A 72,089-nucleotide genomic window follows, 5' to 3' on the forward strand; every position below is an offset into this window, starting at 1 on the left:
AAAAAAAATTTCATCCGATATCTTGAAGCTCTAATTAAATCAGAATCACGCTCTGCAGAATTCATTTGAGAATGTGTCACGACCCAAAAATGGGTGTGATGGCACTCGTCTTATCCCACCAAGACAAGTCAGCCTAAAACCAAATATCTAACAAAGTGCGGAAGTAAATGACAATCCAACAACAATTTCTAGTATGAAACCAAGTCATATTAATTCAATCCCCAAAACCAGGTTGTCACGTGCACAAGCCTCTAATGTAAACATTAGAATTGAAACAAAATAGAAGTCTAAAATGAAGTTGTCTTTCAAGTAAAAACAAAATCATAAACTGGAGTAGGAAAGTTCGCTGAGATGACAAACAGCTACCTCACAATCCTCCACAAGATGCCTCGAAAACGAAGAGAATAGAAGGTATCACAAAGTTCCAGGCTCGTAACCTACAAAAATTTGTAGAAGCAAGGGGTGAGTACCAAACCACGCGGTACCCAACAAGCAAACCTCTAAACACAAGTTAAGTGAACAAAATACGGGTACTCCTGACACCCTATCTAAACCTCCACGCTACAGCCTAACAGTTTACCAAATACACCACTCAATAACCACACTCTATCAGTTTACACATTCTCAATAACAACTCAATATTCAACAATCACAGACTTCACAGAGAAACAATCACAAGATCAGCAAAACACATGTTCAAGTTCATCAATAATAAAATGTGCAATGCCATGAGATGCAATGTCAAATATCGTGATGCATGTCTTTCCTAACGATACACACCCGTTGTCTCTCAGTCCGGGACCCATGGGGGACATATCTGTCCATGCATCTGTCGCGGCGCACGACACGACCCTCGATAATAGTAACCATCGCGGCGCGCGATACGTCCCTCGAAATATAATATCCATCGCGGCGCGCGATACGACCCTCGAAATGATACATCCTTATACCACAATCATGTCTCAGATACAATGCAATTGACATGCTCAAATGAAAATGAGGAGATAACCATTTTTGATAACAAAACACAATTTACAGCAAGGAATACAACACTAACAAATAAGCAACAAGTCTCCAAATCGTTCTCAACACCACACAAGAAGATACACGAATTTCATACGCTTAACAAGAGTTTAGAAATCCACTTGCCTCAAATAGTAGAACAATCACTTTGGAACTTGAGTCTTCCCTTTTTGTTGAACTTCCAACTCAAAACAATCTATTCAAATAAGTGTCCATAATAAGATTTCAAGACGAAAAATATCCACATTACTTTGTGTCTAGTCTAGACTCTAAACTCACTCGGAAACTTACTCGAGTATACAATCAAGTTCGTAAAGTTTAAACTTAAGGGTAAGTTCTATTTCCTCTCATTAGCATAACTTTAATGTAATTCATATAATATACTACACCTTATATTTAATTACGTATCTTAATATATTTAAAATAAAGTCTATAAGTGAGAATAAAATATTTTAATATATAAATGTAGAAACCACTGATTACGAAATCAGTGACAGACTAACAAGAACGTCCAAAACTTAAATTTGATTAACACTCATTGTACAACCTTAGTTTCTCCTAATTATTTGATCTCCGCTTTCCAATCACATGCGTGCACCTTTAACTATCCAATGTCATCCTTGTATAGCCATATTAATAATCGTATAACAAACAATAAAATAAGGACCAAGCATTACAACCAGTAACTTGAACAACCATGTATACTTACCCCTAAATTTATCATATACTTCTAATTATCATTCCCCAATAATCACTATTAGTTATTAATTACCCACCTAAAAACTTATTCAAAAATCATCCCATTTAAAAGACATAGCAAATAGGAATTGTCATTTAGCCTTTAAGAACCCAAAATTTCACTTATAATCAATTATTCTGTATAAATCCTATAGTATACATAATACGATGACTTAATGTATTTATCAAATTCAACAATTACGTTAATCACGCAAACTCAGTAAGCCCAGCTTGAAGACAAAAAAAGAAAGAAAGAACCGTTTTGGCAGCTACTTATATTCTATGCATCCCTCCAATATTCAGCCATTATATATATATATATATATATATATATATGTATGTATGTAGAAATTATGGAAGAACATGCAGGTTTGATGCAAGTACCTGAAGCAGTTCGCAAGATGCTGAAATCCTTCGTCCGTTCCGTCTTTCTCCTTCCTTCTTTTCCTTTTATGAATTTATTAAGTACTAATTGTGATAGGTTTTACCCACATATTTTATTAAATAAAGGTTAAATAGTATGGGGTCTTAAATAAATTATCACTTTAGCCCATAAACTATCGATTAATTAACTTAAGTTAAACAAATATCAAAACTCTAAAGAGGAGCTTTTTGGGTCATTACAGAATGACCCTTAATCAGAGATTTTGAATTCTTATGGAGATAATCGTTTGATCTTTCTTGTCCAACATATTGCATTACTAGATGGTATATGAACTCAAATCAATTTCTCCTTATGTTGATCTCTCTGCTTCTTTCTTTGGAAGAAAAGAGATCGGAGAAGATTGATGATTTCTTATTGACAATCTTAACGACTTTTAGAAATGATAAACGAGATTTTGATGAATTAAATATGGATTGAATTATAATTTATTCATATTATATATATATATATATATTGTATATATATATACATACATATACATATATATATATATGTATATATATATACATACATATACATATATATATATATATATATATATATACATACATATACATATATATATATATATATCTGTGTGTGTGTGTGTGTGTGTGTATATATATATATATACAATATATGATAATAGATGGTCAGACATAAAAAAGGCAATTATAGGACTAACAGAAGTAGATATGACTAATAATGGAGGAATTTTCTATATAAGTCCAGATTTTATGATGAATTTAAAAGAATTCGGAAACCAAATAAATAGGAATACAAACTAAAGGATACGAAGAAATGCATAGTGGAAAGAATTTATTAATGTGTGTAGAATTTTTAGGAAAAATGACAGATAATAGCAATACTAGATTTAAATTAAAAATAAAAGATGTAGTAGAAGTAATGGCAAATAAAGGGATAAAACTAATAAAACCTATAAAAATAAGTCCCGAAGAATATGCAGGATTAGAATGGAAATTAGGAGATTTTAAAGAAAAAGAAGCATTAATACCAGATGCTCATTTAATATATACAAATTCCAAGGGAGAACCTTCAATTAGATTTACAGATTATAATTATGAAGCTCAAAAAGACTTTGAAGAAGAAAGTATTGTAGAAGAAATACCTTTAGAAGGAATGAATATAGAAATAATATTAGAAGAAGATTTTGCAGTAAATTTAGCTATAGAAAAAGCTAAAGAAATAAGTAAAGATAATAAGAATAGACGATTTACATGTAAAGGATGTAAATTAAAAGACTTAAATATAGAACAGGTTGAATGAATCATTCCACCTGGCAACAGCAAAAGTGGAGTTTGGCACAGGTCAAAGGGGAAAGCAAGGAGGAATTCCACTTTGGAAACAATATCTCATTTTAAGCTATGTGAACAAAGAACTGATAATAAAGGATATAGATTAGAAAAAAGTTTACAAGATAAATTAGAAAAAAGTAATAATATAATGACACAAATACAAGATAATAATAGTGAAATATCTGAGTTAGAATCTATACTAAGTCAAAAAGAATTAATGGAAACAGCAAGTTCTAGTAGTCCATTCCAAAGAACAAATGAAAAAGGATATACTGCAGATAATAGCACAGGAAATATACCACGTAGAAGAGTATATAGACAAGGAGATACTCCAATAACAGAAGTTAAACCTATGGGAAAAAGAATGCTTATAGAAGAACCAATAATACTCCAAGAAGGAGGAAGTAAAGGAAAAATTCTAAACATAGCAGCACATGATCCACAAAGATGGAATTCAGTAATAGACTTATGGAAAGGAATAGTAGTAGCAGACTTTATAAAAAATTATACAGAGACCGATGCTGAAACTATGTATAAATATTTAGAAACATTCTTAGGAGAATCAACTAAAGCTCTATGGGAAGCTTATAAAGTAGAATTCCCATCAGAATTTCAGTATTGAGTATCTTTAGGACCAAACCCATATAATTTTACAAATAAAATACATACATTAATAACAGGAGAAGACCCAAATAGTGGATTAGTAGCTCTACAACGAAATGCAGTGATAAAATTAGAAGTATAAGTAATTGGTATTATATAAAGAAATTCTTAAATGATTATTTCTATTATTGTACAATTAGTGGAAACACCTTTGACCAAGACCTAGGTAAAAAATTATTTAACAAACTACCAGGAGCATTAGGAAGGGAAATAGAAGAAAGATGGATTAAAAGAGAAGGAGTAACACAAAACCCTCAAGCTAAATGGTCAATAGGACATAGAATACAACATATAATGGAAATATTACAAGAAAAATGTACTAATCTACAAATACAAAAACAATTAAAGCAGAATGAAATGAATTTCTGTAAAGACATAATATATACAACCCAAAATTATGATAGAAGTCAATATAAAAAGAAAAAGTATAAAAAATATAACCCACAAAAGAGATATAATAAAAAAGGATATTTTCTTAGAAAATCTTCAGCTAGAAAACCATATTTGAATAGGGATAGACATGTTAGAAAATATAGAACAGATAGTAATTACAAAAATAAATTAGAATGTTTTACATGTGAAAGTATAGAACATTTAGCAAATATTTGTCCTAAAAGATATAATGCTAAGACTAGAAACGCTCAATTAGTAGAAGAATTCAATGAAGCATTATTAAATGTAGATGAATATATGTCAGATAATGAAAGTATTTATTCTATAGTAAGTATTGATATAGATGAAGGTAACAAAGAAGAAGACTCTTCTAACTCAGAAGGAGAAGAATTAATTAATGAAATAGGAATAGAAAACTTAGACATAGATGACTTAAAGATAAATTTTATGAATATAATAGAATGTGAACATAATTTTGAAAAAGATACAGGATTAGATAGTAATCCATGTAATTGGTGTAGATGGTATCCAAGTAAATACAAAAGAGCTAAATGTAATAAATGTTTTATAGAAGGATGTATAAGCTGTATAGAAACACAATTAGGAATAATAACTCAGAAAAAGAAGGAGCTACAAACAAATGAACCATTAATGAATTTAAAAGTATTAGTATTAGAAGCAAAAGTTAAAGAATTAGAAGAAAGAATAGTAAGATTAGAAAAAGGAAAGAATGTTGAACAAGATCTACAACTAGATAATCAAGAGTTAATGAATGAAGAATCTAATACTTTAATACGTAATGAAGATAAAAATATTAATGCTGTTAAAATATTAGCAAAACTCCAAATTGGAAAATATGAAATAGAGACATTAGCATTAATAGATTCAGGATGTACTAAAAGTATTTTAAATAAAAAAATTGTACCTCCATAATTAATAAAGACTTTAGAAAACCACTTGCAGCTATGCAAATGGATGGAACACATAACATATACAAACACTATATAGACAAAGCACAAATAAGTTTTCTAAATACTTGCTCAAGATTCTATAAACCTACCTATAAAATAGATAAAATATGGGTAAGAGATTTAGATATAAGAGTAGATTTTGTGTTAGGGTTAGATTTTATACTAAGTAATAAAGGAGGAACTTTAATAACCAAAGATGGAATACTTTTTATGAAAAATATTACATATACTTCAATTTTGACTAATAAAATTGATACTAAAGTAAGACATAAAGAAAAATATTGTGAAAATTGTGAAAATAATACAGATTGTACTAAAAATAATTGTAATATATTATATGAAAATATACTAGAAATAGAAAAAGAAGACGAAATAATTGATAAAAACTATGTTTTAATAGAAATGGAAACAGAGTTATATAACTTTAAGACATGAATTCAAAAAATAGGAGAAATAAAAAATCAGCAAGATCTAGATAATATAGTAAAAATTTTAGATTAAATAGAAATTATAGGAGAGAAGCCTTTAAAATATTGAGAAAATAATTATGAAGTATGTAAGTTAGATATAATAAACCCAGAATATATAATAAAGACAGCCTCAATAGAAGCTACAAATCAGGATCTAGAAGATTTTAGAATACAAATTAAAGAATTATTAGAATTAGGAGTAATAAGAAGATCTACTTCAAAACATAGATCAGCAGCCTTTATGGTAAGGAATCATAGTGAAATAATTAGAGGAAAAGCTAGAATGGTTATAAACTATAAAAGACTAAATGATAATACTAGAACAGACGAATATAAATTACCTGATAAAACAGAATTAATAAATAGAATACAAGGAAAAATAATTTTTAGTAAATTCGATTGTAAATCAGGATACTGGCAGATAAAAATGCATCCAGACAGTATAGAATGGACAGCTTTTAACTGCCCTGAAGGACATTTTGAATGGCTAGTCATGCCATTTGGGCTAAAAACAGTACCTCCAATTTTCCAAAGAAAAATGGATAAAATATTTGGAGAATATAAAAGATTTGTTTTAGTATATAGTAAAAATATAAAAGAACACTTAGGACATTTACAAACAGTTTTTAGACTATTTGTTAATAATGGGATAATAATTAGCAAAAAGAAAATGGAACTATGTAAAAACTATATAAATCTTTTAGGAATTATTTTAGGAGAAGGAAAAGTCAAATTACAACCTCATATAGCTAGAAAAGCTCTAGATATGCCAGACAAATTAAATAATTTAAAGGATTTGCAAAAATTCTTAGGAATAATAAATTATGCTAGACCTTTTATTAAAGACTTAGGAAAAATAGCAGGACCTTTATATTCTAAGACAGGAACTAAAGGACAAAGAAACTTCAATATTGAAGATATAAAATTAGTACAAAAAATAAAAGAAAGAATAAAAAATATTCCTGATCTTAATATGCCTCTAGAAACAGACTATTTAATAATAGAAACAGATGGAAACTTTGAAGGTTGGGGTGCAGTATTAAAATCTCGACCACATAAATATAGTTCTAAACAAGAAGAAAAAATATGCGCCTATCAAAGTGGAAAATTTAAAGAAAAAGGTAATAAAGCTAGTATAGATGTCGAAATTTTAGCCGTAATATATGGTTTAAATAGTTTTAGAATCTATGTTCTAAATAAACCAGAAATATTAATAAGAACGGATTGTGAAGCCATAGTAAAATTTCATCAAAAAATTAATAATAAAACTAGTAGTAGAAGAAGATGGTTAAATTTTTTAGATACTATATCTATTTATCATTCTATAATCTTTGAACATATAAAAGGAAATGATAATAATATTGCAGATCAATTAAGTAGATTACTAATCAAAGTTTAAATTTTTGACAGAATGAGACCTCTACTACCAGACAAAGGTAAAAAGGTTCAACCTTCAACCTCAGGTTTGGCAGACTCTTATAAACAGACAATGCTAGCTAATTTACATTTTAAATCATTAGACAAAATCGATGATGTTAGAATAGAAAGGTTGCAATTTGGACAACAAAATTTAATTGCATATGGGCCGTCCAATTGAACATTTAGACATTTAGCTGACTGTCAATTAGACAAACAGCAGACATGTCTTATAGACAACATATGGATAGCACATAATAAAAAAGACACTAAATATGTAATTGCAGTCTTAAATGCTTTAGGATATTATTTTACTAATAAAAATAAAGAAAATAGATTTAAATATTATGTAGTAATTCATGGTAAGACAAATGGTGTTTTTCAAACATGGATAGAAGTTTTAGATTCAATCAAAAATTTTCAAAAACCTCTTTTCAAAGGTTTTAATGATTTTACAGAAGCCTTAGATTATGCTAGAGGAATACTAGGACCAAATTATTATATTTCTCCAGCTCTCAGACAAAACCCAGATAAAATTCCACAATACAACATCCAGAAAGACACAGACAAAGTTATATTTTGTGACCATTGTTCATCCATGACCGAAGCATTCAAGAGGCTAAACTTGAAAAATGAGGCCTTAATGCAAGAAAATGCCAAGCTCAGGGAAAGACTTAACAAAATGGAAAGCAAAGGTAAGAATATAAAAAATCAGACAGATACTCAGGGTTCTCCATCCCAAACAAAAATGGATGAGATGGGTGTGCATTCCCCACTGAATGCTAAGAAATCCACTGTATCGGATGAAGATACAGCTAGTCCGGTTTAAACGGTGGCCGGTAAAGACTTCTCAAGCCCGTTAATGGCTGTCACTTTGCCAAAAAGTGAAAAAGATGAAGGTTCATCTTCTGGAAGAAGATTACCACTTTCATTCAACCAGACAATTAGACAGAAAATTAAAAAATCCCAAAAAAATAAAGACTTAGAATTTCTAATAACCCAAACTGTAGAAAAACTACTTAAACAAAAACAAGAAAAAGACAAACATATAAACCCAAGCCCAATACAAAGCCCAAGACAAGATTCTACTCCAAGCCCAAATAATTTCGATAATTTTTTAGACTCGATGCAACTTGCCCAAGACCCAAATGATGATGATTTCGGAATGAGTTTTGATTCAATTGCATTACATAATTTAGACACATAAAAAAAGTATATATATTATTGCTATAGTCTTAAAAGAGGAATGCCTCTTTTGTCAAAAATGTGAGTCCCACTTTACTCACTACCACACATGTGGAAAAACTGTTGGGACGCGTCTTATTCAGGTAAGAGATAAGATAGACAGATTGTTAGCGGAAACGTGAAACTAAAGAACAAGGAAGAACAACAATATTTAATGTGGTTCGGATCAAAATGATCCTACGTCCACCAAAGAACAACTGCACCGATATTTATTTCACTATAAAAGGAATATAAGTGAAATACTACAAGAGAGAGAACACAATGCCTTAGAAGGTGAGAAGGCAAGTGAAAGGATGATTTGAAAATGAATTAAGAGCTACCTATTTATAGGAATAAATTCATCCTATTGATGTCATCCATGACATCACTATGTGTCAAAATTGTCAAGGTTAAGATAGCAAACCATTTTATGGTTTGCCTAACTTTCACCTACCAAGATACAATCTTTGACTTGTATTTTGTACTAATTATCTTCCTACCAAATATTCATATTAATTCATCTTCCATTTAGTTTGATTCCACAAGAACCAAAACCAACTCTTTCAATCTCCACCTTGGTTTGTGTTCCAAGCATGCGTATAAACAACTCCGGCCAAAACTTCTAAGCTTACTGGGCAATCCCATTGTAAGAAACAAGAAGAATCAAACCTTTGTTGAACAAACCAGCTCCACCTAGCAGTTGTTCTCTTAGAGTTGCATCATATTCCCGCCAAGTCCTTGCAGTGTGCAAACTTGGCAAGCGGGACTATTTTGGTCAACATGTCTGCAGCGTTATCGTCTGTGATAACCTTCTCAACCTTGATAGCTCCCTTTTCTATGACATCTCGAATAAAATGAAATCTGACATCAATATGTTTGGTGCGCTCATGAAATCTTTGATTTTTAATCAAATGAATAGCACTTTGACTATCACATTTTAGAATTGATTTAAGCTGAGCTGAACTCAATTCTGCCACCAAACCTTTCAACCAGATAGCTTCTTTCACTGCCTCCGTTGCTGCCATATATTCTGCCTCTGTTGTAGACAAAGCGACAATCGACTGTAAAGTCGATTTCCAACTAACGGCACTGCCAACGAGAGTAAAGATGTATCCAGTTGTGGACCTCCTTCGATCAAGATCCCCTGCATAGTCAGAATCAACATAACCGAGAATTGAAATACCTTCACTTTTCCGAAAGGTTAGGCCAACATCAGGAGCTCCTTTGAGATATCTCAATATCCACTTGACAGCTTCCCAATGCCTTTTTCCTGGATTTGCCATGTACTTGCTTACTACACTTACGGATTGGGCAATATCTGGACGTGTGCATACCATAGCATACATAATGCTACCAACTGCACTCGCATAAGGAACCTTTGACATATGCTCCACCTCATTCATAGATTGAGGCATTTGTAACTCTGAAAGCTTGAAATGAGAAGCTAAAGGTGTACTTACAGGCTTGCTCATATCCATATTGAATCTTTCAAGAACTTTTCGGATGTACCTCTTCTGAGAAAGATGTACAACACCATTTTCTCTTGAAATTTCCATTCCAAGGATTTTCTTTGCAACTCCTAGATCCTTCATGTCAAATTCCTTGCTCAACAGTTTCTTCAAAATATTTATCTCTGTGATGTTGTTAGCAGCAATAAGCATATCATCAACATACAACAAAAGATAAAGTATAGAGTTACCAGACATCTTCTTGTGATACACACAACTATCAAATGCACTCCTCGAAAATCCATGTGTAGTCATGAATGCATCAAACCTCTTGTACCACTGTCTAGGGGATTGCTTCAAACCATACAAAGACTTCTTCAGTTGGCATACATGGTCTTCTTTACCTTCAGCTAGGAAACCTTCAGGCTGATCCATATAGATTGTCTCTTCTAGATCACCATGTAAAAAAGCGGTTTTGACATCAAGCTGTTGAAGCTCTAAATCAAATTGTGCAACCAATGCTAGCAGCACGCGAATTGAGCTATGTTTCACGACTGGAGAAAAGATCTCATTGTAGTCAATTCCCTCCTTCTGACTGAAACCCTTTGCAACCAATCTCGCCTTGAACCTAGCAGCTTCCACTTCTGGAATACCTTCTTTCTTTTTGTAGACCCATTTGCATCCAACTGTCCTCATCCCTTTTGGCCTTTTAACTAAGACCCATGTCTCATTTCTGTGAAGAGACTCCATCTCTTCCATCATGGCCAACTGCCATTGTGCAGCATCTTTGCAAGAAGTTGCTTCAATATACGAAGAGGGCTCGAGATCCTTAATCTCTTCTTCTGCAGCTACGAACGCTTGTGCAATCAGATTTTCTTGCTCTATAAGACGTTCCGGTTTTCGTATCCGCCTTTTGTCCCTTCCCTTCGCAATTGTGTATGGTTCATTGGAAGCAAGTTCTTCTGCATCTTTTGACTCATCACTTTGAGTCTCTTGATCCCGTTTCTTGGTAAGCTCCACCGGTAGCTCCACCTGCTCGTTGTTCTCATTTCTAGATAACTCCACAGAAACTTTACGAGGATCAAGTATAGAGGATTCATCAAAGGTAACATCTCTACTAACTACAAATTTGAGTAAAGACAAACACCATAGTTTGTACCCTTTTACTCCATCAACATACCCTACGAATATGGCCTTTTTAGCCCTTGGTTCAAGCTTACCTTCATTAACATGATAATAAGTTGGACACCCAAATATTCGCAAGTATGAATAGTTAGAGGGTTCACCTGACCAGACCTCATTCGGAGTCTTAAAGTCAATCGCTGATGCTGGAGATCGATTGACAATATGAGAAGCAGTATGAACTGCTTCAGCCCAAAATACTTTGGACATCTTAGCTTGTAAGAGCATACAACGAGCCTTCTCAAGAAGAGTTCTGTTCATTCTCTCAGCAACTCCATTCTGCTGTGGTGTGTGCCTGACCGTCTTATGCCTTGCGATCCCATGAACCTTGCAGAAATCATTGAACTCTTCACTGCAAAACTCCAAGCCATTGTCCGTGCGAAGATGATTTTCCTCTCAATTTGATTTTCAACCAAAATCTTCCACTCTTTAAATGCTTCAAAAGCATCACCTTTTGTCTTCAGGAAACGCACCCAAACCTTTCGTGAAAAATCATCAATAAATGTGAGAAGATACCTCTTTCCTCCTTTTGATGGAAGCTTAGAGGGACCCCATAAATCTGAATGGATGTAGTCTAGCACCCCTCCCGTCTTGTGCTTGCCAGTGCTGAAGCTGACCTTTTTCTGCTTCCCTAAGACGCAGTGCTCACAAAATTCAAGTGTGCCGATCTTCTCACCATTCAAAAGGTTGCGGTTGCTCAACATCTCCAATCCTCGTGCGCTCATATGGCCTAGTCTCATGTGCCATAATTTTGCCTTGTCATCATTAGATAATTGCACTGTAGATGCATTTACAGAGCCAATAATGGTGCTTCCCGCAAGTGTGTAGAGGCCATCCTCCAGCTTGGCCTTCAACATGACTAAAGACCCTTTAGTCACTTTCATAGTTCCTTCTTCACTCATGTACTTATAGCCTTGTTTATCTAAAGTACCCAGGGAGATCAAATTCTTCTTTAGATCAGGAACATGACGGACTTCTGTAATAGTCCTCATGATTCCATCATGGCAGCGAACATGAACCGAACCAATGCCAACTATTTTACAAGTTGCATTATTGCCCATTAATACAGTTCCTCTGCTTGTTTCATAGCTGCTGAACCAATCTTTTCGGAATGTCATATGCAGAGTACAACCAGAGTCTAAGATCCATTTGTTGTCATAGACTCCATTATTGCATGATGTTGTTAGTACATAATCATCATCATTATCATGTACTTTCTCAACAATGGATGCACTCGCCTTTTCTTTGGACTTCGACATAGGGCAATCTCGTTCAAAGTGCCCCTTCTTGTGACAGCCCCAACACTCCGCATTCTTTTTGTTCACACGAGACTTTGACCTGTACTTCGATTTGCTCCTTCCCTTTTGGCTAGTACGACCTCTTACAAAGAGTCCACTAGCTTCGTCACTTTTGTCTCCTTCAAAATGCATCCGCACATCACAAGAGTTTAGTGCTTGCCGCACTTGCTCAAGTTTAATAGGTTGTTTGCTATACATCATTGAATTCTCAATATCACGATATTTTGAAGTCAATGAAAATAGTAAAGAACATGCAAGTGTCTCCTCGTCCTTTTTAATTCCAGCAGTTTGTAAGTCCATCACAAGTTTATTGAACGCATCTAGATGGTCTTGCAACAAAGTACCTGAATCCATCTTAAATGTATGAAGACGCCGTTGTAACAACATCCTTGTTGTCACTGACTGGTCCTGGTAAAGCCCTTCCAGCTTTTCCCATAACTCTTTGACCGTCTCTTCGGTACTTGTACTCACTTCACAAAGTACGTTAGGTGCAAGGGACAGTTGGATTGCACTCAATGCATCTCCTTCAATCTTTTCTTTGTCGGAATCCGATATCTTATCGGGGTACTTTCCGTCAATAGCATGGATTGAACCTTCCCTCCGCAGTAACGCTATCATCTGGATTTTCCAGATATTGAAGTTGTTGCGCCCACTAAATCTATCAATTTCAAACTTCATGGAACTCATTTTTTTTTACTTGTTCTTCCTTTTATACTACAATGTATTTGGAACTACAGAAAACCAAAGTAATCCTTTTCTGATGTGGAAGTTCAGACTGTGCTGCAACCACAGAGCATACTCAGACAAAACCTTGCTCTGATACCAATTGTTAGCGGAAACGTGAAACTAAAGAACAAGGAAGAACAACAATATTTAATGTGGTTCGGATCAAAATGATCCTACGTCCACCAAAGAACAACTGCACCGATATTTATTTCACTATAAAAGGAATATAAGTGAAATACTACAAGAGAGAGAACACAATGCCTTAGAAGGTGAGAAGGCAAGTGAAAGGATGATTTGAAAATGAATTAAGAGCTACCTATTTATAGGAATAAATTCATCCTATTGATGTCATCCATGACATCACTATGTGTCAAAATTGTCAAGGTTAAGATAGCAAACCATTTTATGGTTTGCCTAACTTTCACCTACCAAGATACAATCTTTGACTTGTATTTTGTACTAATTATCTTCCTACCAAATATTCATATTAATTCATCTTCCATTTAGTTTGATTCCACAAGAACCAAAACCAACTCTTTCACAGATATATCAGATTTCAAGGACAATAATGTAAGAAGAGATAAGATAGACAGATACCAGTTTCCAATATCAGATTCCAAGGACAATAATGTAAGAAGAGGGACATTATTTCACGTGACGATGGGGCCCAGATGTGTACCCGGCTGAGATAATAAGATTCCCTTTTCATTTGAAATCCGGAGTTTGAAGTCCGTCCGAAGACATCTATAAAAGCAGACATTATCAAGACAAGAAGAGATAGAAGGCGAGAAAAAGAAAAGACAATCACTATAAAAAACCTCTAAAAATCCTCATACCAACATCTTTACCATAAGTTATCTTTTGGTTTGTAAAAAAGTTTTCAGTTCTTTAGTGCTTTATTTTAGTAAGTTTGTTTAAGAAAAGCTTGGGAGCTTTTTCGGGTTTCCCGAAAGGGAAACTTCACTCTATTCTAAATAATGTAAGTTTTCATATTTAAGCTTCTAGTAAACTTCCCATATATGTAAATTATGTGTGTTAAATTATGCGTGTTTATAAAACTTTAATCTTGTAAATTTATGAATATCATCATGAATCTATATTACTTAATATATGGTTAGTCTCTTAGCTTCTTATTTGTATCGATGGATTAACCTGTAAATTCCTAGGACATTGTCAGGTTAAATGTTCTGAGAAAGGAACTATGAATAACCAAATCCATGGTGTGGTTAAAGAAGAAAACTTTTAAGAATAAAAGCTAAGAGAAAGAGATGAACAGTAATATTAGATTTATATATATATATATATATAAAATTTTGTATATTAACTTTAATGAGAGGTGTATATTCATATTTTTTTTCCAGACCACTCATCATAAAACTTAACCAGGTCAATTCAATGCTCTTAATAGCAAAAATGGATTTTGTTTGCGTGCACAACATTGACATGTGTGATGGAGACTTATGTGGACAAACAACAAAAAAACATCGGCACATTATATTTACCGGACAAAAAGTTTAATTTGAGAATTTCATATGATGATTTTATATTTTTATATAAAATCCCCCACAATTTTATAACTATCTATTTACTTTTTTTAATGAAAATGTCAAAAAAGTGATGAAATATTCACGGAATATAAACAAAATGATATAATTACTATAGACATTGATCATATGCAATTTTATTAAAGGTAATATACTATAATTTAGGTTCAATTTTATCACTTTATAGAACAAAAGTTCGATCAATAAATATTGTATTTTTTAGAATAATTTTGTGATAGTACTTATATTTTTTTGTCATTAAATTTTGCTTATTATAAGATTGTACAGAAAAAATTGGAATAAATTTTGTTAGTTTTCACAATTTACAAAATTTTATAAGCAAAAAAATGCAAACTTAGGAATTCAAACTGCATGCATGTCCAAACAAACTACAACTTTATCTCATATGATTTCATCTCACATGTCCAAATAAATCGTTATTTAGAATTTTGAAAATTAGATTTGAGGATAAATTTGTGTTTGGTTGAAGTTTTTGCAAAATAATAATTGTTGTTTATAAGTACTTTACCTAAAAAAAAAAAAAAGGAGGACCATAAACTGTGATTTAAACATGAAATCTATAGTTTAAATAGATCAATTTTATAAAAATAAATAAATAAAATTAATTAGGATAACATTTAAAAAAAATAGTATTTCTTTCAAATTTCAAATACAACTTAAAATTAGTAATTACATATTTTATAATAAAATATTAATTTTCAAATAAAGTAAAAATATAAGAAGCGGAATAGCAATATTTAGCCTATATTAGGTACTATAGCTACAATTTAAAAAAATTGTAATTCACTGATACAATTTTCCTAATTCTTGTTATTCGTCTGATTAGTATAAATTCAAAATTTGTATAATTTGGTTCCTGATTATATAAATTCAGAAATGGTATATGCTTACCCTAGCTATTTGTATATTATTTAATACTCATAACAAAATTACTTTGTTTGTACATTGGCAAGCGAAATATACAAACGGAGTTCTGAAAAATTCCTATATGTATAGATACATAATTTGTATATACTTACCCTATTTGTATACTCGAAACTATAGACTTATAATTATGTTTGCTATTTCTAAATTTTTCTAAAAAAAATCGAGAAAAAATATATTTATGACTAAACTTTTTTTTTCTGATTTTCCACTCGATGTCCGGAATCCATATTGAAGCTCCAACTAAATTAAGATCGCGCACTGCATGACTCATTTCGGAGGTGCGCTTCCAACAAAATTTTCTCTATACTTCAAGCTCAAGTATAAGACATCTAGTTAAGGATAGAATATTCACACCACTGCACCACAATCTACGATGATAGTCAAGCGGATTACTATCAAATAATGTCATTAAAAGAATCTCCACCTTAGAAATAGGAAAAACAATATAATAAGACCCTCTTTTATCTTCCATATTTCTTCTCTTCATTCACCATTTACTTATCCAAATAATGTGACATCATATATAAACACATAATCAACTAATTTTTAAAAGGTTTATTGAACTAGTTGGATTTTGAGGTTATCAACAAGTGCAGCTAATGTCAATGTATTTATTTATATCAAGCCTTGAGGTGGACAATGGTTAATTTAACATTTTAAAACTCTAATTTTATGGACCTTAATATTTGGATAATATTTGTCTGGGGTAGGTGTTGTATCATCTCACAAACTTGCCTTAGTTGCATATATAATTCAACTAAATATTATTTTAAATCATTATGCCAAGTTGACTCTTTCATTATATTCATACAATATTTATTTAATTATACACACGAGAATAAGAAGTTTTTCATTTATATTATGAGTTTAAATAAATGGAACAGTAACTAATTCTTAAAAAATCCTATTTCCATACAAAACCTAAAAAATGGAATATGCCAAAAAACGTCACCTAGCAATCACAATATTGGAGAGGAACATATGTATATACTTGAAATCATACGCTAATTGACTGTTTGGATTGTAGTGGAGTGAATAAGTTTTGATTAGTTGAACTGGAGTTTGGAGATGAAAAATATTTACCTTTTAATTAGTTGAAATCGAACCTAAAATAAAAAATAATTAAATTTTTTTTTTTTTGATGATAGGTGATCGAGTTCGTCAAATCAAGGATAACTATAAAGTCTCAATTGTAGCAAGTTTAGGTTGGGTAGGTGAATTATGAAAATGCAGCTACATTCTCTACCACAAACTTTTTTTGTGTTTTTAACATGCTACATGAATCTCAAAGAATATGAAAGAGTTGTTTTTGTGTGGGGTTTAATCCATGTGGTAAATCCCATGTTAATAATTAGTGGAGGACAAATTTTGGTCTTTCTTTGTTAATAATATAAAGACATTTTTTTAAAAATTGGTGGAGGACAAATTTTGGTCTTTCTTTGTTAATAATATAAAGACATTTTTTTAGTGTAAATAGGATGATATTGATTCGAATTACGTTAATTTTTTTATTTTTTTTTTACATTCTGTTAACATTAAAGAATTCTTAAAATATATAAGTAGGTCTAAAATCTTTATGACAACATCAATTGTGGGCCTTCTAATGGGTTGAAATTCGTTTTGTTTTTTTTGTGAAATCTCTTTATGTTGAAATTCAATTTAATTGTTTGTAGCATCAATCAAATCTATTTCTCCATGGAAGGAGTTCAAGTTTTTGGGAATGAATAAAGAATGATTAAATGAGTCTTTCAAAGTGTTGGTATTGAGTGTATCAATGTCAACAAAAAGTGTCAAAATGACACAATGGAACATGGCATGAGGTGTCTAAAATGAACAAAGTTCAATTGAGGTGTCTAAGTGAAATTTTTTTGTCAAATTTAGAGGGTCATCGATGGTTCAGCCAACTAAGAATTGTTCAATTGCATGCAAGCTAAGTATAAAAGTAGCTAGAGGCAAATTCAAAATTTAAAGCTATTATACACGCAATGATGTTCAGAATGAAGAATTCATTAAGCAAGAAGAGTCCAAATTCCATAAAATTAATTCCAGAAATCGGAAGAAAATGAACCACCAAGTCATATAAGATTCTCAGTATGTTCATGTTACACAAATCCTAATGTTACAAAGAGTGGGAGACACCATTCATCCAGACATAGAAAGGATGACATTTATTCCACCTTTTATACAACAATACACTTGTTATGCTACACACAACAGCTCTGGGATCAATTAATTTGGAATCATGCTAACCATTTTCCAATTATTTGGCCATTAGCCACTTACTATGTCGAATTAATCTTTGGTAAAAACCATGCACTAAGGAGCAATAGCTTTCTCAACTTGACATGCTGAGAGACTACTAGTTCAGAGTTATAAAAAACCCAGCAAATTCAAGTCGGAAAATGCTGGAAACAGCTGGTTTAATACTGTTAGAAAGATGCCGATCAATCCCCCATACTTGCTCTCTCCTGTGTCAAGTTCCATTAAAGGATCAGAGGCATCACCAGAATCTCACCAGCATGCAATTTTAAGAGATATTACAGGTTCTTCTCTTACTGTGTGCTGTAAGCTCCTAGCCAACACTCTTTGGACCTTTGCGGGTCATTGGCAGGTCAAGGATAATCATGAAATAGCATCTTTCTGATTCTCTGATATATTGGATTTCTCCATTCATAAGCTTTAACATTTTTCTACACATGCTCAGTCCTAGGCCTTCCTGAGTTACCCACCGACTGCTGTGGAACATGTCTTGAACCAATTCAGGAGGAAGCCCTTCGCCAGGGCATATAATCCTATGTCAAAAGAAAAATTAGATTATTTTTAATAGAAAAAGTAGTATAGCTGAAACTTAACCCCTAGAACTCAATTTTTACTACACGGAAAGAGTTGATTCGGAAAACATAGTGCAATCTAGGATGCTAGTAAAACACTGGCAAGATGAATATTTTGGAATAACTCAACCTCCAGGAAAGCTAATATAGTGAAATCTAGGATGCTAGTAAACACCAAAACCTGCACAAGTATTTGCTTGGCAGTTATTAAGTACCACACTCAAGCACCATGATAAGGTGTATAAGATTAGATTTCAAAACTAAAACATTAAGGCTATGCTTCAACTAATTCCTATCGCTGACTTGAGATTATAATAACTTGGTTATGAAGTCCACCAAAGTTGTTGTATATAAAGGAGTTGTATTTACGCAGTTCATTAGAAGCTTATACTTCTGCTGTTTCAGTTCAAAACTGGAAGAGAAACTTAATAGATGAAATGTGAGTTTGAAGTGGAGAAGATGCTTTTCCTACTCCAAACACGGGAAAATTGAAGTGGAAAGAAGAAAGATGAGCAATGGTAAAGTCGAGTTAAAAGAGACCAATAAAAAGAAGAGGATGATGCCCTGATCATTTACCTAAGTGTATAAACTTTCACTTTATAGGTTGAAGATGCCACTGATTAGTCAAAGGAAGGCCATAGAAGAAGGAAAAAAATGATAAATATGGATAGAAAATGAGGTATAAAAAGAGAAGGCAGGGTAAAAGCTATGCGAAAGAGATGTGGTACAAGTCTGAAATGCACCTTTTACTTGAGTGTGCTCATATTTGATAGGCTTATAGCCCCTACTCTAAATTTCCACAAGGTCTAAACATACATGAAATTTTTTTATACTCCTTAACGTTACATTAATATTCATTGGATCATAAATCTCATATTCTGACATGCCTGTTAAAGCAATCAGAAATATTATCCACTTAGAAAATAACCCTGAAATAAATGACACAAGTAAGCAGCAGATGGCATTCAAGTGAGAACTGAAGACTCATTCGAGAACCATTTAAAAAATCAAGGTTGCATGAGAGGGGTGAGAGTTATCAATAATATAGTACATCTTCCTGTAGTTACACGAAGAGAAGATTAATGAATGTACCTGAGTTCAATATGCACAACAGTTGCTCCATCAGATATTGGCATCATACTTGGTCGAAGTTGGATCTCTACCCACCCATCAGGTGATGGTGCATACCGCACCATGTTCAACAAGAAATCTGCCAAGACCTGTTGAATTCTCACTTGATCACCATGTACTGTTAATGTCTTAATTTCCTCTGGTATATCACGGATTAACTGCACACCTTTTTCCCTCAGCAATAACATCACTTGGCTTACAACAGCATCTATTACACTCCCAAGAAAAAAATCTTCTTTCTCAAGGGTCAGTGAACTGTTAGAAGATCAAAGGTCAGTCAAATTCTGAAAGGAAGAAGGTTGCTAATACTACATAGAATTGAAATACAGACCCATAATCCCCTCCCGCAACCTACAGAAGAACACAACAAAAAAGAAGGAAATAATCCCAAATAGTTAAATTTCAAATACTACAATGCAGTGTTGCCAAAAGCAAAAAGCGCAAATAACTCTAAGGTCCGTTGGGGTAATAACCACAAGCACAAATTAAGTGTGGCCTTTAATGAAAGAAATATGCAAAAAAAATAAAATAAAGATATATGTATATATTTTGTCCGAGACTAATAATTATAAGAACGAATGACAAATATGAACAATGAAATTGAATTTTTTACACAAAGTGAAATATTAATTCTTTAGTCTTAAGAGGCTCATTGGCAAGAAAAAGTATACTTCAGAACCTTGATGACAACACTAAAGCACACATTAAGCTAGGCGAAGCGCTCAAAACATTTTGAGTCTCGCTTCAGGGATTATGCCCGCCTTTGACAACATTGCTACAATACCAATTGCAGGCCATTGTTCTTTAAAAGAAAATATCATGTTTATTATTTTTGACTATCTGTTTTAAGTCGAGGTTTGTTGAAACCGAACTCTCTACCTTTTTAAGGTAGGGGAAAGGCCTGCATACACTACGCTTCCATACCCACTTGTAGGGTTATACTGGGTATGTTGTTGACACCTGAGTTACACCAGAAGATATTATATCATGAATAAATAGCTATTCCCTGTATTCCACTTCATGTGAGACTCTTTTCTTTTTAGTCAATTTTCCAAAAGAATGGAACTTTTTATATTTTGGAAACAGTTTTAACTTTAAAGTTCCCACTCTATCCTTAATGACATGCATTTAGAGCCACATAAATAGTACGTTATGTATAAGGTCACATGTACTCAAGTTCAAAAATCTTTCTTTCTTAACCTCCGCCCATGAAATAGAGAAAGTATTAGTTTAAACTTTATTGGACTTCCAAAAATGTTGCCGCACCATGTCAGTTCCTCCAAAAATACATAATTTTGGAGGATCTAACATGCACCCAGCGCAATTTTTTGGAGGATTTGAGCAACATTAGTTTTGAAAGAACTTCTTAGCAAGCATAATCGAATAAGAAAGACTTACCCATCCTCAATGTTTTCCAGATCAACATCCCTTATGATCTTAGACATCTGCCTCTCACAAGCAGCACTTGTCTCTAGATACTGCTTCTGATATTCTGTCAAATTTGTGGCCTCCAACAATGAATTTGTAAAGCGTATACCATTAAGAGGACTTTTTACTTCCTGACAAATGTATGCCAGCTCTTTCATCTGAGAATAACACTTCTTTTCCTGTTGCCTTTGAACTCTTAGAGCTTGCTGCAATTCGGGACTGGCTATCTGTATAAAACAGAAAGCCCCAATAGTATCACCCTCCATATTGACTCTCTTGTTTGCTGTCAAAAGAGCTTGCACATATTTCCCATTTCGGTCAAAAAAGGAAAATGGAAACTTGTCTGTGTCCTGGCCTCCGATTGCATTATGCAACACGATCATGAACTTTGTCATGGCATCTGGGCCCTTGAGCCGACAACAACTTCCAAAAATTTCACCAACTAACATTTTTCCAACAATCTCCTCTCTAGACCAACCAGAAAGCTTTTCCATGGCAGTGTTCCACTCAGAGCAAGAAGTGTTCTCATCTGATGCAAATATGGGAGGGATCAGAGGATTGGGGCTGTGCACAATGGCCTTGTAATCACCTTGAATGTGAATAAACTTGTCCATAACAATTTTTTCCCCAGTAACATCCTGCCCAACAAAGGAAACACCAACAATGCTGTTTGTGTAATCTCTGCTGGAGCAAGCATTAACCACCAAAAAAACAGCTTTCTCCACTTGTTCAGCTCCAAATGTCCTCAACTTTATTTCTACATTTTTACCTTCCACGCCTGCAGTAGTATGACTACAATATTAGTTTATTTTTCTCTTTGGTTGTCTGTTGCAGGAGTTGAGTAGAAAAGGAGCGGAGTTGATGCCAATTATTTCAGTTACAAACTATGTAAGAGTCAACATACGCACACAATAGAGAGAGCAGGTTCCCTACAATCAGGAATAAGCCTAAATCTGTACTGTACAAGAGATGGTTTTTGTTAAGCAAGAAAGAAGCTAACAGCTTAGTGATACTCTCATCAGATAACCGAAGGCGAACAAGTGATCCTGAATGCTATCAGCAAGTAAATCCTCATAACCACTACTATATACAATCGTTTGCAGTAAAAGTTTGCAATTTGAACGCATCCAAATGCCAGATTATGCCTAAGGGCACATTCTTTTTAAAACGAACTTGTTCTACACAACTTCTACCAAATAAAAGCAAGGATCAAAATAAACGTCCATCAAATGGTACAATTGGAGTGGAATGGATATGAAGGATTCACATAGACGACCCAACTAGTTTAGAATTGAGGTGTGTTGATTGATTGACTTGGTTTTGTGCATAATACCTCTCCATTTAGTTGCACACCATGCCCTATCCCTCTACCCCCAACACACACAAAGCAAGACTGCATGCTTCAGTTGACAAATTCAACAAGAAGAAGTGAACAAACAGTTTTTTCAAGTTTCGAGAATTCAGAGTTAAGAAAATCACTAGAAGCCCATGATTACTTCACGTCAGCTGTCAAACACAAAGAAGGGAAAAGATAAGATTATACCACTCATGCAGAGCAGAGAAACTCTACAACTTAAAAACTGTGCTATCATTTGGAAATGAATAAAATAAATAGACAGGTATAACCTCTTAGAGCATTGTACAGAAGTTTCTCAGCACTCTCCTGTGATTCTTTATACAGAAGATCATGAACCAAGGACTTCCCCTTTGCTTCTTCAGCTGATAAACCTGTCAATTCCACGACCTTTTCATTCCACCCATTTATGCGGCCATTGACATCAACACCAAATATGGGAGCTGTTGCAGTTTCAATCAATCTAACCATTTCTCTGGCAACAGAACTCAGTTCATCTATCCCTTGCAACTCCATTTCCCCAAGTGCATGCACAATAGCCTTAGAATTACTTGCCTCAGCATCCTTAAATGAATCTCGCAGAATTAGCTGCAAAGAGTGGATTGCATCCATTTCGGCATTTTCCCATGGTGAGCTCCGGCTTTTAACAACTTCCAGAAATGCCTTGAAGGAAGAACGTGGATGCATTCTCTGTCCATCATCCTTGTCTTCAGGATGATGCTTTGCACCACCCCACTTTATTTCTTTCGCTGTGTGGGAGCGAAACCAAAACAAAAAATCTTTAGAAGTTATATAAGCGACAGCCATACCACAAACTGCATCACCAAGTGAAGCTGCTCCAGGATACCCAGCATCAGCCAAACTGTCAGTACTTAAACCTGTTGAGTCTCCATGGTAAGCCAATAACCACTCCACAATGTCCTTTATCTGAGCTTCAGTTGGTGTGACGCCTAATGGGTAGTACTTCCGCTGGTAGTATAGAGCAGCACCATCGCACTTCACAAGGTCCATAATACTGGGGCTTTGGGTAACAATCCCCGGTGGTGAGTCTCGAAGGAGCATGTCACATAACAGTGTTTGAGTCCTTAAAACATGTTTCTCAGACAACTGTGATGCCAATTGCAACTCCATGTTCAATTGGAGTCCAAAGGCCTGCATAAGGAATTCACATGCATACCTAAGAGGAAAAGGAATGGACCGAACAGAAGTGTGGTGTCCAACAACCAAGCCCCACAGCCTCATTGAATTTCGGCCACCCCCAACAGCTTCCTCATCATTTCCATTGATAATAACTGCCAGTGTTAATGAGGCGATAGACCCCATATTTGCCATGTACTGTGCATGGCAACCATGAGGTGCTCTAAGTGTGGAACCAACTAGACATAAAGGCTGCATCAGTGATTCATCCTGAGTAACCCGCACAGGGGTAGCATGGCAGTCCACAATCATTCTCACCCTGTTCTGCTTAAACAAAAACCGTGAAGCTTGAGGAATATCTGTAGCAGGATAATGCAAACCGATATAGGGCTCTAAATCTGATCTTTTACTCTCAGCCACTACCTCTCCATGTTCATCCTCATGAAATTTATATACCATAACCCTGTCATACCCGGTTAACTCCCTGACACTCTCAACAACAGTATCACACAAAAGCTTAATGTCCCCACCAGGAAGTGATTGCAAATGAGAAATAGCCCTCACTGCAAGTTTCTGTGACTGCACGGCTCCAGCAATAGATAAAGCAGGGTCCTCAGTTCTAGCAGGCTCCAAATCAATGACAATACCTACATCAACCCTGTGCAAAATTGCATAAAAGGGCTTTCCAGAATTCTTGGAATGAATCCAAATTGGGTTGAGTAAAGTGATCTCACGTGCCCCGAATGCTCTTTCTAGCAAAACAGAGCTAGAAGGGGTAAAAAGGGTCCTAACATCAGTTCCAACAGTGAGGATCTCAGACTTGTCTAGGCTTGGAACAGATTGTGGAGTTAAACTAAGCATTTCACAGGCATTTTCACTATAAGCTATAATACGAAAACTAGCCTCATCTACAGCTATCATACAACCAAAAGGCTGAATATGACCTCCTCTTTGAATTTTAGTCAAATAAGCAGTAATTTGCCTTTCAGGCACAGATTGTGTAGTAGTTTTAACAGACTGTGAATAATCAAAAGACTTTCCAGACTCACCAGATTGTTCAAACACAGCATGAAGCCTAGCATCAGCTGTGTATTGTGCTATAGCTTTGCTTATTGAATCTTTGTAATTCATATTACTTGTACCTGAAGATTGAGCTTGACCTTGTGATGAATTATGATAAGAATGCTTTGTTCTACTTCCAGAAGCCATTTTTCTCTCTTCCAAACAAAATTTTTCTTGCTATTACATAGAAAAACTTATCAATTTCAAAACCCTAAAACAGATTACTTTTGGGAAACTCAAAAAAGATTGAATTTTTGGTTGAATACACAAATGGGGTTGTCATAATTTTATACTACTAGTAATTGAAGCAATATGGTGGACCTGTTTATCCAACAGTATTTTTTTTTTTGGTCTCCAATACTTTTTTACCCTCAAATTTAAGTCCAAAAATAATCATAACTTAATTGGTTGATTGAGTAGCTGTATTTTTAATTTGCCTAAGACTAATACATACTCATGATCCTCAAGAGAGTGATTGTGACCTTTTTTTAACTTTGAGTGTGTATAATAAACTATATAATATTAACTGTTTTATCTTGCATGAGGTTCTAGGTCTATTATGTCTATTTATGCACACTCGAAATTGGAGGGCATAATTATACGCTAAAGTTAAGTTAAGGTTGATGTTATTAACGATTATAACTTTTACAAAAAAATAAACAAAACACAAGTTCAATTTCATAAAGTTCATATAAAATAAAAAAACATTTGGAATATATGGGGAGATGCCTGGTAAAAGTTTCTTGAAAGATTTCCAAGAAATTTGAGGGAATATGTTAGAGAAGCAAAAAAGAAATGTAGTGTGTTTGTTTGATCAGAAATGAAGGGGAAAAAACAAAAGAGGTGGGGGGTCTATTTTTTGTTTGAGCCTATGCTTTGATTGTGAGTGAACCTTTACTTTTGTGTTGTAAAAATAAAATAAATAGAACTTATTAATAATTGGTCTTAATATTAAGATATGAAAACATATATGTGGATATAGTGAAATGGGAGTATGTTGTCAATAAATGTAGGGTTGTTTTATGTGATTGAGAATTCATGTTTTTGGAGTTGGCCACATCCACATGGGTTGATTATTAGATTGACCATTTTAAGAAATAAAAAATGTTTGTGATTATTTGGTAGAAGTAGTAATTGAAAGGAGGGGAGTGTGTAAATTTTATTGAATCTAAATCTATCTAAGAAAGAAAGAAAGGGAAAAAGAAGAAGATAAAAAGATGATATAGTATAATGGAAATGGTGGGGGCAAAGCAAAGTGATGAGTATTCCCTTTCATATCACATTGCCCCTCCCACGTGAAGGCTAGTACTATTATTGACACACAACCAATTCCTCCCTTTCTCCAATTATTCAAATGAAACAACACACAACATGGGTGTGTTAGCCATGAATGAACCTTCAATAAAACAAGATAGACCTTACAAATACACAAATCTATGGATGCTTTGTCAATTGAATCCATGCATTTCGAAACTAAAAGTTATTGAAGAGTCTCACGTCGGATGAAAAGAAGAAAAGACAAATGAACTAGTTATACAAATATTCTTATTACATTTATTATATTCTCCCTGTGGTTTGAAATAATTACATATTGTCTCCTTAGTTAATGATTTCAACTCAGATATACCTAGATATATGTATTTTTGCTATCAAATACAGTCTGAGATATAGATACATAAGGAGAGAGGGGAGCGAGAAAGTCAGTGTATCATAAATACAAGTGAATCACACGAGATACATTTATCGGGATATTGGATACATTCTAAAAGTACATGATATGATACGTAGGGAGAGATACAAGTGAGAGAGGCGGGGGAGAGAATTAGTGTATCGAATGCATGTTATTCCACTTGGATGTTAAGTATCTGATACAAATTACACATAATTTTGACCTCATGTATCTTTGAATGCGCTAACGACATATAATCGGGATATTGAAATCTGGCACGAATGATCATTATCGAAGACTTGCAAGAACACGTATAATTAGGGCCTATACTAGTGGAATTTGTGTTGTTTTAAAAAAAAAACAAAAAAAAAACAAATGAGTCATCTCCTTATATAAACTTGAGTAATTCTTTCTGTTATTTGTAGTTTTGATGATTTGACAAACTTAGGGACCTCATAAAGGTACCGGGTTTTCTACTTGAGTATTGCAGGTGTCTTCTTTGAAGTATTGCAGATGAAACAAACCCAGGGACCTAGTAGAGGTACCAGGCCCTCATGATAATAAGTCAGTCAACTGCCAGCTGGAGACGTACAGAAAGTAGGTGCACACTTTCCGATGGCGTCAGAAAAGTGTGACCTTTCCAACCAATGGCAAAGAAGTTTAGGAAAGTGACTTGCCCATATAAAAGGCACTTTCCTAAACATTTGTTGCTTAGTTTTTGCAACTTGAGAAACACTTTTCAAGAACTCTTGCAAAGGTTAACACAAAGCATATGCAGAATCATTCCTAGGACAACAGCAACATCTGGAGCTTTTCGTCTAGTTGTTTAGGAATTTATTCTCTTGTTCTTAAATTGTAAACCATTCCTAAATCTATAAAGGAATTGGTGTGTTGTGTTAAAAGTCTAGGTTGTCCAGGTGGGATAGCTTAGTGGGTAGATTGTTTTTCTACTTTGGCTTGTTGAGCAATAGAGGTCTGTTGCTTAACGATAAGATTGATAACTCTTTCTTACGTTTGGTGTAATCGTGTTTCGCTTTTGCTTTTGAAGATTAGTGAAAACGATTGAAAATCCTGTGAGACAGACCGTGGTTTTACTCCCTTAAGCAAGGAGGTTTCCACGTAAAATCATTGTGTTGATTTTACTGCATTTAACTTTCTGGTAATTTTCTGAATTAAAGTAAGGGACCTGGTCCATTACTCGTTAAGTGAAGGCATACATTCTATCACTTTCCTATTGAGTTAGCTAACTTTTGGGGTTGGGGTTGAATTAGACCCGATATTCATTACTTAATATGATATCAGAGGACCAAGATCCATTTCTTCTTGATACATACAATTACTAAAAATTCTTTTATGAAAGAGCAAACAGATTGAAAGAATCTCCTTGTAAAGTTGAAATCAGGTACAACAATGGAATGACTTATTTCTTTATGACATGAAAAGAGAGAAAAACAAACACTTGAGTCGTGGAACTAAGAATTGATCATAAATGATAAACTTTTCTAGTAGGAATCTCCCTAACAACTTACAAAATCATCATAGGAGTCCTTTGGAGTAGTAGAAACACTAATCTAACACATGAATAAAACACTCACACACAACAAAATGGCTAACCAAATGATTTGAATGAAAACTATAGATTGGGGGCAGGCAACTTTCTGCCTCTTGTTATGGGGAGACTCTTCACTTTGTGTAGAGGACATCTTCCCATGGATGACGATACAATGGCTGCTTCAATCTCTTCTGGTCAAATGTGTGTCTGACATTTCAAAAGTTACACGACAATCAGAATCTAGCTATCATAAACAAGAATTACCGATGGTGAATCTAAAATGGTGATTAAGCATCATTATGTAACTTACCCTATAAGCCCAATTGAACGAGCCAGCACGAAAAGTCCATTGAGGTAACCAATCCCCACTATTTCATCAATTTCTGGCTTCGTGAACATACCACTGCCCGCAAGGAGATCCAAGAAGAGGGATCCGATGGCACCATCAACGTTGAGGACTAGGTTGTTTGCCTTTGAGAGTGTGTAAGTTTCAACCTGAACAGCATATTCCATGTACTTAACAGAAGGGAAATTTTCCCTAGCATAACGCTGCAGTAGTTCCACTCTCTTATCTCTATTGTCACCTCTTTTAATCCTGTTACACAAGAAGTAGATGTGGCACGTCAAATAAAGTCTAGAAGCATGCTGACCCTACAAGTTCAAAAGAATTCCAAGTACATCATTTAATTCTACAATTGTAGGATATAATCAAGAAGCTACAATATATCCTACCTGTGGCCAATTCCTGGAACTCGAATGCCTTTTTTCTTCATACTTTCTACAAACTCATATGGAGTAAGACCCTGCAAATACAAAGCATTTGAAAATATTTATTCATCTGGACTCAAAAGAAACCAGCAGGAACTGCTTCTAGACTGATGAGTGATTAGGGAATGCTCATAAATCATAAGCCTTACCTTGTCATAAGCATCCTTGAAGTACCGGGCAGCATCATCAATAGCACCACCAAAACGCGGACCAATAGTCAGCAAACCTATTAGGAGCCACATTATTCCAGTTGTGATTGAAAAATAAATGCATATTTAGAAACCTGCAGACTACAACATACCAGAAACAAGGCAGGAAACCAGATCTTTTCCAGCCCTGGCAGTTACAATGGAATTGTGTGCACCAGAGACACAAGGACCATGATCAGCACACAACATGACACAAATCTGCCATGAAATCAGCCAAGACAAAGAATAAGGTTTATAAACAGAATAATTGTCGTTGGCAGAGACTGATGGTAGAAAGTAAGAGTTTATAACCTATGGAAAGAGTGATAGAGTTGCAACCGTAAGAACCATACCTCAATAAAACGTGTGCAATAACGTGGTAGGCTACGTTTGAACCACAAGAGGGATATTACATCACCAACACCAAGTCCCTGCTCCACAATGGATGACATGGGTACGCCAGCATAGCAAGGCTCTTCACCTGTGAACAGAAATTATAATTGTAGACACAATGAGCATCATTTCCGATTCTTATTTAGCCACCAAAAAAAAAAGCATTGATCATTGACTGGAGACAAGTGAGGTTTGCACAAGTGGTTGAGCACCTTCACCATCGACTGGTAGGTTGAGGGTTCGAGTCACACGGGAGGTTAAGTGGGAACACTATTGATCCTCTGGGAGTAGGGTAGAAAAAAAAACATTGATAGGAAGTACGCAAATCCAACTCTACCTCTATCGTCAGATATTGTGGAAATGATATGAGTTGGGGCCCGAACTTTCCCACTCTTAATTGCCGTGCTAAGATCCTCAGGTATTTGAGGAGGTGTAATTTCCTTTACAGGAGTAGTCTTTCCTGCTTCAACCTGCCAAAACAATACGGAGTGGTGTTAGAACTAATAGCAGAGTAAAAGGCATAAAAAAGCAATCTCTGCTGAATATCAAGATACTCACTAGCTTTTCAAATGCATCTTTGATTGCTCCTTCAAAAGCTTCATACGAGGTTGGAACTATAGCTCCAGCATCTCTGAGTGCTTGATTCTTTGCTTGTGCAGACTCCATTTCGCCACCACTCTTTGCTCCCTATTTGACAAAGACCATGCAAAGTTAAACTTATGTGCAAAGACTAAACTGTCCAGCCTATTCTAAAAAGAAGAAAAGAGAATGAGGCAAAAAAGCAGTTCTGTCAAAACATCTCTCAGTCTTCACGAGAGACAGCAAGCAACATGTTTCTAGGAAATGCGGAAATCAAGGGAAATAGAGCTCACCGCATGACCAAATTGTACTTCTGACTTGAAGAGCGTAGCACAAGTTCCACTAACCCAGGCAACAACAGGCTTGTTAATTTTTCCCTGCTTCAAGGCTTCAACCAAGGAATATTCATCTCGTCCACCAAGTTCCCCGAGAACAACCACCATTTTAACCTAAGTATATCAAAAGCATGATAAAAAAGAAGTGAAGAACTAGTAACTGAAAAAGTAGTTATGGAAGCAGGAAATACATCCAGATATCAAAACATCAGTTGTTTATGCACCATTGAGCTTCTAGTTAAATCAAAACAGTGGATTTACATCAATCTTAAATCATAAATACTAATGGTGAACATTAGGAAGAAAAGCAGCAAAGTCAAGGTGTTCATGTGGAAAGGGACAAACAGCAAACTTTTGCCACTTGGTTGGAATGTTAGCTTTATAATAGTAAAGCTAAAAAGTGGCTTCTTTCTAGGCATGTTCAGTGGGGGATTAGAACTAAACTAAAACAATCAGGATCTTCAAAGTAACAAAACCGAGGCCTGAGGATAACTTGGTGATGTTAATAGGAGAATGTAGCCTATATGAATGAATTACCTGTGGGATATTGTTGAAGCGCAAAACGTGATCAGAAAGGGTAGAGCCAGGGAAAACATCTCCACCGATTGCAATTCCTGCATATACCAAAACTCACTCATATTCTATTTCTCAATAAAAACAACATAAACATGCTCCAATAAGATGGATTCAGGATTCTGAATGCCCAACCTTCATAAATTCCATCAGTGACTCGAGCAATTGAATTGTATAATTCATTAGACATACCACCCTGTACATTAAGAGAAAGTTATTATTCTTATAACCTGAAAATGTTATTTCCAAACTGTTCAGCTTCATATATTTGAGTGACATCACGGTTTCATGCAATAAAGTTATGTAAAATGAATGTTTAGATGGTTGCATACATTAAAGTTAGGTAAAGATATGTTTCTGAAAGTAGTTTTCGAACAGATCGAAGAATCTCACAAGTATTTTTCTTACCTTAATTGCAGTCTACGAGATAGTAAAGCAGAAAGTAGGTGGGGACAAAATGTTGCAGGTGTAATTGATAGAGATTATCTCTCTAATATTTATTAAAATAACAATATGCAAACGGCTCTAAAAATCACTCACAGATTTTGAGACAAATCCCACGGATCCAGGTCGGTAAAGTTTGCACTGAATGATGTTATCAATAGTTCCAGCAGTATCACCAATCTTAAAAGCACCAGCTTGAATACCTCCAACAGTAGCTGGACCAATAACCACCTGAGGAAGATCACCATATTACACACCATAAAAATTGGAAATTAATAAAGGCAGAAAACTATAGTGAGGTAGTTCTTGTCGCCCTAAATGCTCCACTTGATGATCGTTAAGAGCTCATTCTACCATTTCTTTATTATATCTTAAAGAAAATATAAAATCAGCGGACAGGGGAACGGGGAATTCATTGACTCAAGGAGTGGCAACCATAAAATGTTCAGTTTATCATCCATAAGATTATCCTATAGTTGATTATACATCATCATTCAAAATCTAACCCCAACCCCAATAAAATGATAATGAATGTAAAGGCATAAACCTGATTGATATGAAATAATAGTACCTTATTATTTGCCTTTGCATAAGCAATCAGCTCCTTAGCATCTGACTCAGGAACACCTTCAGCTATAATAGCCGCAACTTTGATGGTTGGCTGTTTAAGAGCCGACATGGAGGAAGCAGCGGCACTGCAAATGAATAAGACAGTAAAGAAGAGACACAATAACAAATCTTTTGCAGCTTCAGGTTTTCACTTCAAGAGAAAGGACAATTCAAGGAAGAAAGAAAAATAGCAACAGTGGCTCATACCAACCTTCTGAAAGACGCAAAGTTAATGAATACATCAGCTGTGGGATGTGCAGCACAAGCGGCTTCGATGCTGAATGAGTAAAATGTAGAATTTAATCAGTGAAAGTGATAAGACACCAAATTCACCAAATAGAAACCAGTAGTACAAAGGTACGTGAAGACAAACATGGTTCAAATATATCTGTCAGAATTATGATATATCTGGTAGTTGTAGAAAGTTTCAGAACTAGGCATTATTACTAACTGAAGTAATTCAAGCTGAGAAACTGTGAAAACACATTTTCTGTATCTTTTATTATATGAAGATTCAAACTAAGAAAAATTAACAACACATTTGTTTCTAAGTGACTCAATTACAAACCAATAAGTTAAATAGTTAGCATGTAATATTATCACATAACCATGAAACTCAATTGCTAAAATTGGAAGCAGCCAACTAAATATATTTAAGCCACACCAAAGCTAAATTACATACTTGAAGGGACCAACAAAAAAGAAGACCATGCTGAGAAAGATTACTAATAGACATCCTTTAAAGATCCAAATGAAAAGGCTCATAATAAATGGGAATATAACAATGGTTGAAAAAAAACAAAAGAAGGACGCACGTTGAGTGTACTGGGATTGCAATTTCCTCCTGACCAAAGAAAAGTTTCTGGAATCCCTCAGAACCAGGATTAATAATTCCAGCAACAGATGGTGTTTCCCTCCCTGAAAATTTGAAAAGCATGAAATTAACACAAACCAACACATTGAAAATAACAAGATCATTGTGTGTATATCTGCCTGTAAATCAATTAAGAACCAAAAGCGCAGTACGAACCACAAAGGAAATCGAAATCAAGCATGCGCTGAATAGGAAGCTGCTTGTAGTTATAGAACAAAGCTTGTGTAGTCTTGGAGAAAAGTTGTCCAGTAGCCATTTTCCCAAATCAATTAAGATCTCTGCAAAGTTAGAACGTCAGCACCATCACCATGAACAAACAATTTCCACACAAACATAAGGCCAAAACAATAGATCAATAGATAACTATTTCATCTTACAGCTATTCGAATGCCAACGTGTATCCAAGTACTGATACGCGAAATGATATACAAATTAATTAGCTCAAAATCAAAATGGTAAATGAAGCATATTATTGAAACAGCAACATTCCAAAACAAATAAGATCACAAGGAACAAAAACAATTTTTTTTAAAAAACGGTTCTTTCGTCTAAACAGGTTTGTGTAAATCATTCCTTCCAAAAGAGAAACAAACACAAATGAAGCCTGAAAGAAAAAGAGCAGAGTGAAGTGTAAAATCTGAGCAAAGGGAAATGAGAGAAAAATGTAAAATAAATCAAATCAAGTTATACCTCGAGATCTTTTAATACGTTTATCAGATCAAATGAAAAGAGAAAAGAGTTGTAACAAGTGTTAAAACAGATGTTCATATTTATAAGCGGGAGTCGGTGAAGAACAAATAAAAGCATATGTACAACCTGGGAAACATCGAAAGAAGAAATGAAGGGCGTTTTCACAGTAAAAGACACAACCCCGAATCAAGAATTCAAGAGGGGTCACCCAGATCGGGAAGATGAATGGGGAAAAAGATTAAAAGAAATAAAAAAATCAAGAAAATGTACCTGTAGATGAAGAAAGTCCCCTAACTAGTTGGAGAATGTTGTTGGCCAGAATTAGATCTCTCTATATATACACACAAGGAAACTAATATTGTATTTATGGAATTCAAATGGGGGCTGCCACACACACATAGTAAATATATATTCAATACAAGTAGTACCTAACCAACAAAGGCAAACGAATTAGGCATAATACATTTATGAATATGTGCTTTACTTTGGTTATGTTCTTTGATTTGGTGTCTTACATAACATTCATAGTATATTATATCATATATATATATATATATATATATATATATATATATATATATATATTTACTTGTTTAACTTTAAACTTTGTAGTATTTTATACATATTTAAAATTGAATGTAGATAGGAGTGTGATCGTTTGGTATTTGTTCGGCATTATCAAATTCTCAATTTGGTAATTGGGCAATTAATAGTAAAAGCAGATATCAAATATCAAAATTTTACATCTTAATTCGATAATAGATCTATTAAATTAAGATTCAGTATGGTATTATGTAACACCATATTAAAGTTATAGTTAATTGTATTATAAAGTTAATATTATTTCTTCAATTATTTTTATCTTTCTATGTGGAGACTGGAGAGACGATATAATAGAAGATCAATAATTTAGAAGATATCAAAAAAATATAAATTAATGCAATTAAAAGACATGTATTTAAATTGTTTATGTTTATTATTTAACTCTCTTTTGTACTTGTACTAATGAGTAATTGACATATTTAATATATGACCTTTATTAAGTAAATAATTCGATATTACAAAAATATCAAATAATACTAATTACTCATACTTAATAACATAAATTCTAAAATTTTAATCACAAAAATCATACTGAACACCGAACAACAATTCAATTTGATAATTTGATTTTTGAAATTCATGCCGCTCTAAATATAAATGTTAATTACAATTAAGTTAAAAAATATACTTATGTGTTATATATAAAAAAATTATGAAGTGGAATCAGTTGTTAGTTGACCGATAATTTAATTCTCTTTTTTTTTATTATTATTATTATTTATGAAATACTAGTGTAGGGTCGCTTTGTTGAATTTTACCCAAGTCTTCCACTTCATCAAAGGTGGGGAAAATCTCACTAATCTCATTTTGCATCTTTTTCAGTGAGACTTTAATTATTAGTAATATCTTTTGTAGTTTTTATTTCAATATCTTCAATTTTAGAAAGAAAATAAGAAGATACCAAAAGTGGAAAAATAACCGTTCGGTCCACTTTTTAAAAATATTATATTAAATTAATTTAATATTTTAAATTTTGCTTTTTGATATTTTGTAGTATCATAAATTAGTAAGATTAGTATTTTGATTTTGACTTCCATATAAAATAACAGAGGATTATGATTTTTTGTTTTTTCAGAACATATCAATTATACTATATTAATATCTTATACATATATAAATAAATAAAAAAGTTTAAATAAATTTCTTTGTTAATCAATTGCACAAAAGAAAATTTTCAATCAAAATATATATATATATATATATATATATATATATATATATTTATATATTTATATATATTATTTGATATTTTATTTTATTTTCCGAAATATTGAATAACATATCAAATATCAATATAATTAAAATACATATTAAATATTATAATATCGCAGTTGCAATAATAATTTTGGATTTTAAGAAATTTCGACAAACATGCTATTTACTCTAACCGTGATAATTATCCAAGATTATAAATAAAAGTATGCACTTAACTGCTGTGATATATTTAATGAAAACATTACCCTAAAATAGCAGTACTTTTTAAAAATTAACAAAATTTTGACATTACACATAGTTCAAGCATGAATTATATGTGAATAGTATAAAATATAATAACATATAAAGTGACTTTTGGTGGAAATCGAGATGAATTATGGTAAAAATATGTGTATTTTATAAAATATAAGTATCATGCAATTAAAAATATAATAACTTGTATATAATATATTTTACTTACGCTGATATCATATTTTACTTAAGCACAATATATTTTACTATATTTTAATATTATATTTCACAAAATACAAAAATTATCATAATATTTCGTAATTAAAAATAAAACTATCACTATGAAAATTCCTCATAATTAATACCTTCTCATCTACTCAATTAGTCCTCATCAGTAGGTGTAGAGTAACATAAGATGAAAAATCAATATCAAATAACATCACATTAGTTATTATTCTAACTTTATATTAAGTGTTGTTAGGTGTCATGTGCTAACAAATAGAAGAAAAGAAATAGTTCCATGTCTATTAATGTCAGACGACTGCAATCGAAGATCTAAACTAAAATTTTGATTAGAGGCTTAAAATTTAAGTAAATTTATACGCATTAGTTTTTTTTTTGTTTTTTTTTATTTTTAAATGTATACTTAATTTTATAAATGGTTTATTCGATTTATTTTTTAATTATTAGCTTTAGATAAGATTTTATCAAGTCAACGTTGAAAAATATTTTTTTACTCGGACAATTATTATATGAATTGTTAACATATAATTTCATTTAAGAAGTTGATAATTTTGTATACCCACATTTTACTATGCTTGTTATAATGCTTGAAAATATAAGAAGAAATAGTAAAAAAAATTACAATTCACTTTGTTCAACACTTTTCGATTATTAATTCTCTAACTTATTAAAAATTTAACAAAGAGAGTATAAAAGGAGTTAAAAGAATAAAATAATATGAATATTAACTTAGAAAGAGTAAGAAAATAAAACAAATTTTCTTGATTTCTTTTATTTAAATGGGATTAAAGAGAATAAATAATATATATTTTAAAAAAAAGATATTTCATCATAAAAAATTATCTATTTTATTTAAAATTAACACATAATTTATTATTGCTAAAAACTTGAGGCCCCCTAGAATAGAAGGCCTAAGGCCAATGCCTTATTGAAATAAACATAGAGTTGGCCCTGCACTACATAAAGAATTTCATTAGCGGCTTCTTAATTTTTAGTTGTCGCTAAATATGTATTTTTAGCGATAATTAGCATTATTTATATATATTTCTAAAGTCTTTAACGATATTAATTCTAATTATACTTAATTAATATCGATTAAAATTTTAACACTTTTTATTAATATCAATATTTATTATCGTTAAAATATTTTTACCAGTGTGTTTATTTATGTTTCACAACATTGGTGTGCTTCAAGATGTTAAGGTCACCAGATTTGAATTCCAGTACCCATTTTGTACCTGATTAATGTGTATCTATTATTATTATACTCACTTATATTTAGTTAAACAAATTAAAAAAAATAATATATTGAAAGTGAAAAAAATATATCACTACTATGTTACACTCCCTCGGTCTCTATTTATCTTTTCAATATTTTTTTATTTTGATATCTTTTTTATTTGTTATTTTTAACAAATTAAAAAAAAACAAATTTTTAATTATATTTTAATTTATTAATACTCAGTTAATGTCTTTAAAAATTCTAGTAAATATAAATATATTTAAAATATATTAATTAATAAAAATAAAAATATAAATTAAGATACATTAATCATTATCTTCTTTATAAATATCGCGTCAAAATTTGATAGGGAATATTAATATACTTGAAAAAAGTGGATGGCTAAAATAAGATGATAGGGAATATTAATATACTTGAAAAAAGTGGATGGCTAAAATAAGAAGTTAGGTAGATCGGAAGGTTGGCTTCGACCTGATGTTGACAAAAATGATGGGCGTCGTAAAATTTTTTTAACTTTTTTTTGTGGCTATCCTTTTTTGACCAATTCAACTTTCACTCTATTTTCTTGCTATATACTAGTTGGGTATTTTCAGATACTCACTTTCTAATGTTGGGTTTGGGCTTTTTTCCTGGATGAATAAACGGTAACTTTCACATATAGCAAACATAAAATATGTATTTGTATGCTATAACAAAGTTTGCATAATTACACTTTATAGCTAGCATATAAATGTATAATTCGCTATACATACATATACAATTGAAGCGAATTGTATAAAATGAGAAAGAGAAAGAGACTTGGGTAGAGAATTGTATAAAATGAAGTTTATAAAACGAATTGTGTAATTATAAGTGTATAGAACGATTATAAACAATTTGAATTTGTCTAAAATGAGAAAGAGAGAAAGACAAAATAGACTTAAGCAGAGAATATACAATTGAATCGAATTGTATAAAACGAGAAAGAGAGAAAGGTAAAAAAATGGGCAGGGGAGTATTTTTATTATATAATTATAAGTGTATAGGACTAAAATATATGCATTTGCATGTGTATATACAATTTTCTGCCGCTTTATACAAATGGAAGCACAATTTATACATTTCATCTATGTTTGTATAAGCGAGAGAGGTGAGGGTGGCGAGCGAAATCTGGGAGAAGGGAGAGAAGGCAACAAAATACATGTATTTATACAATTTCCTCTCGCTTTATGCAAATAGAAATAAATTTTATACACTTGTCTTTGTATAAAAGTGAGAGGAAGCGAGCGAGAGATGGAGCGAGAGAGGAGAATGGCGAACGAGAGTTTGAGGGAGAGAGGTGACCGACAAATAGTTTGCTACGGGACACAATTAAATCAAACGGTGGTTATAGCAATTAATTTGATTTATTAGTTTGTCATTATATATAATTCGGAAAAGGGCCTAAAATACCCTCGAAGTATTGAAAATGGTACACAATTACCCCCCATCCACCTATTAGCCCCCAAATACTCTTCACATCCACCTTTGGGTCCAAATTTACCCCTTCATTAACGGATCAAAATCAAATTTAAATTATAATTTTTAATTATGTGGCACTCAACCATTCGTTATAATTTAATTATTTAAAATAATTTTAAACCCACCCATTTTAACTAAACCCGCCCCACTTGACCCAATTAAAAAAACCCATCTAATTAAAAAACCCTAAAACCTTATTCCTCCAATTTTCACAACTTCCACGCTACTCCATTGTCTTCTTCTTCTTCTTCTTCATGAAGAAAATGTTAGCTTCTTCTTCGATTTCTTCCCCTGAAGAACTTCAATCCCGTACATGTAAGTGTGGATTTTTGGCAAGATATTATATTGCTACAACTCTTGAAAATGGTGGGCGTCGATTCTACAGATGTGCTCGTGTTGGGTCGAATTCTTGTGGTTATTGCAATTGAATTGATGACAAACTTCCACGTCATGTGTCAACCATGATTCATAATCAAAAAGTTGAATTAGATTCAATTCGGAAAGAAGAAAATCATTTGAAGAAGATTGTGGAGGATATGGGTGACATTGGAGATTCTTATTTGAAGGATATGACTGCCGATGAAATGTCTGAGTTGAATGATATGAATGGAAATGAAATTTCTGATTTGACAAAAGTTTCTGCGTTGAAGGGGAAAATGTCAAATTTGGAGTTGATGGATAAAATTGAGAGTTCAAAGATGAAGAAAGTTTCGAAGTTAGAGTTGAAGTTCATAAATTGATAAGTTTGCTTGCAGTTTCTTGGGCTATTATTCTTGGTTTTGCAGCTGCCAAGATGATTTAGTGTAGTGCTATTGTTAGTGTTAAGTTAGTGAGCTGCATTTTATTTTGATTTTATGTGAAGATGATGTTGGTTGTTGTTGTGTCTACTAATGAAGAATTATGCAATATTGTTATTACTAATGATACATTGGTGTGTGCTTTTTCTGGCAAAGGTACATTTGTTTTGATTGTTATTGAAGGAATATTGATTGTATTGAAGTGTTAACCTAATAAGGGAATACATGAGAGATATATATAGGAGATATAGGAAGGAGTACTAATCATAATAGGACTAGGATTAAGGAGTACTAATCCTAATAGGACTAGGATTAGTACACAGTAAATACTAATATTATTTAATACTATTTATTTAATACTATATGTTATTATCCCCCCTCAAGCTGAGCTGAGCGGAAGCGAACGGAAGCTTGGAACTGAGGTAATCGTGCTGTCGGCTCGGGAGAGGCTTGGTGAGAATATCAGCCGGTTGTTCTTTAGTGGGTACATACTGCACAATCATGGTGCCGGCCTGAACTTCATCGCGAACAAAGAGACAATCGGTATCAACATGCTTCATTCTGGTGTGTAGGACGGAATTCTTGGCCACACAGATGGTTGATTTGTTGTCACGATAGAGAGCAGGAACAGTGTGAGTGGCGCGGAGTTCGCAAAGAATATATGTGACCCACATGGTCTCAGCAGCAAGAAGAGCAAGGGCGCGGTATTCAGCTTCAGTCGAGGACCGAGAGACCTTGGGTTGTTTTTTTGTACACCAGGAGATCAGGTTCGGCCCCAAAAAAATGAGAAACCCCGATGTAGATTTTCTGTCATTTTTATCATTCACCCAATCTGAATCTGAGAAACCCCAAAGCTCCAAGTCCCCGGGTCGAATGAGTAAACCACGACCAAGAGTGCAAAAAATGTACCTGAGAATGCGTTTTAGACAATGGTAATCATGTTCACTTGGTTGATGCATGCGCTGAGCAACTCGGTTGACAGCAAACTGGATGTCAGGACGGGTAATGGCCAGATACTGTAGAGCCCCAATGAGGCTGCAGAAGTGGGTGATATCGGCAAAGAGGGTGTCGGCTCCATTCGTAGACGAAAGAGACTGCCATCGGTGTTGGTTGACTGGTGCATTTTTCCAGTCCAGCTTTCTGCAACAGATCTCGAGCATATTTTGACTGATGAAGAAACAAGCCGCTGCCTGTCCGAGAAATCTCCATTCCCAGAAAATAATGTAACGGGCCAAGGTCCTTCATTTTAAAGGTAGTATGCATAGCTCGAGTGACATCCTGAATGAGAGCTGCGGTAGAGCCTGTAATAATGATATCATCTACATAGACAAGAAGAATGACTGTACCGTGTGCTGAATGTCGAGTAAATAGACTCGTGTCGTGTATGCAACACGTGAAGTCGAGTTCCTGGAGGAACGTTTTCAGACGTGTGTACCAAGCACGGGGGGCTTGCTTGAGCCCATACAGAGACTTCTGGAGTTTGCAAACATGTTGAGGGAAGCGAAGATCAACATAGCCCGGTGGTTGCGTCATGTAGATAGTTTCATCAAGCATGCCATGAAGAAAAGCATTGGAAACATCCAACTGATTGATGAGCCAATTGTTGCGCACGACGAGTGACAGTACCAGGCTAATGGTTTCCTGCCGAATAACAGGACTGAATGTCTCGGAGTAATCAAGACCATACTCCTGATTGTAGCCTTTAGTAACCAAACGAGCCTTGTACCTGGAAATACTGCCATCTGCATTGTGTTTAATTTTGTACATCCATTTACAACTCACTAGGTGCCGCCCATGGGGCTTAGGTACAAGAACCCAAGTTTTCTGATCAGTCAAAGCCTTAAACTCGTCATCCATAGCATGACGCCAATAAGCATTTTTTGAGGCAATAGAGTAGGTTGTTGGTTCACTATCGGGAAGGGGTGTATTTGGTAGTATGGTAGCCTGAAAGGTTTTGGGTTTAAAGATACCGGCTTTGCCACGGGTTAACATGGGATGAGTATTTGAGGGTGGTACGGGCGGTGGTGATTCGGGGGTGGCCGGGAAGGACCCAAAACGGAACGGGCTGGAGATGTTGTGGGTATGGGGTGGTTCGGGTTGGTTGTGAGGGTGGGTGGTGGTTGCGGGTGTATTGTGGGTGACGGTCGAAGGGGTGATGAGGGGTGGTTGGGTAGTGGGTGGAGGTGTGGGGGAAGGTGGTGAGGGACCCTGTGAGTATGTTGGAAAAAGGGGAAGGACGCCAATGAATGATGTATTTGTGGAGGGGAAATAGACTCGTCGGAAAACTTATTTTCGATAAATTTGACATGACGAGATATGTAGACTTTATGAGTTTGTGGGTCAAGACAGCGATAACCCTTGGAGGTAGGATGATAGCCCAAAAAAATACAAGATGGGATCGGGGTTGTAATTTGTGAGTAATATGAGGGCGTAGCCAAGGGTAGGCAAGACACCCAAAGATGCGGAGGTTGGTATAATTGGAAAGTTCTTGGTAAAGGAGTTGATAGGGTGATTTGTTGGAGAGAGTGTGACTGCATATTCTGTTAATGAGGTAGTTTGCGGTGGCTAGAGCTTCTACCCAAAAGGAGACAGGGAGATGAGATTGATGTAGACAAAGGTGGTGTATGCCTGTGATTTGTGTTTTAGTGGGTACAACCAAGTGTATTTTGTAAAATCATCCACAAAACAAATATAATAGCGAAAACTAGCAAATGAAGGAACAGCAGTAGGACCCCATAGGTCAGAATGAATAAGTTGAAAAGGTACAGTTGTACGCTTCTCAGATAAAGTAAAAGGTAATTTATGAGATTTAGCAATTGAACAGGAGTCACAATTGTTTACATGAATGGAAGAAAAACCTAATTGAGACATTAAAGAATTTATTATTTGAGTAGACGGGTGACCCAGACGACTGTGCCACAACAAACTGTGGCCATCAGCCGAAAGAGCCACCGGAGCCACAGGAACGCTTTCTGAAACTGGGTGGGCAGACGAACTTGTGCCAGGAAGAACGTATAGACCATGCTCACAGGGGCCCTGAAAAATCACCCTCTTGGTAGTATTGTCTAGGATCTGAAAATCATTAGAGGTGAACAAGAGTGAGCAATTATTGTCTTTTGTGAATTGGTGAACTAAAAGGAGATTAGTTTTAATAGAAGGGACGTGGGTAAGGTTACGTAGGTGAAAGATAGCGGTGGGGTTTTAATGGTACCCGTGCCAGTGTGAGAAATATTAAGGGACTCACCGTTGCCAACAGTAATACAATTGGAGCCATGATATGAATTTGGAGCGTTAAGCTTGGATAGATCAGAAGTAACGTGCATGTTGGCTCCAGTATCCAATATCCATTCAGAGGAAGGGCCGGCTTGAGATGCATAATTGGCACGGTTATCACTGTTTTGGCTCTCCTCATACCGAAACCAGCAACGAACAGCGGTGTATCCTGTTTTCTGACAGATTTGACAAGTTGGACGATCCCGCTCGTAAATGCCCTGCCCGCCGCTGGAAGATGACTGCCCGTCGCCGCTGAAGGAGTGCAGACTGTTGTTGCTGCCGTGCTGCTGACCGTCGTACAGCGGACGACTGCCCTGCCAACCGCCGCGCCCGCGGCCTTCGCTGTTTCTGCCGTAGCCGCCGCGGCTCCCCTGCCGGCCGCCACCATGCCCCCCGCGATAGTTCTTGCTTGCGGTGAGGGAGGTGGCCGGCTCCATAACAGCGGCTTCTTGGAGAAGAAGTTTGCTCTCCAGATCCACGTTGATTTCTTCACTTTTTAACCACGAGGAGAGAGTAGCCAGGTCAACGGGCGTTGGACTGATGCGAACCGCCTGTTTAACGGAGGAGTAAGCTGATGGGAGCCCCCGAACGATGCACATGACGAGATCTTTTTCGAGAATGATTTCGTTGACGGTGTCGAGGGCTGTGATGATGGTGGAGACCTCGTCTAAATACTCCGCCATAGTTTTCGTGCCTTTGGTAAATGTGTGGAGACGATCACGCAATTGAAAAAAATGAGAGTGAGAAATTGAGGCATAGCGTGTTGCAAGGGCCGTCCACAGGGCTGAAGCAGTTGTGTAGGATCGGACGTGTTTCTGAACCGTGGGAGAGATGACCGCAATCAAACATGATCGGATCTGGCCATCCACGGCTTTCCAGGCGGCATGGGCCGGATTGGTTTTTTTTGATTTGTCCGTGGCGGTGATGACTGCCGGCGGCGGTTCTGTGCTTCCATCGACGTATTTGAGAAGGTAATTGGCCTCAAGGGCTGTAAGAACGGTGATTTTCCATGTAGGGTAATTTATGTCTGATAATTTTTTGGGAATCAGGGCATGAAGATGCCTGAGAAGGAGTTTAACGCCAGAAGGAAGTGAATCGAGAGGATCCACCTCGGTTGTCATCGCTGCCGCCACCCAAAAGAAGAGAGGGAACGATCGGTGCCCTAAAGAGAGAAAAAAAAACCTAGAGAAAAGAAGATCTAGGTTTTCTGGCTCTTGATACCATGAAGGAATATTGATTGTATTGAAGTGTTAAACTAATAAAGGAATACATGGGAGATATATATAGGAGATATAGGAAGGAGTACTAATCCTAATAAGACTAGGATTAAGGAGTACTAATCCTAATAGGACTAGGATTAGTACACAGTAAATACTAATATTATTTAATACTATTTATTTAATACTATATGTTATTAGTTATATCTACTACTTCATTGTAAATTTTCATCAATTTTCCAGTAACTCAGTGATTTTTGATTCCTCTGTTCAAAGGTGAAAAATTTGAATTTCACTATAAACTTGTGACTTTCACTATAAGCTGTTGATAACCCAAACCAGAGGAAGATAAAAAAGACTACAAGAAAGCCTACTAGCTAATACTTCCAATGTGTTTTCTTCTGTAAATATGAGTAAGATTTAGGAATGATTTTCCCTCTTATGGGTTGTGCTAATTAGAGGCTAAATTGTTTTGCCTTGCTCTAATTTTTTGCTTTCAATCCCTACACGGAAACTGTGAGAAATCACAGATTGGTTTACACTCTTTTTATGATGGTAGAAGCACATAATCAACACCAAGAGTAATGGAGCAATCATCAGCTCAAACATAGCGACATAAAGCATTTGTTGACTATCACTACCATCTATTTCAGGGTTAATGACACAGCCTAATAATACCTAATTAAATAAGGACTCTATTTGCTGGAAATCTGTCAAAACGCGGCTGGGTCGACGGACCACGCAATGGATCGTCGTGGTCATGACGAACCGTCATGGATTCCGTCGTCCCATACTTGTGCAATTTCTTCTGTTGTTCTCTTTATTACCCTCGACAGTAGGTATGACGGATCGTCATAGGCACAACGGCCCTTCGAGGGTCTCCGTTCCAAAATACGTGAACTCTTGGAATTCGGGTACTGGGACTACTTCTCTGATCTTCATGATGAACCAGCAGGACAGACCGTCATGACTACGACAGTCCGTCACATATGGAAAATTTCTTCTGCTGCTCTCTTCATTACCCTCGACGGCAGGTATGACAGATTGTCACAGGCACAACGGCCCGTCGAGGGTCTCCGTTCCAAAACACTTGAACTCTTCGAATTTGGGTATTGAGACTACTTCTCTGATCTTCATGACGAACCAGCAGAACGGACCGTCATGGCTACAACGGTTTGTCACGCACTCCATAACCCCACACCAGAATTCCCCATCTTCCTTCAGCAGCTGCACTACAATGCCACCTATGGACCGTCACGAACACGATGAATCGTCACAATCTCCGTAGGTGCTACTTTTCTATATTTCTTGCCCAAAAACCTCCGCATCTTCAGCTCCACTGACTGAACATATAGTTATGGATGTTAGGAACACTAACAACTCAAGTATTGAAGAAGCCAAAAAAAGAGTAATGGTGCTTCCTTTCCAGCAACTGTCCTTTGCATTTAATCATATTTTAATGTACACTAAACAACTCTGCCTTTTCACAACCTCCATACAACTAACTCATTATTTTAATACATTTTCCAGCTTAAATGTTGGACGTGAAAAGAAAACAATTGAGTGAAGCATCTCTATAAAAAATACTATGGTTTGCTCATCAGTTCCACAGACCACGAAACTGCAACAGTTCCACAACCACAAAGTTTCAACAATTCGACAAAACCACCAAATAATAGAATGCATTCATAAAATTTTCAAGTCACAAAATATTTTCAGCCCACAAAACATTATCAAACTAATTTGTAATGCGTGCCCCTAAAAAAATAGCAATTTAAGAAGTTTCATTGTGCCATTACATACTAAACAAAAACTTTAAATCAATACTTAGCAACTACTTTCTAATGCTTGCCCCTCTTTACCTTAAGCTTGCCAATCTTTTTTTCCTTGTCTTTTTTCAACTGACTTGAGGTCACAAATGCTTTGCCTTTCCAAGTTAGCTTTTTTGGTGAGTATGGTAAATTAGTAGGGACAACAACACCATTTTCATCATCCTTAAAACTAATCCTTCTTGAACCAATTGATTACTGTAGCATCTTCTTCATTTGAAGTCTAGTTTTATCTTCAGATATCACTCTAGGTGCAAGTAATGTATCCTCATCCTCAGATTCAATACCGTTTTCAACTTCATCCTGATCAACAATTGCAATCGAAGGTGCAACAACTTTTTCTTTTCCATCGTTTTAGACCTCTTTGGTAGTGCATCAACTTTGTCCTTTGAAACATTTTTTCTCTTTGATTTTGAAGGACCAGCAACTTCATTGAATTCTTCACTTGATTGATGGCTACTTTGCTGACTAGAAGATGCAACAAATTCAAGAGTTGGCATCAAGATTGGTTCATCTGGGAGAACTTGTCTTCCTTCTTGAAGCTGTAAAATTTGTCAAAGTGTAAGATAAATAATTATACATTGTAAGTAATTAAAAATTGATAAAACATGACTTACTAGGGGTCATCTTCTTCAATTATGACCTACAACACTGCAATTTCCATATGTCATTTGCAATCCTTTTCTACTTTTTGACCATAATCCTTCCCTTTTTCTTGCCTCATATTTTTTCCTTACTCTCTTTAATTTTGGTCTACCAACCAATTTATGAATTTGTGGTGGTTGCATAGCTTAGAAAGATCAATTTTCCAGAATTTCTCACCTCTAACAGGTTGAATTTTAGGCTGGTATACAAGCAAGTAAGCTTCTTTAGAATACCACCAATGCATCTCATTTAGTGGCTCTATTTTACCATGTTCTAATGCTTTAATAGCATGAGGACATGGTATTCCTGTCAAATCCCATGTCCTACAAGTACACTTCTTTCTAGAAAGATTCACAACATGTCTATCTATGCGCTCAACCACCTCATATCCTAAGTCTCCATTAGCAACAACTTGACAACCTTGAGCAATCATTCTGAAATCATGATACAGATCCACAGAATATGGACTATACTCTTCCGTCCACTTCTTACTCTCTTCTTCAAGTTTTTTCAACCTTTTCATAACCTATAGATAATAATGAAATATATAACATGTACATGACATGTATAATCTGTACATGTACACCTACATATTACTATCATATTAAACATTAATAGATGTTATCATATAGTTATATAAAATAGCGGCAATACCTTAATTCTAATGTCTTCCAGCATCTTGATTATTGGTTTTGCCCTTGCTTCCAAAATCCATTTGTTGAATGACTCAGTAAAATTATTATCACATGAGTAGTTTTTGCAGACAGTGTTTAAAAAGGCCCTGCACCAATGTTGTGGTGGATACCATAAAAGACCTTCGTCTGCTTTTTTAGACACAGAACCCATGGACTTTAGTTGGTCTTCAAATTCCTCTCCATATATACTCCAAGCAGACCACCAAAACATCTTCTTCATCAGTACACCACTCCGAGACTTAGACTAATTGGCTTCTATGTGTTCTGCACATCATCTATGTTGTGCTTTTGGAAGCAAAGAACTAACAACACCAATCAAGCCCTGTAACAGTAAGAAAAAAATAGAATAGAATAGCTTAAAAAAAATTCAAGTGTATACAATAACTATAAATAAAAAACTGTCAAACACTTGCAAAATTACCTTTCGCATATCAGACATTAGTGTTAATCCTTCACCATCTGCCAACCCCAATGAGTTCCTCAACAACTCAATTAACCATTTCCATGTTCTAATAGTTTTTCTATCCACTACTGCCCAAGCAAGTGGATAGAAATGCTTCATTGAATCTTTACCAAGTGCGACCAATAAAATTCCCTTGAACTTGCCTCTTAAAAAGGTGCCATCCAAACCTATAAATGGTCTTAAACCAGCTCTCCAACCACTTTTCAAAGCCTGAATAGAAATTTACATTCTCAAAAATTTTCTTTGTCCATGTTCCAACAAAGCCTCTTTGGATATGTTTATAATTACATCAGTACTAGGATTACTGTCCCTTAACTCTTGAGCATAACCCTCCAATTTATTGAAATCATCAACATAGCTACCATCTAGTTTTTCCTGTACAAGTTTTTTAACCCTCTTCATTTTTAAATAACTAATATTAAGCTTAAAGTTATCATCTACAATCTTTCTCATTTCAGTCACTTTGCAGTTAGGATCATTTTGGACCCTATTCTTAAAGTAGTGTGCTAGAGCTTGTTGAGTAGCTCTTCTATTCTTGAATGCTTCTGGACATGTATGTTTTGTTTGCAAAGTCTTAATTTCAAATCCTTGCCCTTCTTGACTGCAGAAATAAGACACACAAAAGGACAACCAACAATACATTTATATCTAACTCTAATAGAGTCACTCTTGTCAACACTAAGGGCAACCTTCCTAGCAATTGAGTAGTAACTTACAACCCTTTTAGCTTCATCAAGGTTCTTAAAACTCATACCTTTTTCCAACTCTTTAAAGTTGTCAAGTTGATCATTAATTTCTCTTTTCTTTTCCAACCTAAAGGATTCCAATTCTTCACTATTGTAGTCACTTGGATAAGGCTCGTTTTCATCATTTTCTTCCTCACTTGATTCACCTTCAGTTGCAACATCTATTCCAGCATTCACTGTGACTAGATTAGGTTCATTCACTGTGACTAGATTAGGTTCATTTTCATCATCTTCTTCCTCACTTGATTCACCTTCAATAGCAACATCTACTATGACTAGGTATGGTTCATCATTGTGGCTGATGTCAATAGCTGAAACAACATCATCCCCCTCATCTACAACACATAATTCAAGTACACCAAACTTAATAGACAGTGCTGTCTGTATTGTTCTTATGCCAGAATCCCCCTCAATCAAATAATACCTCCCAGAAGGTCCTTTGAGTAGAAGTTGTTAGACCTTACTAAAACCTAACTTTTCATGGAACTCTTCACATATGTCTATATATGACAATAAATCTGGATCATACTCCTTCCAAACATGAGTGAATTTTTTAATGTAAATAACATTAGGTGTCACTACCCACTTGCCCCTATAATAGAATAATAGGTCCACCTCGTCAACCATTCTTCAAGAAAAGGACATTACAGACAAACAAAGAAGAGGGCCATATTAGACAACAACAAAATATTTAAAAAAAACAGAGGAATCTACCAAGAGTAAAGGAATAGGGACCACATGCTTCAAAGTAAAACTTTACATACGCAAAAATATATAATATAATACCTAAAATCTAAAAAAATGGACCATTTCATAAAATATTTCATACCTAACAATAGTAAAGGCATATCTGACTAACACAAATTGAAAAGTATTATGAAATAAAGGGAGAAACGATGAGTAAAGGAAGAAAAGAACAAACTTGAGACAACAATAAAAAAATCCTACTCAAAATCAACATAGTAACACATAACACTAACATACATAGACAACTGTCACGACCCGCCCGATACCCAGGCAGATCGTGACCTGCCTAGGCAGCCAGCAGCAGGCGCAAGGGGTCAAGCAGCCCAAACCGGCCAGCAGACCAAGGTTCAGGCGCCCAAGCAGGCAGCAGTTGGAGGGGCAGCCGTTACAACCGTTTCAGCAGTTTCAGCCGTTTCAGCTGTTACAGCAGTTACAGCCGTTACAGTTGTTACTGAAGGTGATGGGGCAGCAGTTTCAAGCCTTGGTGAGGCTTGCTCAAGGCCTCTTGGACGTGGGGGCAGACTAGTCAAGGCTAGGAGTCCTTTTTGGAAGACTTAGACATTCTTAGGGTGTAGTCATGCCTTGAGTGCATGATAGGGACTTGTATAGTTGTATTTAATTACTCTTAGTCATTAGAGTAGTATAAATAGTAGGGTCATTGTATTTGTAAAGCATCCAATAATTCAATTGACTAATAAGATACTAGTCCATTCTTCCAAATCTGTCTTTGTTTTCTCTTTCTAAGTTCTCTTAGCGATCCAAGTAGAGGAAGGCTTACTTGAGTCTACAAGATCGTGCAAGATTCGTGAGTAGACCGTCAAGTGCCGCACGGAGTATTGTCCAATTCGAAAAGTCCGTGACAATTGGTATCAGAGCAGGTTCATCGTAAGAGAATGACGAACGAAGGAGACGGCACTAGCAGCACCCCCAACGTTCGCACTGATGGTGGCAAGAAGAACAAGAAAGGGAAGAAGCAGCAGACGGGTAATGAACCCAATCTGCCCGGACTTTCCCCAAGTTTTCCTCCACCAAATGTTCCTGCACCAAGCGAAGGGCAAACATCCCTTCCTCCCCAGATTGTCGATGGAAGTGACGTAGACACCGACGAGGAGTCCGTGGATGTTACTGTCGGACCGGAGTGGATTGCAAGGGTCGAAATGGCGAGACAAGCCGTTGAGATCATAGGCCAACGCTTGAATAGAACGGACAGAGATCTCAAAACTCTTGAAGAGTACTCTCTTGAGGAAGTTGAGAACGTCCGGAAGGAGTTGGAGGCACGCCAGCGAGCCGAGTACGAGACAAAGAAGGCCATTACTTCCTTAGAAATCAGATTTAGGGAAGCACTTGGCACAATCGAGTCGCTTAAGGCCAAGGTGGCAGCACTCGAGGAAGATAGAGAGGTTGGTGGATCCTCATCACATGACCGGGAAAGGGAAGCCAGAGTTGAGGCTCCCAAGCCACGAGTCTACAAAGGCGTCCGTGACGCGCAAGCGGTGGATAATTTCCTTTGGCACTTGGAGAATTATTTCAAGTGTATGCGGGTCCGTAGTGATGTGAACAAGATCAACACGGCTGTGTTGTATCTTTCAGAGTTGGCCATGCTATGGTGGAAGCGTAAAGAGTCTAACATCGCAAAGGGGACATGCGCGTTGAACACATGGGAGCAGTTCCGTGTGGAGTTCAAGAAGGCATTCCTCCCTAGCAACGTTGTCTATGAGGCAAAGCGCAAGATGCGGGAGTTGAGACAAAAGGGCAGCATATGCGCGTATGTGCGGGAATTTACCACCCTTACATTTCAGATTCCTGACCTCATGGACGACGACACATTGTTCTACTTCATGGATGGGCTGCAAAATTGGGCCAGAACAGAGTTGGAACGGCGGCAAGTCAGGACTATGGACGACGCCATTACGCAGGCTGAAGCCTTGACAGACTTTAGGCAAGAGAAGTCTCTTAGTGCCGAGGAGGACGACGAGGTAGGCAGTCATGATGATAGTGGGGATGACAGTGGCGAAGGCGAGGAGCAAACGCCACAACCCAAAAGGCGTGACACCTACGGGTCCAGGGGCAAAAAGCTCGGAGATCGTGGCAACATGGTACGGGATTCCAAGGATGGTTGCTTCATATGCAAAGGGCCGCATGGTTAGAAGAGATGCCCTGAACTGAAAAGTCTTGGTGCTATACTCCGTGAGCGGAAGGAAGAGAAAGCCCAAGAGGAAGTCGGTGAGACAAAGCAGTTGGGCGTGGTAAGCCTATGCGGAGCTGTGATTGAACAACCATCGACGAGGCCAAGGCAAGTTGAGCCAAGGCAAGCGGAGCCGAAGCATGCTGACAAGGGACTTGCAATGTCCATGGCGTGGGCTCAAACAGTCGACATCACGGTCAATAGGAAGATTGCTCGTGCGTTGGTCGACACTGGTGCGGAGGTCAATGTTGTGACCAAGGTGGCAGCAAAGAGGTTGGGTTGCGATATACTTCAAGCAACACCCAAATCAGAACTGTCAACGCATCACCGACTCCCATAGTTGGAGTAGCACACAGCGTGAACATCATGGTAGACGATTGGCAAGGGAAAACCAAGTTCATCGTCGCCCCCATGGTGAAGGCGCAGGCGACGGAGGGACAAGCTAGACTGACAGCCATGAAGCTCGAGAGGGGCGACATGAGAAGAAGGTTAACACCGGCAGCAACCATTGCAAGTTCGAGAGAAGACAATGGTGCTGGAAAGACCTTGCCACCGCGCAGTAAGAGGGTTCCGAGTAGGGACGCTGACATGATGAAGAAGCCGTCGCACTTGCCTCCGTTGAAGAAGGAAGTTCGGAAGATCGGGTCGAGAAAGGTCAGGACATCGATGAAAAGGCTGCTCGAAGGGATTGATCGAGTACGTGAGTTGATGGTCGCTCGGCAGAACTCAACGCCGATACGGACGCAATGCGACGCGGTCGTCGCATCATCGGGTGGGGGAGTTTGTCACAACCCGCCCGATACCCAGGCAGATCGTGACCTGCCTAGGCAGCCAGCAGCAGGCGCAAGGGGTCAAGCAGCCCAAACCGGCCAGCAGACCAAGGTTCAGGCGCCCAAGCAGGCAGCAGTTGGAGGGGCAGCCGTTACAACCGTTTCAGCAGTTTCAGCCGTTTCAGCTGTTACAGCAGTTACAGCCGTTACAACTGTTACTGAAGGTGAAGGGGCAGTAGTTTCAAGCCTTGGTGAGGCTTTCTCAAGGCCTCTTGGACGTGGGGGCAGACTAGTCAAGGCTAGGAGTCCTTTTTGGAAGACTTAGACATTCTTAGGGTGTAGTCATGCCTTGAGTGCATGATAGGGACTTGTATAGTTGTATTTAATTACTCTTAGTCATTAGAGTAGTATAAATAGTAGGGTCATTGTATTTGTAAAGCATCCAACAATTCAATTGACTAATAAGATACTAGTCCATTCTTCCAAATCTGTCTTTGTTTTCTCTTTCTAAGTTCTCTTAGCGATCCAAGTAGAGGAAGGCTTACTTGAGTCTACAAGATCGTGCAAGATTCGTGAGTAGACCGTCAAGTGCCGCATGGAGTATTGTCCGATTCGAAAAGTCCGTGACACAACACTAAACAAAATTGTAGTATCACCATAAGTAATTGTCAAAAAAGCACAGAATACACGAAAAATTAACATAAATAGAAATCGATTCTCAAAACAAGTAACATCGATTAAAACCTAAATCCTAACTGAAATTTCAAAGTGCACAAAAGTTCTTACTTAAGTTCAAGTCAAGATTGTGAACAATTTTCTTCAAGTTGCAGGATGAAGAAGAAGAAGAAGACAATGGAGTAGCGTGGAAGTTGTGAAAATTGGAGGAATAAGGGTTTAGGGGTTTTTAATTAGATGGGTTTATTTAAATTGGATCAAGTGGGGCGGGTTTAGTTAAAATGGGTGGGTAATGAGTGGGTTTAAAATTATTTTAAATAATTAAATTATAACCAATGGTTGAGTGCCACATAATTAAAAATTATAATTTTTTTTAATTTTGGTCTGTTAATGAAGGGGTAAATTTGGACCCAAAGGTGGATGTGAAGGGTATTTGGGGCTAATAGGTGGATGGGTGGTAATTGTGCACCATTTTCAATACTTCGAGGTATTTTAAGCCCTTTTCTATATATAATTTTCCCATGAATAAAGTCCAATGGTTTAGGGTCTTTCATCCTTTCTTTTGTGGATAAAATTAACCCAAATTTGACAAGCCCACTTGTACCCATCAGCTCAATATTATGGTACATATGCAAGACTTTATTTTAGGACTTATTTGAAGAAAATCACAAGAGTTTTGAGAGCAGCCATATAGAGAGATAAGAGAGAAAGTGCAGATTTTTTGCACAATCCATAGCAGCCATTTCCAAATCGTGATTTCCACTTTGTTTCCTGTCCGATTGAGCTAATTTTTGTCTTGCGCATTCCTTTTAATTTAATCTTTGATTGGGAACCGAGAGAGGGTGTTTTGGAGTCCTGTAGCTCCAGATTTTAGCTCCTTTTGTTTATCTAGTTTTTGTGATATTTTGTAGCTGTGTTGCTAATGGTTTGACACTTTGTTGAGAACTATTTTGGAGGACACTTTTGTAACTCTTGATGATTATAGTGGAGTTTTGGTCTTGTGATTTTTACTCTTCACACCGAAGAGGTTTTCCATGTTAAATTTAGCGTCTCTTGTATTAATTTATTTTTCTTGCTTGGTTGGTTTGTTTGCTACCCCAAACTATTTTATTCTTGCATTATATTGTCTTCTCTTGGTTCAAATAGAAGGGAAAATTTTGACTTGAGTTTCTTCCGCCATCGCCTTTGTCGTGCACATCTATTTTGTGCTTGACTTTCCGAATAGCTCATAGTACATATTTTACTCATTTATTTCTAGTATGCTTGATAGATATCAGACAGGGTTATCTTGAGGTCATTAGTAATTCTAGGTCTCATGTTACGTTAAGGGGATAGCTTCGGAGCATGACACGTCTTAAGCCCCAAATTTGAAACCCCCCTTTTTTATTTGTAATAATAGAATTATTATTTGTATGTTTTAACAAAAAATATATTATATTTTGTACTTTTGTATTTCTAATAGTTTGTTCCGAAATATTAAAAATTGTTTCTTTCTTTTTAAGTTTAACTTCCACATGACGTGTTTAAGATCATACGATTAATAAATATTTTGATATATATACATCTCTTTAGTTTAAAATAATAGGAAAAATAAAGCTTTTACGATGAACAAAAGTAGATAGAACCTTTAGTAACCATTCCATTGCTGCTGACTTATATTGTAGTGACAGTACATTAGCAGCTTTCATATGGTTTAGAAAAATAAATTTGGTGATACCATAACTTTTTATGTTGATGTCGTTTCAGCAACACAACATCTATACTAACTTATTTGAAAAAAATCGTATGAATTCTCATAAACAGAAGAATGACAACTTAATGAGAAGGTTAATGTGCGCAAATAACTAGGTGGCTAACATATGTTCAACTGAATATTTTCTGCTCTTATTTGAAATATCTAAGTAACTAACATTTTTTCCTTTGCGTTTCTCTTTTTCATAATTTGCTGTTCAATTTGAATATAAATTGACAAATAAAAGAAGGCTAAAGGAGGATAGGAGCTGAGAATTCACTGAAGAAACCAAAGAAAAGAACATAAAAAAAAAGTAAAGAGGGAACCAATATCTTTGTTCAAAAATGTATTGCGGCCTCTCAATCTTCCTCTTTCTTCTTTTTGTGTCCTTTAGCTAGATGTAGATTTCCTCTTTCTTCTTTCTGAATTCTTTAGCCAGATGTACATACTTGATGGTTTGAGCTAGAATATATTTCATTATTCGTCCTCCCAATTTATGTTTCTTCTTTTTGTGTTCTTTTCTATAGTTGAAGTAGAAGATTTAATCTTTTCTTCCTTACTTTTTCTAAAGTGCTCTAGAGAGTTGAATCAAATAGGACCCCAACTGTCCATAAAAGTCAAACTTGTCGATTGTCAGGTATGTTCAAAGAATTTATTGACAAATCTTTCAGTATCACCAAAGGAAGACATGAAAATTTAATCTAGCCTTACTGTGCTAAACAGATACTACAAAAAATTTTAATTAGTATTTTACGTTGAACAATTAGTGATTCATTTTTTATTGTTCACAACTTCAGAAAACTAGAGAGGAATATTTCATGCCATTACTGTTGTTACAGGTGTTCTTTGAGACTTCAGATGGATTGATTAAGTTCTTGAAATTTAAGTCTTTTTTTTTCGCTGTTAAGAGAGGGAGACAGTACAAAAATGAATCTTGCATTTTTTTATACGAGTATAATTTTGTAAATGGTTTTCTCATTTCAAGTTTAACTAAATTCATAAATACTTTATTTGTATGGTATATTTAGTTACATTCTTAGATAATGCGGAATAATATTTTATTTAACGATCATACAATTACTTCCGACTTTTTTTAAGTTAAAAAAGATGTAAAAAGAGAAGAAACAAGGAAGGGATTCTTTAAAAATAATAATTTTATTAGAAAAATTAAAAGTTATTATGTTTGTTAGAAAAAAAATATATATTTTTGATATAAATAAAGTAACAACAGAAACATTTTTGGGATCAAACATTAATAGTGGGGGTATTTTTTAATACAAATTATTTATAGTAGGGACATTTTTTAACCAAATTGTTAAGGAAAAATATTTTTACCCAATATGGCATAGTTTAGGCTAACTTTAACACTTCTCTATCAAGCAAATATCAAGCAAATAACTAATATACATTTATTAAAAATGAAAAACGAAGATTAATAAATTGAGTTAGTCAAAATAATTACTAATTAAAACTAAGGCCACTAAAATTAGAACAAAAAAGAAAATAAATCTTAAAAACCATGCACGGTTGAAGTTAAAATGGTTATCTACTGAGGCTGCAAATTAATTTTTTAAAAAACAAAATGTTAGTGCCTAGATTCGATCCCGCATTTGGTCCTTTGACCAGTGGCACAACAACATCTTTTGGTTCGTTGGGTGCCATTTATTTATGATCTAATCCATCGGTGGTCCCGTAAAGTTGATATTAATTTTTACTTAGGTATTTCAACTAGACTTTGTTCATTGTAAACACTTTATGTAAGGTTTTATTGTGTCATTTTGATACTTTCTTTACAATAAGCAAAATTATGTAATGTGTGTGTAATGCACTCGTGAATGACGTGTAAAGTATCCAATTAAATGACGACATTTGTCACTTGTACCTAAAATCATTCTTAAATAATGAATTTTGAGAAAACTAAAATGTAGCCAATGAATCGATGACATGTGACATTTTTGCCCACATAATTTAAAACAAAAACATTTAGCCAATTAACAAAGAATATATTGCAACCTTCTCATTGTCTTCTCCAAAATAACACATTTGCAGAAACGCTGCCCCCCCCCCCCCCCCCGAAACAACCACTTTTCAATCATACACCAATCCTTTTATTATAGAAGTATAAAGCTAAGTCATGGATTCACATTCTTCTTAATCAATAACAAAACAGTAAAATTGAATAGAAATAATTAAAATTAATTGAAAAAAATAATAAGAAAACACTTAAAGCCCAACGGTACCTCTTGGATGTTACCGGCGAATGAGACCCCCAGAAGTCCCACACAAGACTCTCGTATCAATCATCGCATAATATACTCTAAAAATGAGCAAGAATTTAAAATTTTCTTCCCCCCCGAAGAATATTTTCATTAATACGCAAACGAAAGACTTTTAAAATATCTACCTTTACAATGTCTCATTTAAACCATCTAATAATTTGAATGTACAACACTTGGGACTAAGCCCATACAAGATTTAAAATAACTAAAGACATAAAAGGAACATGTGAGTCTTGTCCTCGAATCAATGAGGACTCACCAATACTTCATCTCCAACCCTTAGAAACCTATCCATCATCCATGACATATCAAGATTTCCAATTCCCTACAGTTTAGTCAAAAAGGGAAAAGAAGGGGTTAGCACATTGAAGACACTAAGTATGGAAGTCATGCAAAAACCATGAAAAAGGGACATTTAGTATAGAAACATTCTTTCACGATATTTTGATAAAAAAATCTTCATAAAAGAGTTTAAGAGACATAATCCAAGTCAACAATCACATATAGAAAATATTCAAGTAACATCAATCACATAACCATATTCACAAAGACCCCCTACTAAAGGTTATCCTAAGACCCACCTAAGTAAGATATGAAGCGGCCGCCTATATAATCCCTTCACACTCACCTAGATGATCCTCAAGACTACCTAAAGTAAGTTATTCCATTTCATCACATATCACATAGTGCCATATTCAATAAGATAGCATTTAGATCATTTAGACTCCCAACCTAAGGCTACTCTAAGACTTACCTAAGTAAAACATGAAGAGACCACTCATACACCCTCTTTAAGCCTACCTAAGCAATCCTCAAAGCTACCCTAGATAAGTACCCTTTTTATAAAACATACTTCATTAAGAAACAATATTTTCATTAAAACCATTTTGAGAGAAAACGATACATTTAGAGGAATTTAGATGTTGGACTTGTAAAGACCTAGGGAACCCTCATCCTAGCATTTTCGTAGCCTACTCGTGCCATGTATAGATAGTGTCCCATTCCACTACCTACACGTTATAAAACTTCTCCAACAATAGAATGCATCCCACATGATGAGAATAGACATTAACCATAGACCATACTAGCTAGGCATGGAATCTGGAGTCTACCCTACATCGATGATGGGTGTTCTACTTGCCAAGGGTAGAACTAGGACACATGTAGGCACACAGTTAAGCAATATCAAGGGTTTTTTTGTAGTCTAGTCTCAACTTAAATAGAGTCATTCTCCAAGCATATACACTTGGTGTTATTCCATGTTCTCATAAAGTAAGTTCATCACAAGAGTCATATGAAAAGGTAACATTTCTCAACCTTACCACATCATAATATCTCTACCAAGGATGGTTCCATTAGGGTTGCCACTCAATGGTCAATAAGGATAGCTCTATCACTTTCTTAGAGATGGTTTCATGCCGTTCCAGCCAACCTATCCTTCAGTCCATCATTCACACGAGAAGAATACCATTACAGCTTTCAACTTTAAGAATATAATAACCTTCTTTCTATATTGAAGGTTCCAAGTCATTGACCTTCTTTACTTAGTTCAATGTCATATATCACTCATACATACACATACATGACAAGGGTGCTTTAGCCTACCAAGTCAAGGGATCATATATTCACATATCTTTCATGCATCAAGAAGAGGGACTTAGGTCTACAAAATCAAGACTCAACATTCATCATATCACCCATACAATGTCATTCAAGTAATAAGTAGGGTCTAAGTCTACCACACAAGATACCCTATCAATACATATAGAAACTTATCACAATCTACCATAGTCACACATAATCATTTAAAGGACAACATGCTTTAACCTCACACATACATATACAACATCACCACATAAGACACTTTTAGACCTTTTATCATCATATATCATCACTTAAAGAAGAATCATAACATGAACATTCATACAAGATCACATACACATTACAAGAGTTATTCACTTCATACCTTCACATTATACAAGATCACACATATATTACATCATAACATCACCTAAGATAGTCATATAACCCATATAATTTCTTACAATATCACCTTACTTTACATAAACATCTACACATTATACCTTCATATAACCCCTAGCATAATACTACTATAATTCACATAAATAATGCCGACATGGCCATGATCATCACATAATTAACACATAAACACCGCCACCGTAAATGGACCATACAACTCAATACAATTCATTAGTAATTCTACATAAATTCTACACAATATAGAGAGATTCAAGTCAACTTACGACCTTTCCATCATCATCATCAATATTCCTTAGCCCTTTTCAATCAATTCACTTCACAAAGGCTCTTACCAATAACCATATATAGAATTTTAAACCAAGAATCTAATTATACCAATTATTCAACAATATACAACATGAATATCATCAAACTAAGGCAGCCTATATACAATTCAATCATGATCTATACACAATTCAATAGCCCAAAACAATCTACACATGAATTCACTAATATCAAGCCATGATCAATTCACCCACATTATAGCCCAATTTAGAGATTTGAGAAGATCAAGGGTTCATAGAGATTTTCATTGAAAACATCAATAACATCATATCTCATTATTTGAAAACTTTTCATCCAAGAACCCCTGACTTAGAGTAGAAATTAGACTTTTTCATAAACTTTGAAATCACTTTGAAATTGGCTCTAAGGTGAAAGCAGGAGTTAGATAAAGAACTTTGATACCTTATTAGAAGAAATCCAAAGATAATTTAAGAAGAACTCCATTAAAATCCATCATCCTAGCTCCCTCTTCATCTTGAGCTCTCACGGAGTTTTTTTGGAGAAAACTTGTAAGGGAAAGGGTTTTGATTTAGGTGTTAGGGTCTAAATGAGAATTAAATCACTTTAATACTCTTAAAATACACAAATACACCTAAAACAAACGTCCATACAATTTATAAGACTTGGGGTGAATTTCCCAAAAATACAACAAGCTTGGTTGGATGAGTTGCAGGCAAACTTGTAGGTCCAAACCACACCCTACCAACGATGGGCCGTCGTTTGAACGACTGGTTGTTGTTTGGCACTGCATGCAGGCTGCTTGGCAGCTTGTGACCTTGAGTTGGGGTCCTCCTCTAGGGCCCCTTGTAGGTCCGAGGTGGAGTTGTACCCGGACGTTAAATCCCTAAAAATACACATCTAGGTCATAGGAACCTCCCTTAACAATTTCAATACCAATAAAGTCATGAAACATGCAAAGACACACTAGAACACATGCAAGTACATAAGGGACTAGTCATCCAATGTCTTGGTCGTTCCTTGACGTTTGACTTCAAACTCAACCGGACTGACTTCGAAAGGCATAAACACATAATTAAGGTAGTTAACAGTCCTTAAGGCACAAGTGAAACTCTAAATAATCCTAGTTCATTTTTTAGGGTTGTTACAGAGGAAAAATCAAATCCACTTCCATATTACAATAGTAAATTCCTCTAAAAAAGAATTGCATGACTATTGCAATATTTAAATCTTGAAATAGGTCTTTTCTTAAAATTTAAAACATTCACTGTGGATGGAGGTGAGCTTGAAAAATGGAGGCTAAAATGGGGAAGAAGAAGAAAATAAAATAATTAAAAACTGATTAAAATTTTTTTTCACGTGCAATAAATGTGTGGATCACACTCTCTATGACGTGTCTGCAGAAAGTATCAAAATGACACAACAAAAACTTATGTTAGGTGTCTAAAATCAACAAAGTCTAGTTTAAGTGTCTAAGTGAAAATTGGGGCCAAGTTCAGGGGTCTATCGATGAGTTTGACCTTCATTTATGAACAACTTTCACATTTAGCAAACATAAAAATCATATTGTTTGCCATTGAGCATTAGATTGTATAAATCCTTGGAGATATCAAATTTGTATAAAATCGCTGACAGCTCTCAATTCAATTCTACGAATTCGTATATCTGCATTAAATTTTAATTTGTATACAATCAAATCGGAATAAAATGTTTGTATATAAAATCTCGCTGTCGCTTCGTACGAACACAAATTATACACTGTATTTTGTATAATATGTGTTTGTATAAAGAGAGAAAAAGAGAAGACAAAGGGAACTCGTAGGGGAAGATTTGTATTGTATAATTATAAGTGTATAGAACGAAGATATATATATTTGCATGTGTATATACAATTTTCTCTCGCTTTATACAAACAGAAACACAATTTATACATTTGTGTTGTTATAAAGTGTGAGAGACTGACGAGCGAAAATTTAGGGAGAGAGGTGAATGACAATAGGTTGCTACAGTTTACCATTAAATCAAATCGTGATTATAACATTTAATTTGAATCAATAGTTTGTTATTATATACAATTTTTCCTCTATATATTTACTAGTGACAAAGTGCACGAACCCAATAAATATATGTGTGTGCGCGTGAGTGCGCGTGTGTTGGGGGGGGGGGGGTAGTAAACGTTAATATTGATGTAAAAATATCAGTTAAATATTATTAACTTTTTAATTTTAAGTATTTTGATTAAATAATTTTGATTATTTTTTTCATCTAAAATAAATTATACATATTTGTGTGACAGTAAATAATCTCACTCTTTTGTGTGAAACTTTATATATTTGCGGACATGTTCTTTATTTTCTAAATTGAAGGACATATATTAAAATCATTGTTAATTCAGTTATGTTATGAAATAATATAAATTATGATGAAGAATAAAACAGGGGGAAGAGAAAAGACTTCTTATTCATCTTGAAAAATATTTAAGCTTCATAGATCTTTCACCAATTTAATTTATGATAAAGAAAAACCTTTTATTTATAGGGGAAACCTAACTTAGTCCTCAAGTAGAATTTCTAACCATATCTTAAAGGACTCCACATAATTAGACATTCACTATAATACAAATATATTTATAAAAATTTGGTTGTTTTTCTCGTCAATCAGGTAAGTTATACAAAATATAAGTATTGTTGCATTACTAATTTATGGAACACTAATTTTTAAATTTGTTTAATTCTTAAAATAATATATGCAATGTTAATTCCTATATAATTTGTCTCTTAAGGAAGTTATCCCTTAAGTATGAGCTTATTTATTTTGAGGCCCTAATAGAAAAAGTACATTCTAATTTAAGTCTTTAAAATTATATGAGTACAATAGAATTTTTTTCATTTTAATTTAGTTGTTTAATTTTAAGTATTTTAAGTATGGATAATACTAACTGGCCAGAAAATTTGATTAGAATTTAGTCAAAAATTTAAAAAATTTATAACATATTTTTATTTTATAATATCCTATTTTTTTCTTCATTTTTAACTAAAAAATATTAAAGTTAAATAAGTAAAATGTTAAAAAAGAAGTAAAATAACACAGGTAAAAATACTATTTTGACCAGCTCATTCTTAAAAATTAGAATAATTTGAATTTGATTGCCAACAAAAAATATTTCATCATGTTTATTAAATTTCCAATAACATTGTGGAAATTTATTTAGTACACTGATATTTTCTTACTTTTTTGGATAAAATTTATTCTATTCATACAATTAATTAGTGCTAACACAAACACAAATTACTTTTAAATTGACATAGAAACCATAAAACTGAAGATGAAGTTAAGGGACAACATTACAATAACCTTTTTATTAAAACTAAATTAGGGCCATACTTTGTTAAAGTGCATAGAGGAATAAATAGGAGTCTATTGTTTTGTCTGACTTGAAAAAAGCTACATGGTCAATAACACAAAGTACAATAAATTTTTAGCAAAATAATTATCAAATATAAAAAATATCCCTATGCCAAACAGGCATGTGATGGAAAGGAGCTAGCTTGGTGCAAACTACCTCTTATATAATCAGAGAAAATAAGAGAATATAACTAATAATAATATCATTTTAACTAAACATTTTAGTGGTGCCTTTTGGTTATTTAATAGGTGAAACTAAAGTGTATGGTGTAATATATATTTATAGGAGTATTTTGTTTTGTTCCAACTTATTCAAATTCCGAAATACTAATAGTTTACATGTCAAAATAAAATAAAAGAAAGAGGATGAACTAGTATGTAAATAAAATTAATCAATAATTTATATGAAATAATAAAATAAAAAGAATATTATAGGGAAAGCTTATTATTTCACTTGAGGAATGATTATTTAATAAATGAGAATTTCTCGAGGGAATTTAGCTTAATACAAAGTAGTTAATCCTAACTTTTCTTAAAAATTATAAAAAGACATTCACAATAATATATAAAATATATTTGTAAAAAAATTAAATAGATGGTTCATGTAATGATTCATTTGTGCATGTAAATTATGTTGTGGTGTAAATCATTAGGTGGTTAAATAGATGATCATAACTCTTTGGTTAATTCCCTTTTTTATGAGTAGTAATATTGTTGATAATGTGGTCAAATTGATGGCCAGAATTCATAGGTTAAGTTTATCTTTTGTTGGTAATAATGTTGTTGATAATATGGTCAAATAGATGAGCATAACTCCTAACTTTATTTCCTCCATAATGGGTAGTAATTCTCAAGGTTTAGTGTAATGTTTATGACACCCTTTGGTATTCCTCAATATAATCTTATAAATAGTGGTGTTGAGAATAATGTTGATACACTTGAAAGAAAGAAAGAAAACTTATATTGTTCTTCTATTGTCTTATATTCTTCTTCTCTTCTTCTTTTGTTCTTAAGTTTTACAACACGTTATAAACACAAAGTCTCAAGGTTGAACAACATTTCTAGTGAGGTATTCATTTATAATCTAATGTTAAAATTATTAAATTGTGGTTATACTTTTTCTACTTTGAATTTTATTTAGGAAAAATGCACAAGTACCCCCTCAACCTATGCCTGAAATTCCAGAGACACTTGTACTTTACTAAGGTCCTATTAACCCTTCGAACTTATTTTATAAATAATTTCTACCCTTTTTGGACTACGTGACACTATAATTTAAAATTTGTCAATACACGCTGGGTCCACAAGATAGTGCCACGTAAGTCGAAAAGGGATAAAAATTATTTATAAAATAAGTTCGGGGGGAGGGGGGGGGGGGGTAAGAGGACCTTAGTATAGTAGAAGTGTGTCTCTAAGATTTCGGGCATAGTTCAGGGGGGTACTTATGCATTTTCCCTTTAATTTATAAATGAACTAACCTTTATCGATTTTGCAAAGAGAAAATGAAGGTCATTGTTTTGAGAAAAATAAATGAATGAACTACAAATTCTAGTGTTTTTGTTCTCATTGGAAAAAGTGAATTATCTATATTATTGATTACTTTTAAATGAAAAGACTTTATCTTACAACTAAAAGTTATTTTTGTTACTTGTGAAACATAATATTAGTTTAGATTGTATGCTAATTTTACTTTGATGATTTTTTTTTGCTAGTTGCTTATTTACTCATTGTCTATTTTACTCTAATTAATTATTTTCTATGATAGTTTTATCAAGTCGAATTCATCAAAGCTTGAGCTCGTGACACTTGATATTTCTGAAAATAATTACTTGTCATGGGTACTCGACGCTGAAATTCACCTTGATGCTAAAGGTCTTGGTGCCACTATTAAAAATGGTAATACAACGTAGAATCAGGACAAAGCAAAGACAATGATTTTCCTTCGTCATCATCTGGATAAATGATTGAAGGTTGAATATCTTACGGTGGAAGATCCACTTGAATTGTGGATTAGTTTGAAGGAAAGGTATGACCACCTTAAGGCAATGGTATTGCCAAGGGCTCATTATGAAGGATTCACTTACAATTACAGATTTTAAAACTATATGTGAATATAATTATGCTGTATACAAATTTACTTCCCAATTGAAATTATGTGAGGAAGATATAAAAGATGAGAACATGTTGGAAAAAACTCTTACAACTTTTCATGCCTCAAATTTGGTATTACAGCAACAATACTGTGAAAGGAAATTTTAAAAGTATTCTGAGTTGATCTCATGCCTTCTTGTGGCTGAGCGACATAATACTCTTTTATTGAAAAACTATGAGGCCCGTCCTACATGAACTGCTCCGTTACTGGAAGCAAATGAGGGTGAAGCACATACAGTCTGAAAGAAGACAAAATAAAAATCAAGGTCAAAATAATGTGCGTAGACGTGGCAATGGAAGAGGGCGATATAATAATCATCGTGATAGTGGTCGCCACAAAAGGGAGAACAATATGGGTTCTCAAAGAAATCATTCAAGAGACAATTGTCATCTTTGTGGCATGAAAGGACAATGGAAGAATGAATGCCGATCAGCTGAGCATTTTGTTAGGCTTTCCAAGATTCCTTGAAAAGAAAAGGACACAAAAATGGTGCATTCACAAAAATATGATGACAATTTTGAATCAAATTTGGCTTTGAAAGATGACGATTTTTATGACCTTGATGATATTACTCATTTGGAAGTTGAAGTATTCTTTGGAGATCAAAACTAATGTTTGATCATTTGATTGAGGAAAAATAATTATGTTGTTTTATATATGTGATTTAATTGTTATGTTTTTCCTTATGTTGTTTTTATATTCAGAAAAATAAGTAATTTGATTTTCTTGCAAAGTTGTTGATTTTTCGTATTTCTTATGACGTACTTTTATTTTATGAAGATAAATAAAATTTCCCAATCTTCAATTGGTTCAAGATGAGTAATGGAGAAATGTGTCTTCTTGATAGTGCTACAACTCACATTATTTTAAAAGAAAGGACATATTTGTTTAATTTGATTATGAAAAAGGTTAATCTTAATACAATATCTGGTAGAACAAAATTAATTGAGGGTTCTGGAAGAGTGGCCTTACTACTACCTGGGGGAACGATATTAAATATTGAAATGCATTGTATTGTAGTAATCACAAAGAAACTTATTAAGTTTCAAGGTTATTCGCCAAAATGACTATTATGTTGAGACGCCAATGAAGAAAGTGTTGAATATATTAGTACAATGAAATTGGGGCAAAAATATGTGCATGAAAAATTACCCGCATTTTCTTCTGGATTGTACCATACAAGTATTAGTATGGTAAATCACATGTCATAGTAAACAAAGGGCGTACTAATCCTAATGATTTTATCATTTGGCATAACTGGTTGGGCCATCCCGGTAATAATGTGACGCGCAAAATTATTGAGAATTTACATGGACATACTTTTAAGAATCAGAAAATTCTTCAATCAAAGAAATTCTCTTGTGCTGCTTGTTCTTAAGGAAAGTTGGTTATTAAACCATCAACATCTAAGGTTGTGATTGAATCTCCTACATTTATGAAACGTATACAGGGTGATATATGTGGGCCAATTCGCCCTCCATGTGGGTCATTTATATATTATATGGTCTTGATAGATGCATCAACCAGATCATCACATGTGTGCTTATTATCAACTCGCAATATGACTTTTGGGAGGTTGTTAGCTCAAATAATAAGTTTACGAGCACAATTTCCAGATTATGTAATAAATACAAGTTGTCTTGATAATGGTGGTAAGTTTACATCACAAGCCTTAAGTAACTATTGTTTGTCCACGGGGATAATAACTGAACATCCAGTTGCTCAAGTTCATACTCAAAATGATCTAGCGGAATCTTTGATTAAGCGTCTCCAATTGATACCTAGACTATTATTAATGAGGATAAAGTTGTCTGTTTCAATATGTAATCATGCTTTTTTGCATGCAGCAACATTAGTGCGCATAAGGCCAACTAGTTATCATGAATTCTCTCCATTACAGTTGGTTTTAGGTCATGAGCCAAATATTTTCCATTTTAGAATTTTTGGGTGCGCGACATACGTTTCAATTGCTCCACAACTACGCACAAAGATGGGTCTCCAAAGAAGGTTGGGAGTGTATGTTGGATATGTATCTCCTTCTATTATTAAATATTTGGAACTTATGACAGAAGATATATTACGACAAGGTTTGCTGATTGTCACTTTGATGAATCAGTATACCCAACATTAGGGGGAGAACATAAACAATTGGAAAAAGACATAGATTGAAATTCAATATCTCTATCTCATTTAAAACCTCAAACAAATAAATGTGAGCAAGAGGATAAAAATATGATTTATTTGCAAAATGATGCAAATCAACTGCCAGATGCATTTACTAACCTTCCAAGGGTTAGTAAATCTTACATTCCAGCTGCAAATGCTCTAGATCGACTTGATGTCCCAATAGGACAAATTGTTAAAACAAATGAGCCTAAACCACGTTTAAAACGTGGTAGGCCAATTGGTTCAAAGGATAAAAATTCTTGAAAAAGAAAAGAAAAAAATGATCATGAAGATCATATCATGAAGGAAATTGCTCAAGAAGAGCTCCGGACATAACAAATGACAACACCACGGAAAAGGTCCAAATAACTAAAAATAATGAGAACGAAGAAATATCAATAGGTTATGTCTCGACGAGAAAAAAGTGGAATCAAAATAATATTGTGGTGGACAATATTTTTGCTTATCATGTTGCTGTTGAAATAATGCAACAAGGTGAGGATTTTGAACCAAAATCTCTCAATGAATACAAACAGAAATGATTGGCCAAAATGGAAGAAGAAAATTCAAGTAGAATCGACTTCACTTGAAAAACGTGAAGTTTTTGGACCAATAGTCCGAACACCTGAAGGTGTCAAGCAGTGGGGTACAAATGGATTTTTGTGCGAAAATGAAATAAAAATGGTGAATTCATAAGATATAAAGCACGACTTGTGGCATAAGGTTTTTCGCAAAGGGCTGACACTGATTATGTAGAGACATATTCTCCTGTAGTGGATGCAATTACCTTCAGGTATCTAATAAATCTGACACTTCATAAAGCTTGAATGCATCTAATGGATATTTTCATAGCCTATTTATATGGCTAATTGGACCACAGTATTTTCATGAAAGTTCCTAAAGAATTCAATGTGCCTGAAGCATATAAAAAAATTCACAAGAAAGTTGTTCGATAAGGCTTCAGAAATCATTATATGGATTAAAACAATCACAACAGACGTGGTACAATTGTTATAGCCAATTTTTACCAAAGGAAAGGTATAAAAATGACCCTATTTGTCCTTATATTTTTATAAAAAAATCTGAATCTAATTTTGTTATAATAGCAGTGTATGTTGATGATTTAAATATCATTGGCACTCCTAATAGCTTTCAAAAGATGTGGAGTGTTGAATGAAATAATTTGAGATGAAAAATCTTGGTTAGACAAAATTATGTCTTGGCCTACAGATTGAGCATTTGAAAAATGAAATATTTTTCCATCAATCAAAATACATTGAAAAGATTTTAAAGCGATTTTACATGGACAAATCACATTCATTGAGTATTTTGATGATTGCGAGATCGCTTGACATACATAAAGATCCATTTCGACCTCAAGAAAATGATGAAGAACTTATTGGTGATGAAACTCCATATCTTAGTGCTATTGGGGCACTAATGTATCTTGCCAATAATACTCAACTAGATATCTGTTCTGCAGTAATTTTATTGGCAAGATTCAGCTCGATCCCTACAAAGAGACATTGGAATAGAGTCAAACATATACTCAGATATCTTCAAAGAACCATTGATATAACATATTTTATTCTAATAAATCAAAGTCAGGAATGATTGGTTATGCAGATGCTAGATATTTGTCTGATCCACATAAAGCTCGATCTGAGGCAGACTATTTGTTTACATATGGAGGCTGTAACAATCCTAAAAATTGAATAGATAAATACTTAAGGTGATTTAATTATTATTTAAAAATCTAAAATTTTAAGGGCATAATGGTCCTTTCACATATTAATAAAAATAAATCAGATTTTTATTAAGTTAATTAAATCTTATTTTGACTAAGTCTTGAATTTAGTCTCCTAATCCTAATAACTCTCCCTCTTTCTCTCTCACGTTCTCTCTCTCTCTGTCACGTTATTCTGCCAAACACAAAAAAAAAACTAGAAAATACAACAAGATTTCTTCACACTTGAAGAACTCACAAGAATTTTTAAGTAAACGACAAAGTAATCAAAATGTCAAGGCTAAGAGAAGATTCCGTCGAGTTGGTGGTGAAACTCTAGGTGAGTTGGACGTGGTTTTGGAGAAGATTTTGCGCAACAACTTCACGTTTGATCAAGCAAATTAAGTTATGGGTTTATTTCCTCTTGGTCCCTTACCCAAAAGATCCCTTAGGGTACACGTTGTTCATCCGAAACTAGGATTGTTTTCCCTTTGCATGTTACCTATCACTAGCTCCAATGATCTTAGGTTGGTATGTTTGCTGGTAGAGTTTAGGGACACTATGTGTGTGGTGACGATCTTGTTTCGAGTATATGTTCATGATTATGTGCCTATGTTTTTGTGTCTTCCAAAAATATGAATGTAGACATGAAAGAATGTTTGCTAGGTTGCTACTATGACTTTGGAGTATCCGTTTTAGCATGTTGACAGCATGGAATCACTTGTATTTTATTTGTAAGTAGATGTTCCTAGATGTGATATTCACATGGTTGAAACACTATCAACTCTAGCTAAAAAAAAATCACCAAATCATCCTTCTAACTTGTCTTAAGAACCCTAACGAATGTCTAAGAAACAAATGCTAAATTAAACCGTAAAATGATGCACAAAATCGCGGAGTAATTTTAGAGTATCTGGAGATAAGCTGTAGATTTATTCTAGAAATTTTTAACAAAATAAATAAATAAAAATAGGTAAGGTCAGCAGGAATCGAACCCAAGACCTCACCAAAACATACTTTAAGAAATAAATAAAAAGGGAATGTGCTAGGTAAGGTTCGAACTGGTGGTGGGGCTCCAACGAATTTCACTAGAAAAAAGAATATGGAGCTAAGGGGAATCGAAACCCTTAGCTGCAGGTCTTCGTGAGGGAGGAAAAGAAAGGGGAAAAAGAAATTGGGGCTGGGGAGGATCGAACTCGTGACCTGGGGGGAATGAGGAGGAGGAAAAATAATTAAGCAAATAATTGGAGGCGTGGGATTCGAACCCATGACCTCCAGATACGCGCGAAAGAAGGGAAAGAAATAAGGAAAAGAAAACGCGAGGCGTGGGAATCGATCCGACGACCTAAAGGCGGAAGAATAGGCGAAATTGATTAAGAAAAGAAGTGAGGCTGTGGGGATTCGATCCCACAACCTCACTGTTGCTCGTCCCATTTAAATGAATTAAAGATAGAGGGGCTGTGGAGGTTCGAACTCACCACCTCATAGCCTCCTCAGCGAAATTTAAAAAAAAAATTAAGGGGAGGATGTGGGGGTTCGAACCCACAACCCCCCTATTGTAGCGAATTTAACTCTAAAAATCAAAGGGGTTGTGGGGGCTCGAACCCCCAACCCTTTGGTCAACTAAGAGTAAAATTAAAATAGAAAATTTATTCTTTCATGTAAATGTTGAGATTCTGTGTTTTCTAATGAAGACTCCCTAGTTGAGGTCCCATATGTTGAGCCCTTATTTTGGAAAGTCTTAATGTCAAGTCCATAATAACAAGGTCTCATGACATATGAATGAATAATATGAATGAAGCTATGTGTTATATATTATGTGGTATGATATGTCTATATGAAGATGTTATGTGTTGTGTGCAATACGATAATTATAATGATGCATGTTACTCTCATGGCATGACCTTCCTAACTCAATTTGTAAAGTTCACTAACTTTCCTAATCTCAATTTGTCAAGTCTACTGACTTGACTTCCAGAAATCATGTCGTTAGAAAAGAGCTATTCTTTCTCATGCATGTCCCTGGTGTGTGCTTGCATATACCCATACTTAGTACAAGTGTGTACTAACCCTATACATCTATACTATTTTAGGTGCAGGCGTAGGTGGGCGATAGAGCTATAGGGTTATGGTTGCAGCTATCGGGACGTCAACATTCATCCAGAGTTTGATAGATCCTCATGCTTTCGAGGATGTTGCTGTTTTTCATTCTAGCGTAGTTTTAAAGTTGAGCTAGTGGAGCATGTTTCACTAGCGTTTCTTTCCTGTTTTGATTCAGACTTTGTATTGGTGCCATTTTGGCAATTATACAATTAAGACTTAATGAACTATTTCTTTTAGTTGCTTATCTCTTTAATGTTAGATGGTTGATGATGAACGATTATGAAATGTTAAGAATGTTTAGCAATTATGTTTAAAGAACCAAAAGTTTCAAAATTTTTGCTAATGTTAACCTATGTAAAGTAAGAATGACGTAAGTAGGCTTGTTTGCGACCTCAAAGAGGTCAACGACGCTGGTCTCGTCTGGAGTCTAGATTCTAGTCGTGACAAATTTTTTATCAAAGAACTAGGTTAAATTCCGAGAATGATGAGTTCACATCAACCACATTGAGTAGTTTTTAAGTCATGGTAGTGAAGTGCACCACTATCCTGGGTTAGAGGCTGCATGATGCGTAGGAAAAATTAGCCTTCTTCTAATCTTATCGCGCGTTTCCTAATGTCTGAATTCTTGGTGTTATGAACGTATGTAACATTAATCCTTGTTGTTTTAGTGAATGAACACTTGGAGAACTAGGGGTATGAGGAGGGGAGGAGCAACAATTAGGGGTAATCGAAATCCACCCCCGACTCCTGCTGAAGGAGTGTCCATTCCAGTTAACCCAGCTGGGTTGACTGATGTTGAGGTGAGGGAATCTCTAGCCAGATGGCACAACGATGCAGGCTCTGGCTATGACTGCCCAAGTCAACTGGCAGAATATTCAGAGGGAAAACCCACTGGTTCGCAGCATGGCTGACAGATTGTGAGATTTCACGAGGATGAATCCTCCTATATTCATAGGGGCTAAGACATCAGAGGATCCTCAAGAGTTTATAGACGAGGTGCATAAGATCCTGTGGCTATGGGGGCCACTGATATTGAGAAGGCTGAGCTGGCTTCCTACCAGCTCAAGGACGTTGCACAGACTTGGTGCAAGATATGGCAAGATAGCCGTGTCTTAGGTGGAGTGTCATCACATGAGAGATGTTCAAGACAACATTTCTAGAGAGATTCTTCCCCAGAGAGATGAGGGAGGCCAAGGTTGAGGAGTTCATCAACCTTAAGGCCCTATGACGGTCAGGGAGTATTCCCAGAAGTTTGTTAAGCTATCAAGGTATGTTACTTCTCTTAATATTTAATAACAAGAATGAGAAGATTACTTAGTTGGTTGTAATTATCCAGGTACGCTAATTCCCTGGTTTTGAATAGTAGGGGTGAGATGAGCAGGTTCCTCACAGAATCAATGGAGACCTAGAGGAGGAGTGTCGATATGCGATGCTCCATGATAATATGGATCTTTCTAGGTTAATGGTGCTTGTCTAGCAAGTAGAGGACAACCTCTAGAGGATAGGTGTTCGTGATGTTAGGAGGAATAGGCCTTAAGATCAGGCAGGTCCCAGCCATGGAGGCCATATAAACAATTTTGGCGTCCATGAGCAACCCTAATTCAAGAAGGGGCAACAGAGTTCTTGGAATTCTAACCCTCAGAGGAGTACAACACCTAGAGAAGGCAGACCTGAACCAAAGAGGGGAAATGGAAGTGAGATACAACGTCCTAAGAAGAATTGTGCTAAGTGTGGCCGAGCTCACAGTGGTGAGTGCAGACAGGGC

General features: G+C 34.9%; 2 protein-coding genes across 5 annotated transcripts; both read right to left on the minus strand.

Moving 5' to 3' along the window:
* Window positions 1-18,052: 18,052 nt before the first annotated feature.
* PHYB1 (phytochrome B1) lies at window positions 18,053-24,874 on the minus strand. Its single transcript, NM_001306202.1, has 4 exons — window positions 22,801-24,874; window positions 21,145-21,952; window positions 19,708-20,001; window positions 18,053-18,576 (listed from the first exon to the last, which is right to left on the minus strand). Exons 1-4 carry the CDS (start codon window positions 24,872-24,874, stop codon window positions 18,357-18,359), a joined length of 3,396 nt encoding a protein of 1,131 aa, NP_001293131.1. The 3' UTR covers window positions 18,053-18,356.
* Window positions 24,875-27,766: 2,892 nt separating this feature from the next.
* LOC101263147 (ATP-citrate synthase beta chain protein 2-like) lies at window positions 27,767-33,927 on the minus strand. Of its 4 annotated transcripts, none has more exons than XM_004228962.5 (17): window positions 33,672-33,927; window positions 32,868-32,989; window positions 32,653-32,755; window positions 32,049-32,114; window positions 31,800-31,923; window positions 31,325-31,459; window positions 30,920-30,980; window positions 30,749-30,825; window positions 30,170-30,325; window positions 29,856-29,984; window positions 29,635-29,767; window positions 29,258-29,385; window positions 29,018-29,123; window positions 28,866-28,942; window positions 28,681-28,751; window positions 28,259-28,543; window positions 27,767-28,155 (listed from the first exon to the last, which is right to left on the minus strand). In XM_004228962.5, exons 2-17 carry the CDS (start codon window positions 32,965-32,967, stop codon window positions 28,080-28,082), a joined length of 1,827 nt encoding a protein of 608 aa, XP_004229010.1. In that variant the 5' UTR covers window positions 32,968-32,989; window positions 33,672-33,927; the 3' UTR covers window positions 27,767-28,079. The 4 variants fall into 4 exon arrangements, with proteins under 4 accessions (XP_004229010.1, XP_069154244.1, XP_069154247.1 ...); XM_069298143.1 differs by having other exon boundaries at window positions 33,528-33,708; XM_069298146.1 differs by having other exon boundaries at window positions 33,402-33,707.
* Between the last annotated feature and the right edge of the window lie 38,162 nt (window positions 33,928-72,089).

This window comes from Solanum lycopersicum, chromosome 1, assembly GCF_036512215.1.
Source record: "Solanum lycopersicum chromosome 1, SLM_r2.1".
NCBI lineage: Eukaryota > Viridiplantae > Streptophyta > Magnoliopsida > Solanales > Solanaceae > Solanum > Solanum lycopersicum.

Bases quoted from the DNA above. Each gene is read 5' to 3' on its own strand.
- PHYB1 (NM_001306202.1), bottom strand. From the start codon at position 24,874: ATGGCTTCTGGAAGTAGAACAAAGCATTCTTATCATAATTCATCACAA. The intron at 20,002-21,144 runs GTAAGTCTTTCT...ATCTTCTAACAG, and splicing joins CTGGAAAACATTGAGGATGG to TTCACTGACCCTTGAGAAAG. The intron at 18,577-19,707 runs GTACATTCATTA...CTTTTGACATAG, and splicing joins GTTGTGCATATTGAACTCAG to GATTATATGCCCTGGCGAAG.
- LOC101263147 (XM_004228962.5), bottom strand. From the start codon at position 32,967: ATGGCTACTGGACAACTTTTCTCCAAGACTACACAAGCTTTGTTCTAT. The intron at 28,544-28,680 runs GTAGGATATATT...CTTGTGTAACAG, and splicing joins GTTCCAGGAATTGGCCACAG to GATTAAAAGAGGTGACAATA. The intron at 28,156-28,258 runs GTAAGTTACATA...TTGAAATGTCAG, and splicing joins CGTTCAATTGGGCTTATAGG to ACACACATTTGACCAGAAGA.